This window comes from Protopterus annectens, chromosome 5.part1 (assembly GCF_019279795.1).
Source record: "Protopterus annectens isolate FY-2018-M chromosome 5.part1, PAN1.0, whole genome shotgun sequence".
NCBI classification, from domain to species: domain Eukaryota; kingdom Metazoa; phylum Chordata; order Ceratodontiformes; family Protopteridae; genus Protopterus; species Protopterus annectens.
This window is the reverse complement of record NC_056736.1, coordinates 140126959-140199047: the sequence shown is the minus strand read 5'-3', so window position 1 is coordinate 140199047 and position 72089 is coordinate 140126959.

Here is a 72089-nt window from a genome sequence, read left to right as displayed (position 1 = left end):
TCCTTGTTGCATGGGGGTACAAAAACACTTTTCCTTTTTAAACACCCATCATTGTTTTGATGACAAACAACACTAGGATTGCCCTTGAAAAAAAGGGCCAAATTAAGCTGTCTCACAAACATTTTGACATTTTTGAATACATCCACCATATTTGTTCTGAAATTAGGTACAAATGAAAAACCTTTTTACAATACATCATGGTGGGCTTCAATATCAAAGGCACTATAATTATAAACTTTAAAGTTGGATTTAGTGAGGATTTTACACTGTGACAAGTTCTCATTGTTTAAACATGCTTCTACATCACATATAGTAGTAATGGAAATATCTGGTAAAACTTCACATACAACACAGTCAAAAGTTATATCAGGGTCACTTAATATCTCTTCCTGTTGTTGTTGTAATTGTACCATTGTTTGTTCCAGCGGTTGTTCACCCATCTCCGTCCCTGATATTTCTGATCTAGAACATAGTGCTTGGTGGTTGAATTCCCTTCCCTTTTGTTCTGTAGCCGAGCTGATCTCCTTAACGGTGGGTATTCGTCTAAAAAAAACCCGGATGTTGTCTCTCCATTATTCAGCCCACCATCACCACTGTCATAGTCATCATTAACAATTATGGCACTTTCAATATGATTTCCATGACTGTGTTTAACAACCCCATAAGCCGGGTTGTTTTTGTAGTCCTCCATATCCCTAGCTAACTTCTTGGTTTTTATTTGCATACTTTTTTCTGCATATTTATCAATATTCCTTAAAACATCCCTATATCCTTGTACATTTTGACAAAACAACAATTCCCCCACAATGCTTTCATTCAGTTTAACAATTTCCTTCTCAAGCATATTTTTCTTACTTACATTGTTTTTTACCACTATTATGGCCCACATGTCTTGATCTGAGTTATATGGTGGTAGTGCAATTGTGCACTACAGAGCCTTCAGCCAGGTGTTCCTCACTGCACAGATGACAGCATTCCCCATTGTAGGTTCCACATTGAGCAAATGGATTACTAAAGCCACACATCTAGCACTGGTTAGCATAAGCATGCAATGCAATTGTCTTGTAGGTGTTAGGGTTTTACTTCTGGGTGTAAGACATTTGCCTTGGAATGCGGCTACATGGGTAAATGCATCCTAGGTATTATCCACACACACGTGAAACATGGATGCATGCGCTCTGTGTTGAAGGCTTGTCATTCAGTCATGACAGCCCAAAATGACAGACACTGGAGAACCTTATAGTAACAGCAGGACATTGGCTCATTGGTAAGATCTAGCAGTTGCCACTCTTACCAGAACATCACTGCTAGTGGCATTAATGTGCTTGATAGCAAATGCCTCATGTAAGGTGACGGACAGCAGCAGAACTTGTGTATATGACCAATGTGAGATATACTTAGGGTAGCAGTCCTGCTATTAATGACAACTACTAACACAGCCGGGATATGTCATCTTGACACCTGCACCTCAGTACCATTACACAAGGTGGCTCACACATTATGCTTGCACATGCCACTGTTCCACATATAATGCCACTGTCCACAACCTGCTATCAGTGTATGCCTTTCAGGGCAGCAAGGTGCGTGGCACATGCTGTAGGTAGCATCCACCTGTGTGACCCAGGTAACCTATTGTCTGTCACGTCCAGACATGCATGAATGTGTATACTTAACATATATATGTCAGTACTTCATGTACATGTATGCATGCGTATCACACAGCACAGACACAGATATATAATTTACGGGCCACATACAGGTATCAGGTAGTAAAGCAGTATGATGTGCATATAAACTGACAGGTAAGATGTACCTAGCTGTAAACCTGCATGTTTACAATAGGACTCCATTAAAATGTGTTCTCTACATGTAAGTGTATGAGCATGCAAACTGTGGCCTTCAGTGGTTAGCATCGGAGTGCATCCCAAACAGTCCTGTGCTACTACGTGTATGAGCGTACCCACTGCCACCTTGTGTAATTTGAGTCAGTGCATCCAACAAGCCCTTTGTTACTAAGTGTATGAGCATGACCAGTATAACCTTGTATAGTTGTAGTCACAGTACATCCCAAACGGTCCTGTGCTACTAAGTGTATGAGCATGCCCACTGTAACCCGGTATAGTGATAGTAGTTGTCCATTTCACAGATGGTCATACTCCAGTTCAGGTTCCTGTTGTGCTACAACTATACCTCTCAGGCCTACCTGCAGATAATGTGTCTTGTTTGCACATACAGGTTGTAATGGACACCTGCTTTAAACACACAGGTTTACAGCTATGTACTTCATGACTGTCAGACTCCCTGTTTTTGTCCTCAATCTTAGAAGGGCAGTCTGAGTGCCTTAGAATGTGTAATTTTTGTGGCTCATCTCGTAACTGCATAGTACTGTAATAGTGATCTGTAAATAGGTAGGAGTTCTGATCCCACCACTGGCAACTATTTGTTTGTATGTCAGCAAATGGCTGAGTGTGTTTGTGTGTGTGTGTCAACAAATGCCTGAGTGTGTGTGTCAGCAAGTGGTTGTGTGTGTGTATTTGTGTCTGCATCCTGTCATGACAGTGGGTTTTGCTGCATTCCAAAGAGATACCTCCTTTTGCACTTGCCTTTATCCTTGTCAACTGCTAAACCTCTCTCTTCCCCCCTCCCCTTCTCCACTGCAAGTAATCGGTCCTGTGATGTCACCCAGCTCAGAAGTGGAATCAGACTAAGTGTAATTGTAAGTGTTCTGTGGCACATACCCCAACTGCATACCACTGTACTAGTTACCCTTACATAGGGCAGACATGTATGCACAATACTGGCAAGTGTGTGCATGTTTGTGTGTGTGACTACCCTATAGCCAGGCAACACATGTGTAATGTCTTTTAGCACACCATGGAAGCTATCTGTGGTGATCGGTGTCTACAAAGTATTACATAGTTAGGAATAGTAAAGAATACACAGTCAAGCATGACTACAGTTGGGTATGTTATTTTCCTGTGTCACAGTCAAGCAGTGACACAGAAGTGGTCTCTGGGGTGTACGTCCATACTCATCATTCCCCCACCCTAACTCTACAATCCCTGGGGTAGATTACATTAGCCATCATTCACCACCTCAAACTCCACATACACAACCATCCCTTCTCTGGTGAACTGCTTAAGATTTAAATGTTATAACACAAAAGATACCTCTGTTTTGTGTACACATCAGTTCCTTTGGTACCCTTCTGTGTCACAAAGGGTGTTCGGACGTGTACATATATATATATATATATATATATATATATATATATATATACTATGGCTGTGTCTGTGTATATGCATATATTCATGTGTGTGTACACATCTCGTAGGTGTGTATATATATATATATATATATATATATATATATGTATATATATATATATATATATATATATATATATATATATATATATATATGTATATGCGTGTGTGTAGTTATGACAGCTGTGCAGATGTAGACTTGCCTGTTGTTTCACAGAGTACAGTGCATTCAAGGGTACTGTACATATGTACACAAAGTGACTGTCCCATTTGTTTTCAGTACTGTAAAATACCTGTAGTAAGATGTACATTACAGACTCCATGCAACATGTGTACAACCCCAATGGCTTAGTGATACATCCAATCACTCAGTGTCCATGGTGCAAGGTTCAAGACCTGCAAGCCTTGTTGATACTGTCAATTAGGGCTGCATAAGACCATTGTAAACAGGTGTAAATGTGTTTTTGTGACAGTAAACAGTGGGTACATGCAGGTAACAGACATGTACAACTTGCAGTACACTTGAAATGCCCTTCTTTGGCAATCCTGCTGATGTCACCCACCTACAAATACACCTCTGGGACTACTGTAACCCAGTAATTTTCATGGCACATGCTGTAACTGTGTAATGCTGTAGTGTGCTAAACTAGTTTGGTAGGTGTTCTAATCCCAGACAGGTCAACTGTGTGTGTGTGTGTGTCTGCCTGCCTGCCTGTGAAAGAAACAATGCTTTTAGAGTATGCACACTCTGCAATTCACATAACCACCTTTGGCAATCCTGATGTCACCCACCTAGAAATACACCTCTGGGACTGTTTTAACCCAGTTTTCTCCATAGTGTGTGCTGTAACTGAGTATTACTGTAGTGTGATAAACTAGTGAGATAGGGATTGTATTCCAAGAGTGGCCATCTGTGTGTGTCTCTGTCTGCCTGAGAAAGGAACAATGCTTTTTAGAGTATGCACACTCTTTACAATTCACATAACCACCTTTGGCAATCCTGCTGTTGTCACCCAACTAGAAATACACCTCTGGTAGTGCTGTTATCCAGTAATCTCCGTAGCATGTTCTGTAACTGCGTAATGCTGTAGTATGATACACTAGTTAGGTAGGGGATCTATTCCAAGACATGGCAGGTTTATGTGTTTGACAGTGGAAGTCTGTGTGGAGGTGGGTGTGAGTGTCTAACCACTGGACATGTTGGGGAGTGGATTTTGTAGTTTTCCTATATGGTGTCCGTATTATATGTCACAATGTCCACTTCAAGAGGAGTACAGATGTCAGTCAGCCAAGGGACTGTGTTGGCCAGCCATACCCCTACATCTGGCAAAAGGCCTGGTGAACAAAGTATGCAACCCTACTATAACCCGGAATATGTTCTGAACCCATGTGTCAAACACACTTGCCTAGAATATCCTGCTATGTTGCTAATACCCTGCACATTGATGATAGATAGTAGGCATGGTGTGATTGCTGTGGGCTGCAGAGGGCATGGCACCCTGTACAGCAGTACAAAAGGCACATAATTGCGGACAATTTGCCTTCACTATGTTCCCCACTGGATGCCTGCAACACATGTGGTGCCATCAAATGTGATCCACAGAGGCAAAACAATGCCTTACACATTTACCCTGTACGGACCAATGCCACTGACACCTGGGAATACCTGTATCATTCTATCAATGCAGGTGCACAGTCAACCTGCTGTCTATAAGCAGGTCCTGCCACACCAGGGCAGTATTGGCATATCTGAGGATAACAGTCTGTGTACACAACATGTGCCAGCCAAACCAAGTACACTTGTACATGTCACTGTACATTATTGTGGGACATGCACATCCCAGGCAAAGTCCATGCCAAGGACTATGAAACACAGACATGGCATGCATTGCAAAGCTATGGCCATACACAATGGTAACCAGGATGTCAGGACAGTTCATGCAATACCCATCTGTGTGGGACATTGCAGACCCTACACCCCTGTACCACACTGCACACCATTGTCGGGTGGAGTGATGCCAAGGATTACCCCTCACCCAGCCTTGTACAGCCATCTTCCACAGCCAACCAATACACACCCATGAAACAATGCACACATTCATGTCAGTACTGGCACCTTGTGTCTACGTGTGGGGTATGATGCTCACAACCACTGTCACTCAGTATAACTCCCATTGGCATACCGACAGATGTCAAACATGTTCACATGCCCTAGCCCATATAACCTCCTGATATCCCCTGTGGTGCATGTAGAATCTGTGCATTTCTGCAGTGTGGCAAACTAAATAGTTAGGAACTGTATTTGTGGCACTGGCAAAGTGTGTCAATGTGAGTCCATTAGAGAGTGTGGTTGTGTTGACAATGACATCCGCTCATGTGGACAGCCATTTGTGCTACACCTAATGTATGTCTACTATATCTCTGTTGCAGATGTCGCTCACCATCGCACACATATATGTTCTTACAGCACATCGACATGTCAGCTTTGTGGCACATGGAGTAACTGCATGCACTTGTAATAATAATGAATAGTCAGTCAGGGGTTTGAACCCCTGTACTGGTAGGTGTGTGACTGACGATGCTTATGTGTTAGTCTCCAAGCCCTTCTCTGATGTACTTTGCCTCTGGCTGTCCCTCCCATACACTCTCTGGTGAATGTGGAGTTGTACACCTGCTCAGCAGCAGCGTGTGTTTTATAAGTGACAGCCTCTGCACCTATTGTAGTCCTCCTCTAGCTGATTGCATGCGGAACAGCTGTGATGATATTCCCATAGCCAATTGCATGGAAACACAGTACAATATCTAGGAACATCATGTTGGTGTTTGCCCATGTCAGTCGCTGTGAGTGGTACCTGGATCTGATGTTTGGTAAACAGCATCACAGATGATATCTGGATGTTCCTCAAACAACATACACAGTGGGAAATAGCCTAAAGACAGGAGAGTGATGTGCCAGACATGACTACAGCATGTAAGTGTAGCTATGCTTCATTGAGACTACTGCCTGTTTAACAAGTTGTGTGTGGTAATGGTTATTCTGCATGTTTTAAAACTGAAAAGAAAGTGGTCTGTTTGTGAGTGACCCCCATCTATAGGGCCATCTGTGGACTGGTCAGTGCGTGGAACCATTTGTTTCATGTGTTACTCACTGAACACACATCTGTGAACTGCAGGAGCATAGTGTGAGGATTGCAGTCAGTACATGGTGATAGTGATGAGTTACTGCCATCGCATCCCTAACTGGACATATGTCACATGAAACAGTGCTATGATAGACATTGTCTGGGGTTCTCAGTGACATGCCAATAATGGGCCACTGTTCATAGCTGCAGTCACAAGTCTTCTACACTTTGTACAGATGTCATGCAGTATATATGCATGTGTTGTGCTCCCTCTGCAAATGTATACCATCTCTTGTGTTGGCTTGATGGTCATGTCTATGCATGCTGTTATAAGTAATCCTGAAAGCTGTTGACTATTACTAAGCCATATCTGTGTTTAAACTGCAACACCATAGGCTGTTTGAGTTTGGAGGTCCCGGCAGAACATCCTGTCCCACTTCAGCTGGCCATGGCACCAGGCAGCAGCACATCTGGAGCCCAGCCTTGGACCTCGACCTCTGTTGGCTCTGCACCACCTTCTGGTGGAACCACCACTGAGGATGGGGCTTGTCCCCCCCAGAGAGCAGCTCCAGATTGGATCATGTCTGATGTCGTACAGTCCTGGACTTGGTGCGTAGGGGGCTCAATAAGGGTTTTGAGGCCAGATAAGCCAGCTCAAGGGCAGAGTGTCACATTTACAGGGTGAGCCTGCCCCTCCTAGACAGCCCCCAGCACTGCCACCTTTGTGGCTGTTTAGGTGCAATGGTGGCTGCCCATGGCTGGAGACTTACATCCCACTGTTTCCATCTGGGGACTCATGGGCTTCTGACTGCCGAACACCCCTCCCCATCCGAGGTGTATCCCCCCACATGTCATATACCGACCCTGTATGCTGTCTTGTCTGTCATCCTACCCAACCTATCCTCCATGAGCATACCTACTCTCCTTCCCCCACATCCCACTCTCACCCTACGGAAACAAAAGGCCATTCAGTTCCTAGAACAACATTTGCCCCATACATAGCTGCCCATTTCACACACGTGTCTGCTGGACATATGTAACCCTTTTAATATGCATCACAACATACTCCAGTTTTCCTCGCCCCCCCTGTCTCTCAGGCACAAGATCCTGGTATGCACATGAATCCTAAAGATTCCAGGTACATGTGATGCAGATGACCCCATTGTACACACAACACTAGTGGTCCCTCTATGGTAACCCCATTTACCTTTATCATGATGATGATGTCGCACACAGCACCTTGCATGAGTACTGTTCTGACATAATGATTGGACAGGAACTGTTGTGTTAATGTAAATAAAATGCACAGAGTGATGTATTTGGCTAATGTACAAATGTTTGCGTGTATTAATGACACATGTATGTCTGAGGGAGTCTTGATATTACATAGGACAACACCACTACATAATACAGGCGTTGCTGGTGTTTCTCTTTTCATTCCTTTGTAATGCTTTGTTGTCACATGGGATGTTCTTGATATATATATATATATATATATATATATATATATATATATATATATATATATATATATATATATATATATATATATATATATGTGTGTGTATGTATGTATATCTGGACATAAACACTCACACATACATCTACATGATGGAATTAATTTCCTATACTGTTGAATGACTGCGCTGGATGATATGTTTGTGATAAGATCCAATGTCTGTATATCTGCCATGGTTTAGTGGTAAATCACAATAGCTGTGTGTGCAGGGTCCTGGTTTCGAGCCTTGCAGAGGCTGTTTATTTTGTTGCAGGGCAGAACAAGGCCATTGGATGCAGAGTGATTAAGACACATTAAAGCAGTTGTCAGCGGGTGTGCGTGGGTTTGCACAGAGCTAAGCAATGCTAACCTCCGGTTTCAGTTTCTTACACTCAGTTAGTCTCTACATTGCTTCACCAGTGTAATACTCGCATACTGGCGGCCAAACAGGCTTACACCCATTTGTTCCCGCACTTGCAAATGCACTGTATTTGGTGTTGGCATCTGACACTCACACCCCTGGGTGGGACTGAGGACTACGATATTACCTTGTGATGCCTTCTACATCAGATTACCTGCCTACAGTATCGGGAATGGCTGCCCATTAGGCAAAAGCATGCCGTTCGACTGTACGGAATCCAAGGCCTGTCCAGAGTTTGATTCATATTATTGATGTACTCCTCTTACAATCTGCACCTGTCTGGCTAATACATGGGAACTGACACTCTTCAATACAAATAAGTAATTGGGTTTTGGAGCCCACATCCTTCAGCCTAGTCATGCTACTGCATACCTAACATTCTAACATCTTTCTAAGGTTGTCATTGGAATATGTTCTTTCTGTCCTTATCAGACCTCCCATACGATTGGGGAAAAATACCAACTGTATCAGAGACACGTCATAACAACATCAGGAACACATTTAAATTATTGGTGCTATTAACCTGACACATTGACAGACTCAGAGCATATGAATTCATACACATTTTCTGAGGTAAATGATGTTTATAACTCTTAATTGTTGTTACTATTCATTACATGTAATTCACCAGCTTTCCTCCAAAAGTCATTAGTTTTAGGAGGGATTAAGTGGGACAGAGTTAGAAATTCAGTCAAAATCAGGGATGTCACTGGAAATCGAGGACAGTTCAGACGTATGGTCCCTATTTGTTCCCCCAATGGTTTATGTCCTGTCCAGTGGATTTGCTCTTAGGTGTTGAGAGGTATGGGCATCAGCTATGCCTATTTTGGAATATTACTTACATCCCTGGGGCAGTCCTAATATGACTGCGCCAGCCAACACCTGCACGCCTAGGCCTATAATTGCATACCCATAGTTCTCCCACCTGCCTCTCCTCTACAGCAGTCATCCTTACGGTGGGTGGAGGTGGGGTATAAACACACCACTACACACTGCCCACTCACTCCATGTCGGGACGCATGTTGTACATTGTGTTGACCCATAGGTTATCAGGCTTGCACAACCTACTGGTCCGTGTACATCTACAGCCTGGTTTGATGAATCATTACCAGGACTGCCTCTGATGATAATTAATTTTTGGGTCTCCCACAAAGGACATCGATGTCTATGTTTCAAGATTGGACCTGGCAGGTCTCTCCCACTGGTAGTATCCTGCCAGTGGTCTGTGAAGCAGTGGTGTGTTTACTTTTATTGTGTGTCTGTATGTCTCATCGGCCTAGCTGGGGGGTGGAGGGGTTGATGCTACATGTTACATTTGTTTATTGGACCCATCATCCCCATATGCACGGCCTGTGAATATATGTAACTCATAACTGCTGTATCATATCCTAGCTATATACATGTGTATATATTTATATATATATATATATATATATATATATATATATATATATATATATATATATATATTAACATATGGGTCTATGGGTGTCTGCGTATGCATATATTTATATGTGGGTATGTATCTGTATTCTGTCTCAGTATCCATATTTGTGTGTACTATGGAGAAGAGAAGGATTCTCTCTCTATGTATGTAGATATATATATATATATACACACATACCTCTACATATATGCATCTACATCTGGTTATTCCATTCCTTGCCATATAGATTACACTTTGCTGCCTTGGGACTTGTAGTGGGTGTGGCTGCTCATTGGCCTACACTTCTGCCCAATGAACACATTTGCTTACATCTCTACGGCTGTCCATATAGGCCTGCATTAGCCAACATCTGCACACCTAGACCCATAAGTAGCTACCCATAGTTCCCCCACCCGCACCTCCTCTACGACACCCATCCTTCCTCTGGGACTTGGTCAGTTCTGGATACACCACTACACACTGCCCACTCTTCACTTCATGGGACCCATTTCATACAATTTTCTTGACCCATGGGTCATCAGGCTTTCCCAGCCTTGTATTCAGAGTATGTATACACCCCAGCCAGAATGTTCAGTTTATCACCTGGTCTTGCCAATTTTTGGGGAGTCCTGCAAGGGATGCTCCTGTCTGTGTTCAGAGAGTAGAATTCACGGGTGCACCATGTACCCCCTTCCCAGTTGTATCCAGCCTGTGGTCTGGGGAGCAGTGGACTCTTTACATTGTTTGTGTGTATGTTTCCCATGTCTGGCTGTGGGGGGTGGAATGTCATGCTACGTGTTTCATGTTTCTTGGTTGGGCCCCTCACTTCCATTGGCATAGCCTGTGAACATATGTCATTCTTGTGTGCTGTTTCCTATCATAGCTGTATATCTGTGTATATCTACATGCACGCGCGCACACACACACACACACACACACACACAGATATATATATATCTATATATATATATATATATATATATATATATATATATATATATATATATATATATATATATATATATATATATATATATATATATATATATATATATTTATATATGTGTGTGTGTGTGTCTCTAAAGCAATGCATACCCTGCGCAAACGCACTTACACATGCTTACTGGTGTTTATATATGCCTAAACCTGCTTACTAGTGCCTTATTCATTATGACACTGACACTTCACTCCAGTTAACTTTTAATTGTTATTTTGCAGGTTATACAGTGGGCAGATGTCGCAATATGTTCATGTACAGATTACTGATGATAAATGGTATGTGATGCAATGGGATTCGGTACGGGAATGTCTGTTCGTTAGGGGGTTGTTCTAACCAATATACTATTGCTGTGCTGCTTCATTTGCATATATACCCATATACCCATGGCTCCTGGTTCCCCAAACACACACACCAATGTCTCACTAACACTGCAGTCATCCATTCTTCAGTTGGATTTGCTGTGTATCCACACCACTACACATTGGCCACTCCCTACTCCTATAGACCCATCCCATCATTTGACTCACTCCATGTATCCTCAGAACTCCCAAACTTGTACTCCCCAAACACTGGTGACATGAGCGACCAGAAGAATACTATTCACAATTTTTGGGTTGTCCCACATAGGACACGCATGTGTTTATGTGAAGATTAGACTCTATACTTCATTACATCCTTACTCCCGTTAACATGACACTACAATAAATGAATAAGTATGACTATGTGGTAATGCACACATTACACATGAGAGCCTAATTATGTATGTGTTTGGCATATTTCTTTTACAAATAGACTGGTTTAGTAATTGGCATTGCCATAGCAGGCAGATCACAGGAATGATTCCATGTGTGGGAAAATCTTCACAATTGATTTTTTTTCAGCTCTGCTTTGACTTCGGACATTGTACACACTTCTGCATTTAACAGTTTTGTCCCTTCCTTCCCATGCACAACCTATTATTCTACCTATTGTCGAGATTTGTAAGGGCACATTCATGTTATTTATGTCTGCAAATGGAATGAATGTGTTACAGAGAATGTACTTCTACATATTGATGTCTGCATGTGTGTATGCGGGTCTACTTCTATTCGCCGACATCCCATTTCACTGAAACCCATTTCGCTGACAGCTCATTTCTTTGACAAACTTTCAAGGTGGGGGCTTCGCCCCCCACACCCCCCAAATGTGGGGGGGGCCCCCCCCCCACCCCCCCACTATATATTACAACACCACAGCGCACAACAGTGGGAGGGAGGCAATTCCAGGTTTTTTTGCCTGACTTTTTTTGTCAAATGAATGAGGCTTGTCAGTGAAATGGGTTTCAGTGAAATGGGTAATCCTAATAGAGACCCGTGTATGCATATATACTTATAACAAACTCACTGACCTCCATGGGGTGGTCCAATTAGAACCAGCCCATCCAACCCTGGCACGCATTGCTCCATAATTTCATACCCATAGTTCCTCCACCCCACCTGTGTTCAACATACACACATACACGCATTGTCCACTTGTTATCGCAGCCATGACACACCTCCACACATTGTCCTCTCCCGAGTGTTAGGGGCCCTACACGTATGTTGTCCCAACCCATGTATTCTCAGGCTCTTTCACCATTTAGTCCTTGAACATACCTGCCCTTGCTTGTGTAATGGTCAGATGGCCAAATAGCCTATCATTTTTTGGGTAGTCCCACTAGGGACTACCCTCTGTGTGCAAAGTAGACTTAGCAGATTAACAATGTTACTCTCACTGGTAATATCCTGCCTGTGCTGTGAGTAGCAGTGCTTTTCTCTCTCCTGCCCAGCTTGATATGACATATGCTGACAGCGCTATATAATACTGGGGTTGCTATTGATTCCCTTTTCATTCCCTTTGTATGCTTTATTGCTAAGTCGTTCTTTCTTCATAGATATATATACATATATATATATATATATATATATATATATATATATATATATATATATTATATATCTGTACATACTTATATACATTTCCTCTGCTGGGCACTGCTTAGACCCACACAAGTGCACTCAGACTTGCTTACTAGTACTTATATGTGTTTACTGCTGCTTATTTGTGCTTACACCTGTTTACTAGTGCCTTATTCATTATGACAGTGCCACTTTGCTTGAATGATATTTAAGTTAAATATCTCATGCGATACTCTTATGTTGGTTTTACAGCAAAACAACATTCATTCCATATGGAAAATGATATGTGCTATTGTTGGGCTCCTACCGTGAATGCCTGTTTGTTAGGCAGATGCTCTAAACACTACACTATTGACATTTACATTGATTCCACATGTTTTTCTCTAATTTGACTGAATTTGATGTGTAAGCTATGCTCAGCGGAGGGTAGCGACATGCAAACATGCTGTGCTTTGCTTAAACCTTCGATATTGCAGCATTTCAAATGTTTAATAGGGACATGGGGAATCTAATTGTGAAAGTTCTAGGGACAAGGCTTAACATTCCACTACGTGCTTGTGTGTTTACTACTTCAATTTTATTTCATTGTTTGTGGAAACTCTTGCATGCTTAGCATACATTTCGGTATCCACGGACACTGAATTGCTGACTTACTATTAGAGGCGGGCTCTACTAGTAGGCATAGTAGGTTTTGGTCTGGGTAACACAATAAGAAGCTTACAGCAGTTTTTTATAGTAGGTTTTGCAACTGTCAGGGCATGTTTACGCCTCCATAGAGAATTTGTACATGCCCCCTTCACTCGCACACATTTCCTGTGCACGTCAAGGCAAGGATGCAGCGGCGCACCCTCATACATATTCATATGGCGTGGCTGTGCCATCTGTAGTGAGGATGCTTGGCACAAGGCTAAAACCATCCTTGCACTAAGCTTCTTGCATCCCAGAGAGTGTACTCATAGCATCATTTTGCCATTAATAAGTCTAATTATAGAGATATGATGACATACACAAAAGGCGATTGCCTTGGCTCCTCACATTATTTTTAGATTTTTTTTTTTTATTATGCTGCTTTGTCTATTGCCATCACTAGCAAAGGCATGTTGATGGTCCTTGGCATGTCATTATATGGTTATCTGCATGTGATGCATAACAATCTATTTTTCATTGTAGCATGGCTACACTTTATATGTAGTAGAAATGGCCTGTCCTTGACAGCCACAACTCACTGCACTAATGCAGCATGCTAACTGTTGCTGAATACCCCACACCTTTGCCATGGCTTGAATTTTCTGCTACAGTGCACAGTGGTTAACACTGCCACGTCACACTACTTAAATATCTAGTTTTGTTTTTCGCAGCAGTGTCTTATTTACAAAACCTGGATGTCTTTGCTGTCTCTGTGTATTTTGCAGACAGATAAGAGTAGATGTAAATATCACAGTATGATGCAATGTATTCCCTAGAGCTGTGTATTCTCAACATCTGAAATAAACAAAGGAAGCCAGATGAAGTAGCTAGATTGGACCCAGTCCAACAGTTGCACAGTTGCAAATACACGACTCAGTTGTAGAAGTACAAAATCTACTTTATTCACTTCAGAAAAGATAAATCCACATAAAAGTTGCCAAGAATAAGTGCTTTCATCTAGGAAATCTAGACTTCATCAAATAATTTCTCATAAATAGATACTTCCCTTTTATACAAACTCAACAGGAAGTGAAACAAAATATTAAAACCATTAAAACAATTAAGTCATTAAAGGCACAATTTTAACAGTCCTCTATTGAATGCAAGTAAGTAGTAACTTACTTATAAATAAAACACAACCCGCTCAATAAATATTTTCAAGATAACAATGTGTATTAAATATGTAAAAAATGTATATATGTAAAAATAGATATAATTTAAAAATATATGTCATTTAAAAAGTAGATATTTAAAAATTGTTAAAAAGAACTATAAAATAGTCTTAAGTTACTATTTTGTGCAATAAATATTACTATGTTAAAAGATATCTTAATAAATAATCCAAATTGTTAAAATGAATCTTGTTACTGGGGAGATATATTTACCTATCAAATGCTTTTAACTTCAAAATAGGGCTAATGGTAATATGTTCATTCAGACCTGGCCAATTCCCAGCGTCCAGCCATAATTGCCAGTATACGTCTCTTTTTTCCAACAATAATGACCATGCACCTCCTCTTATGTCAATATTAATGTTATCTATAATAAAAAATTGACTTATGATCAGTGTTCTCCATTATGTGCTTACTAAGGGTGTTGGTCTCTTTTTTTATTTTTTATATCATATAGATGTTCATATATGCAATTTTTTAACTTCCTATCAGTCTTGCATATGTAATAGAAAGAACAGACAGTGTACATAACACAATAAATCACCTTCTCTGAATGACAATTATATTTCTGATAAATCCTAATTTCCACTTTATTGATGTCAAATGTGTTACCCTCTTGTATGTATCTACAGCAATTACATCTGCCACATTTGTTCATGGAACCTGGTCTGCAGTTAGAATACATGTTACTACTCTCAAATATATATTTCAGGTTCCTGCCTTTTCTATACACTGTAATAGGTTGTAATACTATTAGTGATCTGATGTTCTTGTCATGTCTCAGGATGGACCAATTATTTACCAAAATGTCTCTTAGCATATTACTATCTTGAGTAAATACAGTAATAAAAGAAGTTTTAAAATCTCTGCTTTCTTCAATAATACTACTGTCATGATTATTAATAGATAGAACATTATTAAAAACATCACATGAAAGTAGGGGTAAATAAAAAACACAGTATCTGTTACTGACAATCTCAAACATAATGTCACTAACAAATTTAAAAAGATAACCTCTTTTTTGAAACATATGTTTCAGGTTGTCACATTCATCCAAAAATTCATCCATGTCAGAAACCATATGTGCTGCATGTACGAATTGGCCCTTAACAATTCTATTCTTTTGTTTCACTGAGTGAGTACTGGAAAAATGCAGTAACGAGTTTGAGTATGTGCTTTTTCTAAAGATCTTTGAAACAAACTTCTCTTTTTGGTAATCCTTCACTGATAAGATATCTAAAAAAGAAATGTTATTAAGATCACTACTGTGGGTAAACTTTAAAAATTCTGTATTACTTTCAATGTAAGCAATAAAATCATCAGTAACATCAACAGGTCCATCCCATAGAACAAACATATCATCCACAAACCTGGTATAAAACTTAAATATGCCTAAAATAACATGAGGGAAATAAGAATTTTTTTCTCCCATTGCCTAATTATAATGTTGGCATAAAGACCACCACATGCAGAACCCATGGCCACCCCTTCTTGTTGCAAATAAAGTTCTTTGTTGAACAGTATAAGATTAGGTTTAAGGACTATTTCCACCAATTGCATAAAAACTAAAACAACAAAGTATGAAATACCTTTTTCATAAAGAAAATCTGTGAATCTGTCTAACCCTGTGACATGGGGTATGACTGAATGAAGGTCCTTGATATCAATAGTTATAAAAACATAAGTGTCCTTAAAAGGTATTTTGTCTATAGCTTCCAAAAAACTACAAGAGTCTCTATAAATGTGTGTCTCATTGAAAATATATTCCTTTAACTTGTTATCTAAATATTTTGCCAAGGGATGGGTAATGGAACCCTTGGAGTCAAAAATGGGTTTTTGTGCAATTTCGGTAAACTGAACGTGACAGATAACTTGGGGTAGGGAACAGATAAATAATTAAGAACATCTATAGATATTGAACCCTCTATAAAAAGGTCCAGGAGTTCATTTCTTATGTGATTATAGGAAACATTTAATTCATTTACAGATGATTTTATATAAGCTTTTCTTTCTAGGATAAATAGCATGTTCTTATTGTAATCCTCATAATTCATCAAAACTAGCCCCCCCCCCCTTTATCCAGGTTTCATAATTCTAATAGTGTGTGAAAATGTATTTATTTCTTCAATCACCCTTTTCTCATTCAAATCAAAATTCCTATTGGAAAACTTAGAATTATGTATGTCCAATTCACATATATTCTCAAAAAGTTGGACAATAGGGTGAAGTGGGGGATTGTAGGTACTAAAGATAGCCAAAGGGTTTACAAAATAATTAGAGGCAGAGTTTTTAAAGAGACTTTTCAAATTCAATTTGTGTGTGTACATTCTCAAATCCATTAAAGTGTTAGAAATATCTAAAAATTGCAGGGGTACAAAAGTAAACCCTATAGCAAACAAGTCTCAATGTTCAGAACTGATCACAATACTGGAACAATTGTACACATTAAAGTCACCAAGAGTGTTGGTAACTATATGACATGATGGAAGTAAATGGTCTGAAACATCCCCTAAAGTATTAGGTGGCAAGTACAAGTTGTTGGTTGTAGACACATTTAAATCCTGTTGTTCCATGTCTGATACCTCATCCCCCCTCTGTTTGTCATTCCTCCCCTGTTCCAATGATTGTTGCTGCTTATTGGAGCCATCTCCCAATTGCTGTTCCCTGATGGACCCTTGTTCCTCAGGTGCTCCAAGCGTCCTAAGAGTGGGAACTCCTCTGGGTCTAAAAACACTTGCCCAGAGTTACTGGATATGGGATTGCTTGTACTGTTAGGATTACTACTGTTAACATAATTCACATTAAAATTAGTTAATTTTTTGCCCCATTCCTGGGACGGTGGGGGCCTGGGGTATGCCAGTCTCATTGCTGTAATCATTTCTATCCCTGGTGAGTTTATTCATTTTTCTAAGTTTAATAGAACTTACTAAATGACCATACTTTTAAAAATTCTTAAATGCTCATATTTGTGTTGTTCATAATGCAAGTGTTTACAAATGCTTTTATCTATTTCAGAAACCGAAGCTGACAATTCATTGATCATTATGCTGCACAATTAAATGCATATATTCAACCCCATGTCTATCAAATAAAGCAGTTAACTCTTTAAATAAATCTGAATTATACTGTAAGCCACTTGGATAGTGCCAGATTCTTAAACCTTTTGGCACTATATTTTCTTTTATGTACTCCATAAAGTATGCATTATCAAGCTGAAATCACTTGATGTTTGAAAGCTTATAGTCAAATAGATCACAAAGAGATAGTAAATCATTATTACCAGTGTTCGTTGTAACTCTTTCAGTCTCACCGAAAGAAATAGTCTCTGCAAGATAGTCTATTAGTGCTAGAACTGTAGCTGCCATCGAAATAATGTTCTTCATTTGAAAAATGCACTGTCCATAGGGTATAGATAAGTTAATATTATCATCTCCATTAGAAATGTTGGAAAAGTAACAATTAGAAGGATGCTGAGAGTTACTTGGGAGAGTACCTTCATTTAACATAGACTGCAAGCTTGTGGAAGCCATTTCCATCCCACCAGTTGCTTGCAAGTGCAGTCTGACATCAGGGGTGTGTGTGTTTATTAAGGCAATCACTTTGAGTGACAGCAACTGTACAACTGAGCTTAAAGTAAGCACAGTCTGCTGTAAAGTCTCCAAATCCATATTCTGAGCAAGGAGTGGGGCAGATGAATCGCCGCTATCTTCACTGGCCATAACAAACTCTAAAAAAAGTCACAAAATACAAACCAGACAAAAAAAAAAACAAAGAAAACCAGATGAAGTAGGTGGATTGGACCCACTCCAACAGTTGCACAGTTGCAAATACACAACTCAGTTGTAGAAGTACAAAATCCACTTTATTCACTTCAGAAAAGATAAAGCCACATAAAAGTTGCCAAGGATAAGCAGTTTCGTCTAGGGAATCTAGACGTCATCAGATAATTTGTCATAAATAGATACTTCCCTTTTATACAAACTCAACAGGAAGTGGCACAAAATATTAAAACACTTAAAACAATTAAGCCATTAAAGGCACAATTTTAATTTACATTCAATAGAGGACTGTTAAAATTGTGCCTTTAATGACTTAATTGTTTTAATTGTTTTAATATTTTGTCACTTCCTGTTGAGTTTGTATAAAAGAGAAGTATCTATTTATGACAAATTATCTGATGAAGTCTAGATTTCCTAGATGAAAGCGCTTATCCTTGGCAACTTTATGTGGATTTATCTATTTATGACAAATTATCTGATGAAGTCTAGATTTCCTAGATGAAAGCGCTTATCCTTGATTACTTTTATGTGGATTTTTCTTTTCTGAAGTGAATAAAGTGGATATTGTACTTCTACAACTGAGTCATGTATTTGCAACTGTGCAACTGTTGGAGTGGGTCCAATCTAGCTACTTCACCTGGTTTCCTTTGATTTTTTGGTCTGGTTTGTATTTTGTGACTATTCTCAAGATCTGCCATAGAAGAAAGCAAAGAATATTGTCACAGACAAGTGGAAATAATGTGTGCATCAAGAAAGGATCTCTGAGAATGAATGTCATATCGAAATGTCAGTCTGATGGCAATTAAATGAGTATGCTCATGTGCACACACTTGTGATCAATTCTATATCAATGTTTTGTGGTCAAGAATGGTTTCTCTGCATGTCTGTACACAAGAACTTGAACATACTCATATACATCACAGGACTCAATGCACGTGCCAAGGTAGCAAATAGCTGTACCAGTTTATATACTAATCAATTCCTGATCTGGAAAACTGCCTATATCATATCTATTCACAAATGAGGCACTTCCTATGACATATCTAACTACCAACCAATCGCTATACTATCTCCACTGGCTGAAATATTAGAAAAATGCATCCACCATCAACTTATGTCCCACCTTATAAATCAGGAACTCATATCTCCATCTCAACATGGTTTCTGTCAAGGTCATAGTACCACCACAGCTCTGTTAACATTCACAGACACTATAAACCATAACAGGAACAATGATAAACTTATTTCTGCCCTTTTCTTAGACCTATCAAAAGCCTTTGATATGGTTAGCCATGACAAACTCATCTGCCACCTCAAAAACCTAGGATTAGACAACCGATCAGTCTCCTGGTTCGACAACTATCTTAAGGACAGGCAACAAGCAGTACAGTGGAACAATAACTTGTCTCCACTTTTACTAGTCACTCTTGGGGTACCTCAGGGATCAATACTGGGTCCCTTGCTATTCTCAATTTTCACAAACAATCTCTACTCAGTGGCAAATAGCATTAGCCTTATCCAATACGCAGACAATTCCACTATAATATGCAGTGCCTCTACCCTGCAAGAACTACACAATAAAACCCAGGATAACTTCCACTCAGTTGAAAACTGGCTTATTGACAATGGCCTCACTCCTAACCCCAAAAAGACCACGATCCTGCTATTTCACCCCTCACAAAATACCACTCTTACCGACACTTTCTTTATTCACTCTAAAAATGGTACACTTATACACACAAAACTACTAGGCTTCACCATTGATAACAAGTTAAAATTTGATATCCACATTAATCTAGCTATTAAAAACACTCACAGAAAGCTAGGTAGTCTCTACAAACACAAATCCTACTTGACCCCTATTGCTAGGACCACAATTGCTCGCACTCACTTGCTCTCAGCATTACTCTATGCATCCCCAATCCTAACAAATCTATCCAAAAAAGAAACCAGCAAACTGGCTACCTGCTATAATCAAATAGCCAAATTTGCTAATAACTCATCTTTTAGAACCCATCACTGTCATAACCTAAAACAATTGGACTGGCTTGAACTGCCAAATTTATTAATCTACAATCAACATATCACTACTTATAAGCTCCTCTCCCACCTAAATAAAACACCAGCTTTAAGCAACCTAATTCAGCAGTATTCCTGTCCTAGGCTACTCCGCTCCACAGATAAGTTACTATTAACAGTTACTAGATCACATAACCATGCCGGTGACTCCCTCTACTCTTCTTACATATCCAAAATTTGGAACTCCCTGCCTCCTTCCATTACCCTGGAATCTTCTCTATCCAAATTTAAGAAATCTATCAATAGCCACCTCAGCAACAAATGGTTATGTCCCTGCTCCACACCTGACTAACTACAGTCCTGCCCCACTCCTGCTATTACTCTTTCCTCAAACACACAGTCTCCTGATATGACTGTTTAGTCTTATCAATACCATATTTAGATGCATAATGTGACTCTAGATAGGATATTTAATATACTTTATTGTTAGTACATGTATTGATCATTGTATATGTCTTTGTAAGAAATTAATAATTTGTGCTCATCTATATTGTCTGGTTGAATATACTAGAAACATGTAAAATATATTGTCTGTAAGTCTTGCATATGTGTTTCTTTGCAGCTTTTCTCCCCGGGAATGTATCCAGTTGGACTATCCCGGTTAACAAATGTAAAATAAATAAAAAATAAATAAAAATGTGCCCCTGTAATCACTCAGAAAGAATCTGGCTGCATGTCAGACAATGCTGCCCAATGCTAGGTATACCCAAATGCACCTGTAGCCCCCTGCTGTTGTCACTGTGATGGAAAAACAACAATTATGTACAATGTGGATATAATCTCATATTAAAACACATCTTACTTAGGTAACAACATACATGACATCATCTTATCTCCTCAGTCCTGAGGAGGTGCTTTACTATACCTGTGATGGGATGACAATCTATACAAATGACAGCATCAGTGTTCAATACAGCCTTTTCAAAGGAAATGTAGAATAAACATTTGTAAAATGACACAACATCTACACATGAACACAGCACATGTGGGTGACAACACTGTTAACATGTGCACTGACTGTAAGCAGTGATGTAAAGATTTGAGCTATATGACTAACATCACAAGCTAATGAAGGTTTACTGAAACACAAGCATAGCTGTGATGCTACACATTTCAATTGATGACTCACCATTGTGTATTACCTTCATGTGTCCACTAAAAAGTGCTTGGCAGCACAAGCACACTGTATAGATATACCTCATATATGTATTTGCACCCTGTTGTGCAAAGTAAGAGGAAAAACACAGAATAAGAGATGATAGTCTTTCTTGTATTCAAAGCACCAGCCTATCACCTGACAAAATCTATAAACAGGTTTATTATACACATGAGCCACAGGAGAAGTCTGACTGCATGAGAGTCACACAACATCTTTAAAAAGATGACATCAGCTGTGTAATGCAAAGGAGATGCCTGTGCAAAAATGAAATCTACAGCTATGTAAACTTCTAAATTTTATATATAGTCAACATTAAGAGGTGTAACACACTGTGGCATCCATTTATCAAGCCACACACATGAGTATTATAAGCACATGCCAAAGGAAAAGTCTGACTTTAGTAGTATGAGAGTGCATTATTGAAATGATGACCTCATCAATGTGGTCCAAACAGTGTGCATTTGTGGAGAGAGTGAAAAGGAAATGGTGGATTTGGTCTGACCATTTAAATATTTCTGATGAATTGCAGTCAAATGAGCACACCTGTTGACTTAATCCTCCACTGATGCAATGGACCCACCATCAAACACACAAATTGATTGTTGTGAGATTAAAACCCCCAACTATCTATTTACACAATTTAAAGGACACAATATTTAATGCAATCACATCTGCAGAAGTCAGACAACTTTAATAGTATGAAATGCACTTTATAGAAGATATATTCAGTGTTGCTGAGAAGAAGATGATGATGGTCGAAGGGTCTAACCCTGATGTGGACTCATACTGCATTGCAAAATGAACTCTAGGCTACTATTTTATTGAGGCCAACAGTGGATAGTGTCATATTTATCCAAATTCATGCACACAAATTCACTGCCATGAGATTAAATCCCCTTAACTCTGCAGTCTAAAGGACACAGTACTTAACACAGGCATCATTGCAGAAGTCTGACTTTTATAGTGTGAGACTACACTTAATAGAGGATGACATAAGTGTTTTGTTGCAATGAAGATGATGTTTCTAGACTGCTCTGACACTGATGTGGACTCACCCTGCAGAGTAAAATTAATTTAAGGTTACTATTTTATTGAGGCCATCAGTACTTAAGGTCATACTTATACAACTCCATACATACATACATTCACATGCACACACACACACACACACACACACACACACACACACACACACACACACACACACACACACACACACACACACACGCACACACACACACACATTGATTGCTGTGAGATTAGAACCCCATACCTACCTAGCTAAGCAATTTAGAGAATAGAGTACTTAACACAAGTGCCACTGCAGAGGTTTGACTTTTATACTGTATCAATGCAGGGTAAATAGGATTAGCCTCTCATTGTGTGTCAGAGAAGATATTGTAAAGTTGAATGTTTCATGCAAATCCATATTTGTTGATCTTTCACAGTAAATGAAATGTTAGAAACAATAATACATACAGACTGCTGAATGTCAGTTATGTTGTCATAAATGTATACTTCAGAACTGAGATTGACATGTACCTACTTGTCTTATGTATATCAGACACTCACACACACTTTTGAAAAACAGGATGGACACTGAATCACTCATGGGTCATCAGATTATGATGATGGTATTTAAAGCATAATGAATGCTATTGATATGAGCAGTGGTATGTGTTCATGCATGGACAATGCGGACCGTCAGTACCAAGCAATACTTAATGTTCCAATTGTAGAAGGGATAAAAAAGTAATGTGTGTCAAGGTTGTATAGCATTTGTAAGTGTCAGTGCTGCATTACATACCCAAATGTCCAGAATGATAACTACAAAGTTCACTGCATTTCAGAACAGTACATTAAACAATTTCCATATAATTAAGTAATATAATCCAGTACCAATGTTTATTTTTGTTTCAAATATCTTCCTAAAGTTCAGTGCTGAGAAACATATTTGCACAGATGTTGCAAAGTATGTGAGATTATACTTTGATGTGTTGAACTCAGAATGTGAAGTGCCAGTGTTTAGTAGTGTTAAGTGATGCTCCATGCCAACCATTGCACAAATAAAGAGCAGAGGGGAAATGTTGTGATTCCAATAACATCTGCAATAGATCTGTTTTATCTCAACAGGTTGCTTATCCATGCTAAAAAAGCAAGTGGAAAAAGTGCCAGAAGTAAACTGATAACCAACAATAAGGCACTGGAAGGTTCATCAGACTAAAATCCACTGTTTTATTGCTTGCACACAATATTAAAAAATGTAAAGCACATCCAGAACTCATTAACTGTATCACTGCTTTTTCATCACAAAAACTTCTTCAAATGAGCATACCAACTTCTGAAACCCTTTTATATACAAAACCATCCCCAATTAATCAATTAAAATATAACAGTTTGTTAATGTGTTCTGGATGTATTTTACATTTTTTTTTAATATTGTGTGCGATCAATAAAACAGTGGATTATACTCTGGTGAACCTTCCAGTGCTTTATTTTTGCTTATATATGTTCCATATATTGAATTATATCTCTCTATGTTAGCTCCACGGCTCAATTCAAAAATGAAGTGATGAGCTTGCATTCCCCATTTGCGTGATAGAACACTATGGGCAATCAGAGTTTTCTGCTGAAGGTGAAAGTGAAAACCTTTAATTGTTTGCCTTCTACAGCACAAATATGTTTAGTGGTGATGAGTGACCATCAGCTCTCTGGACAGTACTTAGTGGAGAAAATCCACCTGTCAACCTAGCTTTCTCTGTGACAGAAGGTGTAAACTCTCTCTCAACTAAACGAAAAAACAGGGTTTGACTACAGTAAGGAGGCCATTTTACAAATAGTGACAGAATGTGATTATATTATGATTATTATACTTTTTAAAACCTCTGACTGCTGCCTTCACCTACCAGACAACATAGTTCTCCTTTTGGACTTGCTTTCCCATATTGGGAATACTTCTGTTCCTGCCACACTAAACCATTCTCCTTTGCATTCTCATATTCAGTCACCTACATAACTGATTGTTTTCTGCAGTATCACTCTTTTCCACTCTTCTGTGTATTGTGTCAACCCGCTCCATTCACCCTAGCTAAGCTCAAGCTCACTCTGCTCCTCTACCCTACCCCCATTCGCACACCCCCCCCACTTTCCTTAAATTTATACCTTAGTCACCACTCCCGCTCTTCACCTCCTTCCAGTCACATCACTCAACACTCACAACATCACCACTCTAAGGCCACTCCCACATTCCTCCTCCTCCCAATCACAATACTCAACAGTCACATCACCACTCCAGAGACCACACTCACATCCAACCTCCTCTAATCTCTGCACTCTACAGCCATTATATCTAATACCCACACTTAACAAACATCAGACATTGCTATACTAATATTACATCATTACCATCTAGTCATGCTCCACACAAATATTTTCACATCATCTATGCTACTATGAACTCTCCTACTATTTACTCACATTAACCACTTATCACAATTTCCACCCCAATGCTGTACCTCATAAGGCCACATCTACTACATATACCCCTATATTCCAAGCATACAATCTCCCCATCCATCCTACATGAACACATCCATTCTTATACTATAAAATTCACTATTCCAACTGACCATTCAAACAAATTATCCACTAAATATGATAAGTACATAGCCTACCTTATCAAAACCAAAGTTGACATTGCTGCCAGACTCTCTCTAAGTGGATATATTCACCTTAATCCTGGCCCCACTGATGACAGCACCCACATCTTTTCTCCTTCTTCTTTCGGCTTTCCCCATCTAGGGGTCGCCACAGTGGATCATCTGTCCGCTCATGATTGGCGGTTTAGTTTTACAGTGTTGAGTTGCCAGCCCAGTTCCCAACCTTCCACAGAAGACACACACATGCATGCACTCATGCCTAGGGCCAATTTAGAGTGTCCAATCCACCTATAACTAACCAAAATACATCTCTTAAATCATACCAACTTCTTAGAAAGCCCAATGACCTGCTCATACTACATCTGAATGTTAGAAGCATTAGTAATAAACTCCATGACCTTCATGCAAATATTGCCCTATATTCTCCTGCTCTAGTGCTACTAATGGAAACCTGGCTTAAACCCAGCACCTCCAATAATGAATTTCTACCACCTGGATATAATATCATACAAAAGGATCATACATTTAAGAAAGGGGGAGGTATAGCTTTACTATCTCAAAACCAACTTAACTTAGAAAACTTAAACATAGACACACCAAATTTAAATAATACAGACATTATAACTGCCAAACTAATACTTAACCACAAGAAAAGTATGATTATAATGGGCTGCTGTATACCTCCTGGGAACAATATGCCCATACTGGAAACCCATCAAAGAACCTCCAACATGAAACTATCATTTTGGGGGACTTCAACATAGATTGGTTAACCTGCACATACCACCGATTTCACCAACCTCTACGGTTTTTCCCAAGTCATCCAACATCCCACCAGAATTGACAAATCCACAAAAAGACAGTCAGCACTTGACTGGATTCTGACAAATAGGCCATCATTAATCAGTTAATCTGAATGCCTCCCAGGCTGCCTAAGTGACCACCTCCCAACTTTTATAATAAGACATCGTTCCTGTCAAGAAAAATCCCTCTGTTTACCAGACAATTACAAACAGAAAAAACTTCAATCAAGCTACCTTTATTAATGCACTAAAATCTTGTAACTGGTCTCCCTTTAAAAACCTCAACCTTAATGAAGCTGTACAATACTTCAGCTCCACTTTCTTAGACATCCTAACCCCCTCCACCCAAACCATCAGGGTAAAATCCAACCATGCTGCCTGGATGAGTAAAGACACTAGGTCTCTTCTAAAATCCAGAAATAATGCCTCTGGCCCGCTGGCACAAAACCAGTTCTCATACAGACAAGGAATTATATCTTGAACTCAGTAGTAAATCAAAAAAATATATTAGATTAGATAAAATTAAGTTCTACCATAATATACAAACCAAATACAAAAATAACCCAGACAAATTCTGGACAGCCATTAATAACATTCTCCATCCTGGAAAATCCAGAACTCCCACTCCTACCATAACTGATAGCTCCCTCAGTGTTGCCACATCCTTTAACAAATTCTTTACCAAATCCATTATTCCTCTTGCTAATGCACAAAACTGCCCACCCCAGAACCAGCCACCCATGTATCTGAACAATTTTGAAAACTTAACATTCCTGCCTGTCTCTACAGATTCTATTAAGAAAGTACTGAAAAAACTAAAACCAACCACCTTAACTGCCAACAAATTGCCAGAAGAATTCCTAAAAATAGCTGCTGACGCCCTTGCCTATCATGTATCCATTCTTATTAACTGTTCTTTATCTGAAAATGTAGCTCCTGAAATATGGAAAATTTCATACATTATACCTCTCCTCAAAGGGGTTATCTCTAAAGAGTTAAGAAACTATCACCCCATAGCAATGCTCTCACCTCTGTCCAAAATATTAGAATAATGTGTACACTCACAACTCATGGACTAGCTCAACACTCACAACCTTCTTGTAAACACTCAATATGGCGTCTGACCCTACCACAACACCACAACTGCACTTATGTCATTCACTCACACAGTTAATAATCACAAAAATACTGGGAAATATGTCATCACAGTCTTTCTTGACCTCTCCAAGGCTTTTGATATGGTCAACCACAACAAGCTTATGAACTCCTTATCCATACTAAATCTTAGTAATACTACCATGTCCTGGTTCCAAAGTGAATTGTCAGGTAGGCAGCAGGCAGTTCAATGGAGGCAGAAACACTCACCTCTATTACCTGTCACTCTTGGAGTTCCTCAAGGCTCCATCCTTGGACCTTTATTCTTTTCTATCTCCACAAATAACCTCCATACTTCTACTCTAGAAGCCTCATTTATCCAATATGCAAATGACAACACTAATCTGCTCCTCTCCTTCCCTCCATGAACTGCAAGCCCAAACACAAGCCTCCTTCCTCTCTGTAAAAAATGGTTTACCAGCTCCCAACTCATACTTAACCCGAATAAAAACAATCTTCTCATCTTCCACCCTACAAATCACTCCTCCCCCTCCATCCTCTTTTACTATCCTTTCTAAGAAGAAAACTGCCATTTCTCCAGTCACACACACCAAACTCCTAGGCATAGCAATTGACTGCAACATGAAATTCAATACTCACATCTCACTTACCATAAAGAAAGTACACAAAATTCTAGGGTGACTTTATTGAAACAAAACATCCCTAACAATAATACCAGAGCAAAATAGCACAAACCCATCTCACCTCCACATTTCTATATGCATCTCCCATCCTCACTAACCTCAAAAAGTCAGAATTATCTAAACTTGAAACCTGCTTTAACAAAATTGCACAATTCACCAACAACAGTCCCTACAAAACTCACTATTGCAAAGCCCTGAAACAACTAAACTGGCTTGAGCTCCCCAATTTCCTTCTCTATAACCAGCTCATACTAACCTATAAGATACTGCACCACCCTGAAAAAACCCTGCATTACAAAACCTAATACACCATCATACCAATACTAGGGTTCTACATTCCAACCACAAATTGCTTCTTCAGGTCACTAAGTTCAATAACTCTGCAGGGTCCTCCATCTATTCTAACTATATTGCTACAAAATGGAACTTTCTGTCCACTAACATAACAGCCACAACATCCTTATCTCAGTTCAATAAATCTCTAAATACATACCTACAAACTAACTGGGATTGCCATTGTGACACCCAACTCTGGCTCACCCCTAGATAAATCTCTTAGTTAAATCTCCTCCCTCATTTTCATTCATTACATTTCTCTTATTCTTGTTAGTCTCACTTCTCTAGCTTCACCACTCTTCCAACTCTCTTCTCCCTCCTCCAAATAATGATAATTAAGTATACTCTATAGTAGCATATCATTCTGGATATTTCTACAGATGTACAGCTCACTCAATAACTTTTGCTTAATCATTAATGCTTTATTCTTATGTAAATATATCTCTACTGATATACAGCTCACTGAACAATCTTAGCTTAATTTTGTTATTCCTAATCTTATGTAAATGTATGTAATTCTTATTATTTAATGAATTAGTCACATGTGCTGTAACTGGAGATTTTCTGCCCGGGCCTCTACTGCAAAAGGACTTGTGTTCAGTTGGACTTTTCCACTTAACAAATGTAAAATAAAATAAAATAAATAAATAAATTGTAAAAATACCTGGGAATGACTATTATAAATGCATTGCCTGGCCAAATAGCAAGTGTGAAGAAATTTGATCCTGTTATTTGTGCTAACATGTCTGGCTGAGTTTTTGTACATTGTTTTAGATTAACCTGTGTATTATATGCCAGCATGACTAGTCATCATATTCTATATAAGTTTGTACATGTTGATTTATGGTCTGTTTGTGTAGTATGTTTTGAGGACTTGAACAGTGTCTTTTTACATTTCTAACTGAGCATGTTTGTGAACAGAAATTCTAAATGCAAATTGTCTCATATTCAGCTGATCAGCAGATGATGTCATCAGAATACTGATAGTTGCTATGTATTACTGCCAAAAGCTGAAAGACAAGAAGGAACTTTTAGAAAACAGCTGCTGTTTGATTTTCAAAATGTGAAATGAAAATTAGAAGTGGAATGACAGGCTAGTCTATAAAAGAGCTTGCTAGAGACAATTGAAGTCAGTTGCCAGAAGTTAGTTACAGTTGTCAGATGTACTGTGCAGTGGATACCCAAAAGGACTCACCAAGACATGTAAGCCTGCCTCATAGTAATTTAGTTTAGATCAGGGACAGTGCTCTTTAATGAGATAGGAAAAATATAACTAGTCAGTTAGAACAGTTGGAGTTTTTCTGAATGTTGGGTTTCTATCCTACAGTATTGATTTAATTTTCCTGGTGATTGAGCTCTGTTTGTTTATTGAAAGTTACTGTTATATATTTTTAATCATTTTACTCAATGTTAAATATTTTAATTAACTTACATTGTGGCTGATCGATCAGTGTTTTTCTTTAGTGATTTCAGATTGTGTGTACTTGCTTGATAATTCCCAGGGCCACTCTAAAAGCCAGGTTGTTTAGGTCATTTGCTAATATTTATTTATTTAATTTACATAATTGGTCACCCCTTTAGAAGGGCATGAAGACACTCTGATTGATGGCAGTGTTACCTTATTATTTGGGGGAAGGGGCACAGCTGGAAATTTGTGTCAGGCTTTCCTAGAAGTGTTTGGATGTGTGAGATTTAATTTTAGTGTGAGTGTATCAGTGGTCTTAAACTTGGATACATTGCTCTGAAGTGTATAATAAGGAGTTACATTAGGGGTAGAAAGATGTATACAGTCCAGTCTCAGGCTATAGAGCATGTTTCTGTTGTGCTCTTAGGGGAACATTGTGAAATATTATTTCTGTTTAAATGACAATCTCAATGTGGAGTCAGTAGTGAGGACTGAAGCTCCTTAGTTTCTGACCCAAGATAGTAAGGGACATCACATTAATTGATAGCAGTTCAGTGGGGTATTATCTGGATGTCATATTAATTGGTGCCAGTTGTGTGGGATTTTTAATTGGACTAGTAACCTGTGGGTAGTTGTCATAAAGGTGTGTTCTCTCAACAACCACAAAATAAACATACAGAATCTCAGTTCACCACAGTTTTATTTATTTTTAGTTAGTCAGGGACAGCAGGCAAAGATGTCAGCAGAAGATTATAGTAACATGACAAAGAACCAGTTGGCCAAGGAGTGTGAAGCCAGAGGACTGGTGCATGCCAGACTGACTAAGGAAGTAGTGATTGCAGCCTCAGTTGCAGCTTCAGCTCAGACCAGCTGTTTGGAGGGTATCCAGATTGGTATTGGGGATATGCAGCCTTCCTAGTCAGGACAGTCCACATTTTCTTTAGAGGACCTGAGAATCCATCCAGACTTAAGGAGACTGGAACTGGAGGCTAGGGAGTGGTGTCAATATGAACTGGAGGCTAGGGAGAAGCAGCACCGATATGAACTGGAGTCTAGGGAGAAGCAGCACCGATATGAACTTGAAACAAAGGATGAGAGGCTGAGGAGAGAATGCAATGTTTTGAACTGGAATCAGCAGAGAGACTGAAAGATTTAGAAGCTGAGAAAAATGAGACAGTACCAGCATGAAGTGGAGCTTACAGAAGCTGTAAAGTTCAGTAAACTTCTTCCTCAGTACAGGGATGGCATTGACTTTGATAGTTTTATTCATATATTTGGGAGTGTATGTAGACAGCATGACATTGACCATGAGCTCTTGGTTTGGCTCCTGACTCCCTTACTCCATGGTAAAGTTGTTCAGGCCATGCCAAAATTGTCTGATATAGATTGTTTGAATTATGTTAAAGTTAAGAACTGTCTTCTAGATTGTTTTAAACTAATACATGAAGCTTATAGAAAAAAAATTCATGAACACAGACACAAGGCAGATGAAAGTATATGTGATTATATTGCTGATTTAAGTACTTAATTTCACAGATATGTGAGTGGGTGTTAGGTCACCACTTTTGAATGACTGGCAGACATTTTGGTGAGGAAACAAGCCATCAATATGTTTCCTGATGGCATGAGAATCTAGTTAGCAGACACAGATTGTAGCTCTGTGGATGAGTTGTGGAGAAAAGGAGATCTCTACTTAGTAAGCACAGCACCAATGCATAAGAAAAGGATACCTAGTGCTGCACATGGACCTAACCAGAACCCATGGGGTGCAGTCTAAACCACTCTAGCAGAGTATACCAGCAACAGGGGAAACTACTAGTCCAAATACATGGATGGGGATTAGATTTTTAAAGTGTAACCAGAGGGGCCACATAGCAGTTAAATCTCCTTCAAGGCAAGGTGAGAAACAGAAGGTGTGGGAGACAACAAGTGGTGATAAACTGTCAGTGGTAAGTTGTTTGGAAACAATAGGGGTGCCAGTCTATTACCAAGATTTATATATCCTATCTTAGTAGATGGTAAACAGATTACTGCTAAGAGACACACAGCTTCTACTATAGCCATTGTGAGGCCTGCAGTGGTTAGAGAAGAGCAGTACTTGTTTGCACATTCCTCTCACAGTCAGAGTTTTGGGAGGGACCCCCATTCCAAATACCTTTGGCTAGGGTCCATCTTGACTATGACGGTGTAAGAGGAAGCAAGCAGGTAGGTATGTTTGAGGATTCTCCTGTAGATGTCCTGATAGGGAATGACTTTGATGATGCAGTACCTTCTGTACATGCAGTGACACATAGTCAAACTTGGAGGCAAACATGTTGGTCTGATAGCCTGGGGGAGACCCACACAGATCTCATACCTGAAGCTGGGACTAGTGTGGTGGCTGTTTCAGAAAAAGGACTGTCCTGTAGCAGTATATCTGAAAGTGCATCACAGCTACCGGTAGGTACTGATTCTCCCTTGGACATGGTCGCTGCAAGGATAGAGGTTAGTGATAGTACCCAGATTAACAATGAGGCACAACTGTCAGATGTTATTAGGCATCCTGTGGAAGGAGAGCTTGTGTTTGAGAATATTATTGCAACTATCCTGATAGTGAATGACTGTGATGTTGCAGTGCCTTGTGTGCATGCAGTGACACCTAGTCAAGCTTGGAGACAGGCATGTAGGTGCGGTAGCCTGGGGGAAACCCAGACAGATCTCATACCTGAAGCTGGGAATGATGTGGTGGCTGTTTCAGAGAAAGAACTATCTTGTAGCAGTATGTCTGAAAGTCATCCACAGCTACTGAGAGGTACTGATGTTCCCTTGCACATGGTGACTGCAAGGATGGAGGTGAGTGATAGTGCTCAGTGTGACAGTTAGGTACAGCTATTGGAAATTACTATGCTTCATGCAGAAGGGGAGCTTGGAAAGTCACAAATGTAGAGCTGCGACAGGCTCAACTTACAGTCCCTCCATTACAAAGCTTGAGGGAGATGGCTAATGAAGCAACTGATGCTCAAGGAAGTGGGGAGTATGTATATGGGAACAAAGGGTAGTTGTATAAAGTGTGGACTCCTAAAGGAGGGCTGGAAGGTGAGGTAGTATGGCAGGGGGTAGAGCCTATAGCCTACTGTCTGCCACTTCTACATATAGTTCCTAGTATTCCTTGTGCAAGTGATACTAAGGTAGAGAAGAAAGGTTTGCTGTATAGAAAGTGGACTCCTAAGGGAGGGCTGGAAAGTGAGGTAGTAAGGCAGTTGATAGAGCCTAAAGCCTACCATCTGCCACTTCTGGCTACAGTCCCTAATATTCCTTTTGCAGGTGATATTGATATAGGGAAGGTAGCAAATGCTTTACTAGAAATTTTCAGCAGGGTAGGTTACCCAAAGGAGATACTGACTGACCAGGTGCCATGTTCATGTCAGATTTGCTGACTTGTTTGTGGAAGTGTTGTGGGGTGAAACAGTTAGAGACCACTCTCTACTATTCCCAGACTAATGGTCTTCTGGAGACATTACACTGTACATTAAAGACTATGCTATGGGCATTTGCAGACCAGTTTAAAAGGGCAGGACTAACCATTAAACCCAGTAAGTGTCAGATGGTTATGGCAGAGGTCTTTTACTTAGGACACAGAGTGGGAAGTGGGAAGATTAGGACTGAACCTGTCAAAATGGAAGCTATTCAAGCATGGCCAGTTCCTGTTACTAAAAAGCAAGTGAGAGCATTTCTATGGACAGCGGTGTACAGTTGAATATTTGAGCCCAGGTGTGGGGCAATGGCTGTACCCCTTACTGACCCAACTAAGAAAAATAAACCATATTAGGTAGTGTGAACTACAGATTGTGAACAGGCATTCCAAAAACTTAAGGAGATTTCAGGAGGATCCACTATGTTGGCCAGCCCAGATTATAGTGAAGAGTTTGTTCAGCAAGTAGATGCATCAAATTTCCTCAGCAGAAAAAGAATGCTGCAGTGTGGTTAATAATGCCAATGCATATGGATTGCCCAGGAAAGGAGTAGGTTGATATACACAGAGAGGCCCATTTTTCACCAAGCATTGTTTTCAATGTTTTCTTGAAAACAGTGCTTAAGTCGTGCAGGTGTGTGGGGGTGTGTGAAGAAATTAGACACTGTTATTTGTGCTAGCATGTCTGGTTGAGTTTTTGTACATAATTGTAGATTAATCTGCATATTATATGCCAGCACGACTAGCCATGAAATCGTAAGCAAGTTCAAGCATGTTGATTTATGGTCTGTTTGTGCAGAATGTTTTGGGGGCTTGAACAGTGTCCTTTTGCATTTCTAACTGCACATGTTTGTGAAGAGAGATTCTAAAGGCAAACTGTCTAATATTCAGCTGATCACCAGATGATGTCATTGGAATGTTGACAGTTGCTTTGTGTTACTGTCAGAAGCTGAAAAACAGGAATGAACTTTTAGAAAACAAACAGCTGTTGGTTGATTTTCAAAATATGAAATGAAAATTAGAACTTAACAGTTGACAGTTAGGCTAGTCTATAAAAGAGCTGGTGGAAGACAGTTGAAGTCAGTTGCAAAAAGTTAGTTACAGTTGTCAGATATATTGTGCAATGGATACCCAAAAGGACTCACCAAGAACTGTAAACCTGCCTGTGCTATGTTATAGTAATTCAGTTTAGATCAGGGACAAGCTCCTTTAGTCAGATAGGAAAATTATAACTTATCAATTAGATCAGTTTGAGTTTTTCCGAATGTTGGATTTCTATCCTATGGTATTTATTTCATTTTCCTGGTGATTGAGCTCTGTTTGTTTATTGGAAATTACTGTTTTATATTTTTAATCACTTTGCTCAATATTACAAATTTTTATTAACTTACATTGTGGCTGGTCAATCAGTGTTTTTCTTCAGTGATTTGAGAGTGCTTATACTTGCTTTGATAATTCCCAAGGCCACTGCAAAAGCCTGGCTGCTTAGATCATTTGCTACTATTTATTTGTTTAATTTTCATAAATGGACACCCATTTAGATGGGCTTGGAGACACTCTGATTGGTGACAACGTTACCTTATTATTTTGGGGAAGGGACACAGCTGGAAATCTGTGTCAGGCTTTCCCAGAAGTGTTTGGATGTGTGAGATGTAATTTATTTAAGTATGAGTGTATCAAGAGGTCTTAAACTGGGACACATTGCTCTGAAGTGCGTAATAAAGAATTATATTATGGGTGGGCAGAAACATTCACTACAGTCCCAGGCTATTCAGCATGCTCTTGTTGTGCTCTTAGGGGAAAACTGTGAAATATTACTCATGTTTGAGTGACAGTCTCAAACTGGAGTCAGTAGTGAGGATTGAAGATCCTTCATTCTGACCCTGGATAGTAAGGACATCGCATTAATTGGTGGCTCTTCAGTGGAATATTATCTGGATGTCACAGCATGTTTGATAGCTACTGAAATAATCTTTCATATCTACTACATAAAGGGCATCCTTTAATGGAAATCACAAGTTAACTGGGTGTATAAGGCAGTATAAGGCAAACCCTCACCACATTTTGCAATAACACCTCATCACATCACATACTACAGTTGCTGGTTGCCAGACCACTCAAATGCTGAGGGCTACAACTGATAAAACACAAGGGGCTTAGACAGGTACATAGACAACTCTTTCACAGGAAAGATACTTATAAAACAGGCAGTAAATGTTTCAGCTAATGTTGGATTCAAACTGTTCTAAGTTGAAAAATGAAGTTTACAGACTTGACCAATATCTCTACACCCCACCAAGGAAACCATAGTTCAAACATGCCAAAACTCTGAACATTGAATGGGCAGCGATAATGTATTCTGTCAAAGGAAGATGTAGGTATTATTTTTCAGCAAAGTATTGGCAGTCTGAAAATGCTAACGTGACATTTATATCATTCAGTCTAATGCATAGTCAACAGTGCAAATATGTGAGAGAGGAGTGAAGATAGAGACAGACATGCAGACGGATATGAAAGGGTGGTGGTATGGGTCACTAATGCACATCTTTATGGTGCATCCTCAGTATTCATTAGTCATGCTGTGTATCAGTATGTTTTGGCTCTGGGGATCCAGAAGCTACAGGACAGGCAAAGCCTGATGAAGACATGAGTAGAATAAGGGTGGTTTACTAAATCGTTCTTGTGGTCATGGATGTGTTGGAAAATGCTTAACTGGATAATAGTAAGATATGAGTCATGAAATGTATTGTACAAGTAGAGCACTACAGCAAGAAATAATGTGACATACATCTGGAATCAAACCCTTGATGCTATATCAAAATGAACCTTCAGACAACTGATTTATGTCAATACTCCACAGACAATGCTGCACTTGGTTACATTCAGTAGTCAAACAATTGTTACAGTAACTGTTGTCGGTGATTTCCTGTCATCTGCCTGTACTCTGCATTACAACAGCACAGCTTGTTTAAGCACCTTTGCTCATGCATAACTGGGCTACCTATGTAACATCTGACAAGATTTTGCCATAGGGCATGAACAATCATACACTGTCACTCATAACTGGTATGGATGCCAAAGTCCCAGCATCTGCTGATGGAAAAAAGTGAAGGCTTGCTTAAGGGCCATTTCTGGCCATATGTGTTGTGTGTGATTCTATTTTTTGACCTGATTAAATGTGTGAAAATGTGCCTGACAGGAAAGTAGGAAATGGAGGGCAAGCAAATGGGAAGACACAGGGGAAGGAATAGAAGAATTTGCAGAAAGTTAGTGAGAAAGAACCATAGTTATCCACTTCTTCACAACATAAATGTAGAAGTGTAGACATAATTTGTTGAATTTGGATTGTTACCACACCAAAGGGTAGGTGACAACAACAGAATAATGCTGTACAGTCAACTGTACAAAATTGTGTGTCAAGACACATAGGTGAGGTGGAGAACTATGTATGGGTCATTATTTTTTTTTCTAGGATACGTGCCTAATTTGTCCTTTTTTAACCTTCAATGAGAAAGGAATGTTGGGGAAGGTGGTTAAGAATGTGAGGGTCAGGTTGGAATGTTAGGTGAGGAAGCAAGCACAAACATGCTGGACAAACAAGACAGACAAGGATGGTGATGGACTCAAAAGGTTGGAGGACAGGATGACTAGAGATAGATAAGTGACATTGGAGTTACCCATGTCAAGCCAAAGAGCTATGTAAATCTTTTCCTCACACTGAGAACTGTCACCGCTGACTCCTGCCTCATTTCTTGTATCAGTGCTCGATGTGGACTTATCTTGGCAATGTGATGAATCACCTTTTCTACACAACTGATTCAGGCACTGTGGCCCCTTTTCATTATACCCTCCAGCAGCCTTGCCAGTACTTGGAGAGTGACTAACTCACCACCTCCACTAATGATACTCCTGGAAGGAATCAGTGCACCAGCTGCTGGGGGAGAGCTGCCTGATGTGGATGGGGCATGTAGGGTAGGGGCTGTGGAGGCAGCGCTGACAGCTTGGCACCCTGAAGTGCTGGATGTCAGTGCTGTAGCCTGCGGAGAGAAGGTGGGCTGATCCGCAGTGGTAGGTCTACCTCTCTGTGCTGCAAGTCAGTTTTGTAAGAAGAAATGTATGACAACAAAATATTTTTTAAACCATATAAAATATTACTCCCCCAAAAAAGAAAAAAATGAAAGAGAAGGGGTGGCATGTGAAAAAAAGAGAGACAATTAGATCCATGGCATATTACATGAATTTATAATTTCAGGAAATAAGCAGTGATGATTATACAGTCTATACACCTTTGTCGCATCCAGGTCTGATGGGAATATCCTACGGTGTACCATCAATCAACTATTTATTAAAGTATTGCCACATTGTGTACAATTACAATAGTTAATAGACTTGATGCATACATACCCTATTTCTCTCTGAAATTAGTTAACCTCTTTTGGTGTACCTTACAGTTTGCTGTAATGTCTTCAGCAGCTGTACAACACTGAAGAAGAGAAGAAAAGACATGAAAGCATATTGAATAGCAGTCTTGACTGGGTTCTGCATTCTATAACATCTTCTACAGAAGGGTCAGTATACTTACACAACTGAGGGGTGTCAGCAGTTCTAAACTCATCCTCCCATTAGTTAAGGAGGTCCTTTTTGTGCCATTTCAGGACACTATAGTGGTGATGACAATTCTCTCCAATGCATGGGAAGCCAGATGCACTGGAGACAGCCTTGGCTATGCTGTTTCAAGCCTCAGCCTTTATAATGAGACCCACTATAGTCCACCTGCAGCAGCCTATGGTTTTAGTGCTTCATGAGGAGTGCCACAATAATCCTGGACTCCTCAATACCCCACCTCTTTGCTCTAAATTTAACACCATCATCTCCCACACCAGTCATACCTGCAGATAAACTGCATTCAGTATGAATGGAGATATACATCAGGTAGGCCTGTATGTGTATGACGACTTGTGAAAGAGGCACTAGTACTGTTTGTAAATGTATGTTAGATGGATAGACTTTAATGAGATGATTAATACTAGATGGGGTATGATACACACATACTTCAATACACATACTATCCTAAATTCAGAAACGGGGTGTGAAGGGAGAGAAGTTGATTTTAACTAAGTATTCTGCCCATCACAGATATGTATGTGCATTTTTAATTCATAATCATAATTATCCTGCTTAACAAATGCACATACATTCAACTGTGTTTCATTAATAAATAATTTATGAGATATGCTACTTATAAAATGTTATCAAAGCATTATGAGACATTTCTTGCAGTTAACATAATTATGATAGCTATCTGTATGTAGTGTTACCTTCTTAATCAAAGTGTTGAGAGAAATTGCATTTTGACACCCTATATAAATTGTGCTACAGTAGACTCGGACCATGTGCCACAGACACTGTTACACAGCAAGTGGATGCTCTCCACTCAGTACTGTCCAGATTACTGATGCACGCACATTGCTGCTAAGCCTACAGAAGGCTTCCCATATAACATTTTTCATTTTTTTTCCTTAAGCAGGTATGCTTGATTGTGTGCATAACTGCACAAGGCAAGAAACAGAAAAAAAGTGTATGATATTCTAATGAAATTAAGACATACATCCGGTGTAATAATTTCCACATTCTCTTCACAATGTCTGGATCTGAACCTCTAAGAAATTCTATCAGGGGGTCAAAGTCACTGCATTTACAGCTTCTCCCACAGAAACAGGTATAAAGAATGTGCACATCACTCACTCATTACAAATGCCATGCACTGGTCCCAAAACTGACTGCTCTAACGGAGATAACAGAAATGAAATAGTTCACTCTTTCCTTCAACTGTGAGCCCTGATTGTGCACTGATAAGCATTGTGGAAATTATACAGGCAAAAGAAATGTATGTTTATACAGACAACAAAACACAAGGTGCATATTCTCATCTGCTGCAAACTTTCCAAGCAGCATAGGGATTTATCCTGTATCCTCTTTCCTGTAATCATTTTATTTAACCTGTGTGCTACATTGACTCTCAGATTCTCTTACTGCCATTCAAAGTACTGGAGCAAAGTGCAGCTGTGCCACCTTAAAATGCACTATTAATGGCATTCCAACTTAAATCACTCATTTTGTACCTTGGGCAGTGGACTCTTATTCACTGCTTTGAAATGCTGTCAGTTATGGGTGCACTTTACAAAAAAACTGCAATAACGATGAGCAAAAAATAAATAAATAAAAATGTCAGTATTAAAAAATATTGGGAAATAATAATGGAAAGGCAGGACTATGAAGCTTCTAGATCTGTGTGTCTTACAACCTGATCATATGCTCAGAAAATATGAGTTACCTCTGCCAAAAGGCACACTATCCAGTCAGTGCAATAACAACACAAACTGTCATATTTTTCATATGATAGTGAGAAATACGTTACACTAATAATAACCTTATTTATTTTAATGTCAGGTTGCTAACACTTCCAGCTATTTCCTCTTTATTTTCTGAACATCTTCCCCTCCTCTCAGCTTAACTAAAGAAATGTAACAGTTACTGTAACAGTTGTTTGACTATTGAATGAAACCAAGTGCTTACACTTTTTATTGTAAGCCTGCTCTGAATGCCACTAACAACCCTTCTCAGCTTAACTACAGTAATGCAATATCATGGTCATTTATTTGTATCTTTGTTTCAATGTGTAATATAACTGACCAGCATTTCACACAGATTTTAAGAAGATGATGGACAGTGTGCTCTTAGAATATCAGTGTCATTAAGATTGTTCTCATAGCTCCCAAGGTGCTTATACTTTTTGTTGTAAGTCTACTCTGTATGATACAAATGCTTCAGAGAGAACAGTCACTTCAGTATTGCTTGCTGTTGTAGTCAGAGCAATCAGTAACACTTGCAAGCCATTAGCAGCTAATGATTTTTATTACTCCTCCCTACAGTCCTAGGATGTATGCATACAATCATGTAACTACCCACACCATGTTTACATGCCCTACATCAAGTGATCTAATATGGTATTCAGGAATGATAATGTGTTCATATCTTATTTGCATATTCATAGTGCTCAGGGTGCGGAAGCTAGACTCTAGATAGGTAAGAATATAGCAATGGAGTGGAAGGAGGGGAGACTGATTGGATACAGACAGAGCATAACTTCTAGTTACTTGGAGGAGATTGTTCTACAAATTACTGTATGATTTCATAAGTTATGTCTGTCCTCTACAAAAACTGCTTATATGTTCATACTTTGAATGTATTTCAATATGCAATGGGAAAAAATGCAGTGTTTACAATTTTAGAAATTTATTGCTGTATACTGCACATGTCAGTTCTTGCTGCACTTTCCAAGTCAGCATGATCATTTCACATTATTTTGTTATCATTTTGTTATTGAATGACTGCCTCAATTGTGACTCATTGGATAGAATGAGTGAAACACTGGATCAGGCAGTATGTATGATGGTATGTCTGATGTGGGAGGGCTGGCAGCTGCATGTCCATAGAGCCACAATATCCTGTAATATTAGTCAATGCTGCTGTGCCAGATACCCCCCTTTCATAATGGCACGACTTCCACTGCTACAACATTGAGTCAAGCGTCTACATCCACACATGGTAGGCCACAGAGTTGTGGTCTTGGATTCAGTTGAACTGGGGACCTGAAAGTGACAGTGCAAGTCCCAGCTAAGACAGTTTCCATGGTCAGAAGAGATGACACAAAACAGGCAACTCTATCATGCACAGCTCGCACCTGTCCCACATGATGGAATACAGTGCTAGTACAAAGCTTACTTTTGCAGATAGACATGCATACATTTCATAAAAAGTTGCCCCACTGAGCTGCAGTCATGCAAGGTAAGAAACAATGATTTTGATTGACATATATCTTCTGTTAGTATCCCTGAGATATGTCATACTTAAATGAATGTTCTGTGTTTGTTTCTCATACACACTCACTACTTTGGTGTCACCCTTGAACTACTGCACCCCCCCATCCTGTGAAAATGTTATTGATTGTGCTGTGGGCTTTGTTCATTTGGATTTGACTTTGGGTTACATATATGCATGATGCACACACTGGATAGCTACAAGACTAACAGTTTGCAGGTAGTTTATCTTCTTACATATTTGATCATATACAACAGGTTCCACATTTACCTTGACATTACTACAGTTATGAGTGATGTGAGATTTATCTGTCTGATGTTATCTGTACAACACATTACATGGGTAAGTATGGTTTGTGGACATCTGATGGCATCACTTATAATATCTGCATGTGCTTAGGTTGCTAATGTAGTTTACTTCACTGATGAGTGTGTGTGTGTGTGTGTGTGTGTGTGTGTGTGTGTGTGTGTGTGTGTGTGTGTGTGTGTGTGTGTGTGTGTGTGTGTGTGTGTGTGTGTGTGTGTGTGTGTGTGTGTGTGTGTGTGTGTGTGTGTGTGTGTGCGTGTGTGTGCGTGGGTGTGCGTGTGTGTGCGTGTGTGCGTGTGTGTGCGTGTGTGTGTGTGTGTGTGTGTGTGTGTGTGTGTGCGTGTGTGTGCGTGTGTGTGTGTGTGTGTGTGTGTGTGTGTGTGTGTGTGTGTGTGTGTGTGTGTGTGTGTGTGTGTGTGTGCTATACTTTGCCTCTTAATCAGGGCTATGACATATTGCGCATGCTTATGTCTGCTGGCTAGCTCTGCATCTACAGGTTCTCCTTCTGAATCCTCGTCTGCATGTGCTGGAGGTGCTGCCCCCTCTACAGTCTGGGAATCTGTGGTCCTGGCACTTGCTGTCACTGTTACAGCTGTGTCCTCAAGATAATATTATGTAACATGTCACAGACTGTGAGAATGTCTGCACAAGTGCCTGGGTTCTACTACAGGGCACCCCCTGATGTGTTGTCTAGACAGCTGAATTGTGCCTTCAGCATGCCAAACACACACTCTATGATGTTTCTAGTTTGAGTGTGGTCAGTTGTTGCATCCTTCCTCTGTAGATGTATGAGCATTTCTGATGGGTGTCATGAGCCATGGTTCCAACCTGCATCACCAAGGAGATGGCCTTGTGGAACATTACCCCTAGCAAACCTTTGTACACCTGTGAGGTGTGTCATATGTGTGAGTTATGATAACTTCCATGTTTTGCCTGCATAGACATTGAGACATTACAGACAACCTAGAAGATGATTGAGTGGAACCCATCCCTGTTGATGTATGTCCTTCCCTGTTCACCAGATGAGGCTTTTATTTCTATGTGAGAGCAGTCTATGGTCCCCAAGACTTCAGAGAAGTATGGTACAGCATAGAATTCCTACATTCTTCTTGGTCTCTCCTGCAGTGTGTGTTTAAAAGAGATGTCCTCCATTGCATGTTGTAGCATAACATTAAGATATTGTATTAAATAGTCTGGAGGCTGAAGCCAGTGATATCCCTAGTATATCACCTGTTGGTCTCTGGAATGTACCAGTAGATAATATCTTTTATGCTACACATACCTTAGTTTCCACTGGAATAGATTCTCCTCGATTTACTCTGGGTCTGAAGTGGGGGGCAGCAAAGGTTGTAGAGTTCATGCAGTGTTATCCTATCAACCTTGTATCTCTCTAATATTTTAATATCATGCAGTCCATGATATGTTAAACGGTTTGATCACCTTTCTTCTCTATGGATGAGTTCTATCAACAGCAGCAGCATACATTTGAGCCTGCTGTTGAGAGAAGCAGCAGCCCCTAACATTGTTTTTTTTCTGTGTGTGATGTTGGCTGTATTCCAGTAGGTTTGGGGGTTCATGACAAAGGGTTCCACCATCTCTACATGGTTACTTTGTAGCTTACTGAATGGCTCTGCCATCTTGTTTTGGTTAATTATCATGCAATTCAGCTGCTTAAGCTTTCATTAGCATAGTGTGCTGTTTACTTTTGTTTGCCTGTGCTAAACAATGTGTAGAGCCTTTTAATGAATACAAATTACAAAATAGAGCTCAGCCATGTGTGTATTGCATCGTGCGATAGCAACTCAGAAATTAGTCATTCATGAATCTGTCCAGAAATGTTATCAAAGTTTAAAATGATTTATTTTAAGGTAAAATATAGGAAAATTGCTATCAAGCTATGAACAGGAGCCTTATTTCAAAACAACATGCCATACTTTAAAAAAATATATTGTGTCAATGACCATGCTTTAGAAAGTCATAATGCACTGCCTGAAACCATGATCTTTTGTTAGTAGACCGAAGCCAGAATGGTCTCACAAATGATACAGATCTGTTTATGCTATCATCACTCTACATTACATTAATCAGAAAATTATAAATTCTTTCTGTCACGGATCTAGGTAATAACTGAAGTCTTTGTCCTAGACTCACCATATTATTTTGTATGATAAAAATGAACTGCATGGGCATGTTAGTTCACTAGTGGGGCGAACTGGTATTTACCTTGGTTTATTGGTAGTCTTTAGTTCAAAGCCATCCTGCTTCATTTTATATTCATAAAGACCTGCATGACACAGCTGTTCTTTAAACTTAATGAACAAGCCATTCAAACAAAGAGACAATAACAGCTTACTACATTTCCCTGTAGACTTCAAAGTAAAATACATGATTTGATCTTGTCACTGCAGATTTAAGAGTTAGTAACCCAGATGAGCTTCTCCAAAGAAATTAGAAGCAACAGCTGTTAGAGATCAGGAAAGACAACAGAGTGACATGCGTGTATTACAAGAATTAGTTATTCTGTTTGTCTTGCAGCCATGCCAGACTAAGACATCAGTTCATGTTTCAGATGCACAAATTATGAGTTCAGTAGTTGACAATGTCTTATGGAAAACTGTCAATATGACAAAAAATTAAAAGATGAAGACAAATAATGATCTGAAAAGTATGATATATATGATATATATATATATATATATATATATATATATATATATATATATATATATATATATATATATATTTGCATAGATTTGTACACATATCTGTCTCAACTCTTCATTCTTTCTTGTGACCTGTAGATTATCAGCTCTATTTTCCCCAAAATCTGTCATATAGGGAGCTTCAACCCTGTTCCTTGATGGATGATATGATCACCCTTTCCACTAATGGTGCATTGCATGCTCTTTGAAGCAATGTGCATGCTTCAACATACACAGCTACATGAGCTACCAACACTAGCTTGGAATATCAAGACCATGTCCCTGTTCCTCTAGCCATTGTTATCCTGCAAGCAAATTAATCAATTTGGTAAGAAAAACAGCAATTTATCCCAGTATGTATGAGTAGGCACAAGCCACTTGCTTAAATCCTCCCCTGGCCAACTCTTCCAGTGTCCAATCCATGAGTCAAATTCAGGTCATCTGGGTTAGGCCAGGATCTCATCTCTCAATGCCACAAAGCCAGGGTGGTTTGCTAAATACTAAAGGAAACAATGCATTCCTTTTTCCATTTTTTGTTCAAGTGAAACTAAATAAATAATATAGTTTTCTTTACATTCAGAATACTGGCATGTCTAGTGATGCATGTAGACGTCACAAATATATTTGTAGATGGAGAACTGCACAAAAAAAGAGTATGTAGTTGACATTTCATGGAAGTGTGGTGCACCATAAGCAATCAATCATTACTAATAGTTTACCAAGGAGTCAGATGGTTTAAGAAACAGTTTACAAAACCTGCAGATGATCTTTTCTGTTAGCCTGTGTGTCATCAAATTTATAGAAGACAAGTGTGTATGATATGAATCTTGGCACAATGTATGATTCATGCAGATTTTCAAATTGTATGTGTAAACTGTTATATTTAAGACTAGATCTGACTCCATGCATTCTAAAATGCATCTGTTCATTTTCTGTAAAAGAAAAGATTCCCTTTGTTTTTTTCTTATGCATTTGTTTGAGATTTGTGTAGATAATGACAGAGGTCAATAACAGAAACTATTGTAGGATGAATAACAAACTATGTAGCCCATTATTATGTAAGTCAATAAACTCTTCCTCAGAGGACCAATATACTGTAAAGAGTTTCACTAGTAATAGTAGCAGACGATATTTTAGAGTTTGCTTGTCCTTAAGTGAACAGTGATACAGTTTGTTCTGCTCAATGTCCAAAATATAGCTTATACTCCTGTAGTCCTTGGTTTAAGCCGCAGTGCTGCAGCGGTAGCATTGTTGCCTCACAGCAAGAAGACCTCCCATTCGATTATCGGCTGGAGCGCCTTCTGTGTGGAGTCTGCATGTCCTCCCCATGATCGAGTGGCGTTCAAAAGACATGTGTGAATGGGCGTTCCTTTGTTGAAGGTTGGGTGTCGGGCTGGCACCTCGGCACCGTAAAAATCTACTGCCAATCATTAGCAGACTGGAGTTTCGCTGTGGCGACCCCTAACCGGCAAAAGCCGAAAGAAGAAGAAGAACAACTCCTGCAGTCCTTGGTTTGATTTCTGTAGTCTCCATTTGCCTATTGTGTTATTCTGTGCAGTTACTACTAGGACTTGCTCATGTATCACCCGCTAAAAAGAAATACCTGTACCAAGTGAGTTTATCTGGTTAACAAATATGTAACAACTGCATAGTTAAACAAATTAATGGACTTTTACTAGATACTTATACAAAAGAGTTTAAAAGTATCCTGTGATATATTTTGTTATTTTCTCAAATACAAAAATAACTCTCTTAAAACTAATGTGGTAGATAAAATATTGTTGCCAAAACAATTAGAATATATATCCAGTTTCACAATAGCTGATTCTGCGCAAAACTTTGAAAGTCTTACAAAATGTAAAATGTAAAATTTTGAAATGCAGAGAGTATTACAAGCTATGGTGATAGCAAAACACACTGTATGCAATGTAAAGTGCATGCGTGTGTGTGTGTGTGTGTGTGTGCGTGTGTGTGTGTGTGTGTGTGTGTTTATTATTAAACCATTAAATTATCACACTTTGATTCTTTTCTTGTTGCCAGGAACATTATGGTTTGCTAAATTAATCACCTCAAAGGATTTACTGACAGGCTGCCAATGATTTTTAGTGCTTTTGCATAATACAGAATAGAATGATATAATCTGACCTCACACTAGCATAGATGTCATATCTTTATTCACTTTGTGATCACACAAATATATTTAGCATTTATTTTTTTAATTTAACTTATTTGTTACCTGCTCAATAGAACCTTTTCAGTCATCACGCATACCAAAAAAATGCAAGTATGGACAGTCTAGATGAGTGATATAAACATCTTGATTTTGAAAGCAAGAGGAAAAAAGTGTACATGATGAATACCAACTAAGACTCAGGAAGAACAAGCAAACTCTACACTTTTAGTTATCAGAAGTCAGGATTCAAGCTTGGACCTTGAAGTTCTGACACAGAGATCTTACTAATGAGACAATCATGCTGCCCTGACTTACACACATATATACATTTTTTTCAATAATACCAAAGCGTGAGCCATAATGTTTTACTCCCAAGCCAGTCTCCATGTGCATGCAGGATTTAATGTAGCATTAGAATTGCTAATGTATTACCAACATGAGCCTGACTGTAGCACTCTTGAGAAGAAACACTCAGAATATGCATCACACTAATGATAGTGTGACAGCACTATGGACAAGCACACAACCCACGCCCGTGCGCGCGCGCACACACACACACACACACACACACACACACACACACACACACACACAATCAGTTAACTCAAAGAAGTAAGCAGTTGATGAACTTCATTCTGTGATCCAGAGTTTGATTCCCCAAGCCTCTGTTTCCAAACAGTCTATGACTTGTCTCTCTAAGCAAGTCACTTAACCAGAAACTGGTACTGGGTTGCTTCTGAAAAGAAACACTTTTCTTCAGTGGGCTTACTTGGTTAATAAATAACATGCCAATTTCTGTATCTACTGACCTACCTATCTATCTATGAATTTTTCTCTGCTTTTCTATATACCTATCTATATCTATCAAAATGTATATCTATATCTATCTGTCTGTGTCTGTGTGTGTGTGCATTTATATATATATATATATATATATATATATATATATATATATATATATATATATATACATATATATAATTCCTATTGCTGGCACTCACAGTAGAGGTTTATAACACAAGATATTTTTTTAGTTCACTAAGTGCTCTGTTTGCATCAGGATACCATTGCACCTTGAATAGGCTTTTTACTCTTATGAGATATGTGAAAGGATAGACAAGAGAAACTAAATTAAGCACAACTTTCTACAGTATTCAGCTAATACAAGGAAATCCTTTACATGGCTCTCAGTGGAGGCTACAGTCCAGTTTTTAATGACATCTATCTTTTCTCCTTGAGGTCTTTCCTTCCCTCTTCCAATAGGATATCCCAAGTATTTGATTCTCACCATGCCCAGCTTGCTTTTCATAGCATTCATAGTCAAGCCTGCGTGTCTTAAAGATTTGAACACACCCTGCCCTTTAGGTAATTAAGAATCCCCATCCCCAAAATGAATGACCATGTCATCCTGGTATGTAGCAGTATGCATCATGAGAGAGGCTCCAATATTTTATCCATCAGCCTCTGAAAAGTAGTTGTACACCGTAAGCTAAATCATAATTTATTTTATTTATTTTATTTTACATTTGTTGACCGGGCTAGTCTAGCTGGATACATGTCCATTTTCAGTAGAGGCCCGGGGAGAAAAGCTCCATGTGCAAAACAATATAGATAAAAAACAATAACAACATATAAAATGACAAAATAGAAAAGAAGAGAAATATAATAATAATAAAAATAAAAGATACACATTTTTAAATATGGTCATGAAAAAGTCAAAAGAATAATATGATAAAAACATTTTAAGTAAGGTTTTAAAAAAAAGTCATCATAGAATATATACAATGTATAGTGTGGAAGGCAGTTACCAATGTTGATAATAAGGAAATATATGTGAAGACTTAAGAAGACTTATGAAGACTGAAGTCCCAGGATTCAGAAAAAAGAAAATATAAATAAAAGGTTAGGAAGTGAATGGAAGTTGATGCAGGTGGTTAATGCTAGAGGATAAAGCAATTAGTTAGGGGTAATACAGGGACATAACCAGTGTTTTTTGAGATGAAGCTTGAGCTTCTTTTTGAAAAGTGTATGAAAGGAGAGAGTTGTAAGTTCAGTAGGTAGTAGATTCCATAGTTTACCAACGGTGTTACAGAAGAGGGAGTCACCTGCTAGGTTATGAGCTCTACAGGTGTTAAACAGTAGTTTATTAGCTGAGCGTAAGTTTTTAGGATTATGGTAGGGGGTAAGTAGTCTTGAGAGATTAGGAGTATTTGAGGGTTGATACAGGCTTTTATGGGCAATAGTAAGCTGAGAAAGATGAAGATGCTGATGAAATTCTAACCAATCAAGTTGTAAAAGGTTTAGACAGTGATGAGTATGGTAAGGGGAGGCAGCAGCAAATCTAGCAATGTTATTATATGATACAGTGAGGTTGTTAATGTTGGTTTTAGAAAGGTTTGTGAATATGGGTGAGGCATAGAGAAGAGTAGAGATGAGATGAGTTCTGGCTATAGCAGTCCTGGCTGTTGTAGTGAGAAAAGGCTTGATTCTATAGAGGGATCCAAGTTTCTTGTTGACAGTTTTTATTGTGGTGTTAATAATACCTTGTACTTGGATTTTTAGGGATTACATTTGCTGTTTTGTCCTTATAAACTGGACAGTGTGCACCTGCAAGTATCTGTATATCAAGTTTTAAGCCAAATCATAACACCTTATACTTGGATTTTTAAGGATTACAATTGCTGTTTTGTCCTTACAAAGTGGGCAGTGCGCACCTGCAAGTATCCCTTCATCAAGTTTAGCACTGACAAGTATCTTTCCTTTTCTAACAACACATAGATTCTGGGCATGGAATGGATTGACAACATTGTGCAGAAGGATAAAGCCCATACTGTGTCCAGACATCCAGGGTTTAACTAGTGGAATTGGTGGTAGGGGGAGCAGAACTAGGAGGATAATGGGCTGATGCCAGCTTACCCATCCTGGGAGGAGGGGAGCTGGCTAGACTGATAAAATAGCAGCATTAACAGGCAAAAAAATATATGTGTTGCCAGCAGTGTACTGACTGGTTGGGAGGTTGTGAATTGTGCATCCACAGTCTAGATTTATGGACCTGAATGTGGGTATGATTTAACATGAAGAAGGTTAAGATGAGTCTAGTAAACAAAGTGAATGATGAAAGGATCTGGTGCTTACTGATGGTCATCTGCAGGGAGGGGGTATTAAAACAATTCTAGATATGAGATAGCTATCAAACTGATATTTGGTTTCCTAAAGTCATTACAGAAGCAAATACTCGTATCAAAGAGCTAGAACTGCTGGGGTACAACAGTCACTCAATAACTTTTCTATGATACCTAATGCAAGTGTTTTATTGAACCTCTTCCCTTGCTGTTTTTTATGAATCTTATACTCTGTAAAGTCTTTCTGTAACTTTAATTCCACATGTTGAATCTGTGTTATGTTCTTCCAGGCATTTGTGCTTTTGACAAGGATTCTTCTAATTGCTTTTCAGATATTGAATCCCTGGTCTTTTTTGTAATAATTTTAAGTTGCATGCTCTCTGCAGTGTTCTCTTCTACCTCCCATGACTTCACTACATTAATGTGATAGAGATGGACTATGCTTTGTTTACTGGATGTCTTACGTTATAATTTTCAGCATGTATTACTTCCGTAACCTCAGATGATACAAGACATTTTGCCAGAATTGTTTTCTTCACGGAGGCTCATGCGCTGTTACATCATCTCTTTGCTTTCATTCTTTAAGTCCGGCATTCTTATTATGGACTCATTTTGAATGCTGTCGTTTATTCTTCCCAAATTTCCTTAGCAATGTGAAGCAGCCTTCTGTTATGACTGCTGTACAAAAGTCAAAATCTGATAACCCCAGGTGAAATGAGTAGCATGTCTCTAATTACAACTGGTACCAGTTTTCACAATTTGTATCTTTGGCTTTCCTCAGCACGGAAACCAATGATCTGTTAAATCACTTTCCTACCCATCCGTCTGCATACAGCAAATGGATGTATTTAATAGTTTTACTTCAAAGCACTGATATAAGGGATGCAGTGCCATTGACATATAGGGTGAGACTTGGTTAGTAAGTCTCTCTTAAAGGATACTCACTGTGAGAAATATCAGTCCCACATCTCTGATGATAGCCTTAGAATTAACACTGAGTAATAACAGTGCTACTGTGAATGTAACATTGTCCATTATAACTAGTTTATACTGACACCCATTGCTACATTTAATTTATGGACACAAAATGTCCATAGCAATATATTCAAAATGTATTCTGTGATGCACATTGGGATCAATTTATATTCATGTGGATTGTAGTTTTCTTGCATTCTGGAAAATAAGTACATTAGGTCTCTATTTTATTATGTCTGGCAAGAAACATCCTGCTAATTTTCTTGACTAAGTTTATGTTTATAGGTCATAGGTACTTACTGAGCAACTGATTCATGAGGACCTTTAGATGTCTAGCCATATATTGTCATAAAGTTTTTAGTCTTTCCATTTTAAATATGAATAACTCTGAGATGAGCAAAGCATTTACATGCTGTCTCTATCCATGTGAGACAAGGGTGCTAAACAGGGTTGAGTTGCAGTTACTCATCCATGTGTCCAGATTATGTATGAATAGTGTAAGAGAAGTACTTGACTCTATGTGAAGAGAAAGACAATTCCAAAGAGGTAGTATTCTGTGTGGTATGTATCTATCCCTCCAACATCTTCTATTTCTGTAACAAAAAAGATTTAAATCTCTTGAGTTGGTGTGTATGCCCCCATTGGACTTGTCAATGTGCAGCAGGTTTAACAGGATAGGGTTTGCTGAGGCTGTGTACAAAAGGCAGAGATGGACTTTCATTAGCCTATGTAACACAAAGAAGAGAGACAAGGTTTTTAAGATAGTGTACATAGTTTTTATGATTTAGGGCCTTGATTTTCTTAGTATGAAAGTTGTGTAGGTATTCTAATTGTGTCAGATGTTTGGACAGGTACATACAGTTTGAATCATTATACTTAAAGATCAGTGTGATAAGTGAGGAATACAGTGGAATGATCAATGTGACCTCCTAACATATCACCATGAGTTAATTTCATTAATATTGTTATAGACCTACTAAAACGTCACTGTGGGTTCATTTCATTACTATTGTTATATACATTTTTGGCCACCTAACATTTTTCCATGGGCTCATTACATTACTGTTGTTATATAAGGTTTTGGACTCCTAACATGTCACCATGAGTTTATTTTATTACTGTTGGGGTCTATATCACGTTGTCGAACTTTTAAAAGTTCGAACACCATATAGTCAACACCATATGTTTGAACTTTATGAGTTTGACAATGTAATAAAAAAAAACACAAAAAAACTTACCTGAAGGTTGTAAGCAGGGGAGCAAGCCCCCCAGCACCCCCCACTACTTAAATATACCAATTTCAAGAAAACACTTCATTGCAGGAAAGGGAAAGCTTCCCTTACAGAGATCTTCTTTGAGACATCCAAAGTTTTACAAGTTCGAACATTTTGTTTCGACCATATGACGTTCGAACGTGTAAAAGTTCAACAACGTGAATGGGAGCCTTACTATTGTTGCATAAGATTTTGGCCTCCTAACATGTCATTATAGGTTCATTTCATTACTATCATTATAGGGTTCCTAATCTGTCACCATGGGATCATTTCATTACTATTGTTATATATAGTTATGGACTTCTAACATGTCACCATGGGCTAATTTCATTACTATTGTTATATAAGGTTTTGACACCTCTCTGTATTTACTTGATTTGTGTAAGAGGTCATCTTTTAACTCAAAATAAGAATAAGAAATGTTGGGTATCTCTTCTTTGTTATCTGCCACTAGAATCTTCATTATATTCTCTCTTGCCTTATTTAAAATATCACTTCCTTGGTGTGCCTAATGTTCATGTAGTTTACTTGTAAATCCAATGACTCAGGTCTACCCTTTTCACTAACTTGGAAGGTATAGCTTCTTTTCCCCTAAATACTGACCTACAGTAGTGTTCTATATGTTTCCCTGCAAATTGAAATGCTAAACAAAAATCATTTACTCTCTTTTGATTTAGGTTATTCATCCACTACCTTTATTTTCCTTCCTTGTACTGCACCAACCACAACAGCAGTGTCAGAATAAAATGTTATCGTCAGTTTTACAAGTTTCAAGGTTTGCATATTCCTTCTCCTTAGTGTTTCAGTTTTATTCTGTGCTTTCTTTAGCACAAAGGCTCACAACTGTGCAGTCACCTGCTTATCTTACTTTCTGTACTCAATTAGCTCAAATGGTCCTCACTCAAGTGGTTTTCATTTTCTATATTATCCTTTCTTCTTCAGTGCTAACACTGCATGTAAGTTTCTGTATATATTTCTGTCTCAAACTGATTTTAGTTCAGAGTTTCTTATCAGTAAATTTTCATTTCCTATACTATCTCTTATAATTTTGAATTTCTCATGCTCTGTGCTTCAGAAAATAAATAGTATCATTTTTACTGAAAAAAAATCTCAGTCAACATCTGGCATCATTTATAGTATGCATACCAATTGCATTCTCCTGGTTTTCATTCTGAATCTGTATGTGGGTGTTACTCTTCATCTCCCGCAATTCTGAATGGTGTATATGAAGCTGCAGCTTTACCCTGTCTGTGGATCATCTCTCCTACTTTAAAATGTGAAAAATAATTTCTTATATTACACTATGACTTAAATTAGGGATTATAGCAACAGCATGTAAGACTTTGCCAAGAGCAGTGTAAGTCGATGCACATTTCTTTCATCATGAGCACAAATTACATTTGTTACCTTATGCATGAACAGCAGTGGACAATTGACAAAAGAACTTATGATTCCAGAAACTAGTAAGATCTAAATCTAGCTTGTTTTTAACAAAATAGCATATGGGTGACTCAGTTATCTTAAATACTGGAGTAACTTCATTTAATGCATCTATTTCAGTTTTCAAAATTCTGTCAGCAGAATTCTCTTCACTGCTTGTATTCTAGAACTTAGCAATGTAATGCCTCCCACAGCATAACTTGCTACTTTTTGTGTCTCAGAATACGGCACATTTTTACAGCAATATAGCCTCAGAAGCAGAAATATAATTTTTAACATTGTGTCAGTAACTAATAAACCCTTATGTAAACTTACTAACTGATCTGAGTACCCATTTTCTATGATTACTTATTAAAGCTGTTTTAAACCTGTCTACTGTCAACTTTTTTAATAGTTTATTTTACTTTTGCTATCAGTTTCGAGCAAAAGCATTAAACCCTTCTTTACATTGTGCAGCTGCTTATTTACTGGTTTATCAACACTGAAAGTCCATTTATGAAACATTGTTTGTTATACCTCAGGTTTATACCCATCCTGATCAACTTTCATAAGTTTTTCTCAGTCCATGCAATTAGTCCCATCAATGTCTATGTACACGTTCAGTGCCTTTCAGATTAGCTTGGACTAGACCACAGTGTTGAAAAATCTTGAATACTGAATCTCTGTATAGACTTACACATCAAAATAATTTAATTATCTAATTTCAATACCAGTGTGTACCCAAGAATACATGCTTCCATGGATCCTGCAGAGGGACAAATCTAAGAGTTATATATTATTTCAACATTTTGTGTTTTTGCTATTATGGTCTCAAGATGCTGATGTTTAACATTTTGTGTTTCAAAATTTTTATAATAAGTCTATATGCACATATACATATGCATATACATATGTTAGATAGATAGACAGAAAAAATACACCTTTTACAAGGCAATAACAGAATCCTCCCATGGAGTACAATGTCAAAAGCTCTCTTGATTTTGATTTTCAATTGAATACAGACCATGAAAGCATGGCTTTATAGTCCTTGTGGCATTTACAGTTGTAATGATGTGGCTGAAAAATTACTGCAAGGATAACTCCCTCATGCCATTTCTTTTTGATCCTTTGAATACAGCTCTTTCTTTAATTAGTCATCACCATGACAGACCCTGACCGCAGCTCATTATTACCACTTCAGTAACTATCTCTGTCGTCTTCAAAGATACATGAAAAGTTCTACTGTAGGTGGGAGTTAAACACATCCCACAAAATATATCATGTAGATGTTGCAGGTTGCCCTTACTATACATTTGAGATCCCTGTATATTCTCCACTGTAATTTCATTTCCACCTGGTGAAGACCTGGTTCAAATGAATGAGACAAACAGAATGGCAGGTTGTCCATCCCAAGAATCTGAGATGTTTAGTGAAAGGGCCATGGGACCATGTAATAGATATCTTTGTGTAGGATGCACTTAACTCCCATCTCCAGAGCAATTATTCACATATGATAGGAGAAGCAAGAGACTGGAGTCTAAGTGGTTTAAGTCTTTAGTAACTGAAGTGCTGAAAAAGCTGTGGTAAGGGCCTGTCATGGTGGAAACCCTATAATCCATATTTGGAAATAAGCATTGAGGTAAAATGCAGTCTTTTATGCAATCCTAAATAGAGGGTCTCCAGGTCTGAGAGCAAGATACCAGCTGGCCAGAGAGGTAACAGCTGTGCCAGTTTCTGAAGCAGAGGGCCAAGTATGAGAGCAGTTGAATGGAATCATGGTAAATGATTTCAAGATGGCTTAAACAGTTTCTGTTAAACCATCAAGTATGACAGGATAGTTAGGAATTACATTTCTCAGTGTGTTCTCAGCCAGAAAAAAAAAATGTCTGGCATTTGAAAGGGCATTGTGAAGAATTCCAGAATCTGAAAGATGTGCCTCTCTCTGAATAAGCAGTGCCAGAAGCAACTGAAAAAGCTTTATGCATTTATGTAGATGACATCACTGCAATGATAGGAGAGTTCTACACCACTGAGCTTGCAAACACAAGGCACATGAAGCTCTTAAAGTCTTATGGTTAAGGTGCCTTTTCAGCTGTTCAAAGATGGCAAGGAGCAAACAGAATGGTGACCTCATATTCAGAAATGGGGAATGAAGATGTCGTACAATTATAGAGGAATCACACTCCTCATCCTTCCTAGGATATCTCACACCACAGAGATAGAAAGGAGGCTTCATCTAATATTTGAGTCTGTGATTCAGGAAGAGCAATGCAGATTCCATGCTAAGCACAGAACACTGGTTCAAGTATTTGTTCTAGTCTGGATACTGCAAGCGTCATGGGAATTGTCCAATCCTGTCTACATGTGTTTTGTAAAACTGGCCAAGGCATATGATTGTGTACCCCAGGATATTTGTAACAGGTAGCTGAACAAAATTTTAATTCCAGGAAATTCATTCCATGCCATTTGTTCCAAGTCCTTGGTGTTAATAAATTCAAGGTCTATGTAGTAGAAGGCCTCTTTTCAAAGCAGACTCAAGGTGATATTTGTACTAACAGGGGAAATGTGGGCAGAGCACTAGGGAACTTTTCCTAGTCTTTTTGGCTTAAAGAGAGAGGGAATGTGAAGATGTTTTTTTCTGTTTATTGATTATTGATTGGATATTTTACAAAGTGAAAATTGAAATTAAAATGGAAATGTGTAAATATGATGCAGTGCATTCAATGCATGTTTTGAGATCTTTTATATTCACTTGAGTGACCATGAATTCAGGCAGATGGTATCTTGGTTTAACACATCATCTGACAAGTGCTTCTTAAGTATTTTGCAAGTGGTGCCTACATAGATTTGCTTGCAATTGTATATTACTATATACACCACAAATCAATACGCTTGATAACACCATTGCTTTTTACTGATTTATTTTTGATAAGTTTTACAAGCTTAGACCCTACAACCTCATATTCATAAACCCCAGGGATCCAAGATTTCTTAATGAACCTCAATACTAAATTTTATTGGAGACTTACTATGATTACTAACAGCTAAAATATTTTAAATTCCTCAGTCTTGATAAAAGAGACCAAGGCAGAGTGCCTACTGCAGCTGCTACTGCATAATCTGAAAGCAACGCATTCCTGTCTGCCTAACAATAAAAATTTATTTTATGATAGTTTTTAAAAGCTATGATTAGAGTACTTGTTTTGTTTTTGTTTTATGTTTTTTTTAGAATGATTCATCTCTGATAACTCTTGCATAATTAAGTATAACATTTAATTGTTATTCTGTGTAATCATATTTAAAAAAAATATTTGTTTTACATGCTCTGCATTTTCAAAATAGTCTCAAACACTAGAACAGTGTCTTTCATGACCCAGAAACTATGCATATTGAATTGATGTATTTAGTTTAAAAGAGGCGAGCCTTGAAAATTAAAAATTGGACAACTGCAATAGGTTTAACAATGGTTTGGGATAAAGAAACTACCATTTTTTCTACCCTTAATATTAAATCTAGAAAGTTAATTTTAGTCTTTCTAAAACTATTAGTAAACCTAAAAAATAAGGGGGTATGCTTTTCTTTCAAAATGAGCACAAATTATACTGGTTACTAAATAAAAGTGCTACCGTTAACCCACTCAACAAAATCAAAAACAATAGAGTCATCACCTATCCAGAAGAAAAAACAATTATCAATATAGTGAAACCAAGTGCTAAATCATATCTAAGTGGATTAACATAATAATGCATCACAAAACCTTCCTCACACTATGGTACACTCATATTTGCTAATGACAGGGTATGCTGGGCTCATGGTAGTGTCATTAAGTTGCAAATAAATATCTTTCCAAACTTCAAAACTTCAGAAAATCAGCATCAAACTTCCAAATAGGATCAAGCCTCCAAACATAATGTGCAAGCATGAATTTCAGTAACCATGTCTAATATGTGCATGTGTGCGCGTTTGTCTTTATATATATATATATATATATATATATATATATATATATACACACACACACACACACATATATATATATATATATATATATATATATATATATATATATATATATATATATGGGTTCCTATCACTTCGTCGACATTTCATTTCACTGACAGTTCATTTCGTCGACAGTTCATTTCATCGACAAGCATTTTAGGTGAGGGGCTTCCCCCCAATGTGGGGGGCTGTGCCCCCCCACACCCCCCTAACTATATATATCGACTCCAGGGTCGCACAACATTGGGGAAGGGGGCAAATGCTTGTCGATGAAATGAACTGTCGACGAAATGAACTGTCAGTGAAATGAAATGTCGACGAAGTGATAGGAACCCATATCAAAATCCTGAAACTCCAAAACCGCGAAATACAAAATCGCGAACATAAACAAACCGTACACCATACAACACATAAACTATCCTATCCACCCTACAACAAACAAAACAACAAAACATTCACAAACACAACAACACAAACTAACACACCTACACTACATATAAGCAGGAGGGCAAATCCTCCTGCACCCCCCATGTGGGAGGGCTGCACCCCCCTACCCCACCCTATTTATATATACTAACTCCGAGATTGCACACACAGGAGAAGACAGCAAACTCACACCCAGACATTCTACAGTCCCTTTCATACACACACATATGCATCACATATATGCAAACACCAACACATCCAATCCTTACACACTCATACATTCACCTGCCCACCCTAACCCACACGTACAACTTACAAACACACTCACATACATTCAAACTCCCACCCAAAACCCTTACAAAACAGTCACTTATCTTAAATCACACCTAAATCCACACACAACACCATACACCATGCACACAAAACATTGCACGTAAAGAAGTGGAAAGCCATAGTCACGAATTTGAGATATTCAAATTCGTGATTATGCACTTTCTCTATTCTAAAAATTTGTCTTTATAGTCTCGGGATACTGAAATTCAAGATTTCAGTATTTCGAGATTATGAAGGGGAACTCTCTCTCTCTCTCTCTCTCTCTCTATATATATATATATATATATATATATGTATAGTTCTACCTGGGAATATCAAAACCCAAGATCATCAAAGACCACATCGTCGACACAAAATAAACAAAAATCTGCTTCATCAACAGACTGGATCAATGAAGATCTTCCCAGGGTAAGTAACCTGTTGGCCATGAAGGTGAACTTTGCCCTTTTCCTAAGTGTAGTGTGATATTGGAGTTGGTATACTTAGATTGGGGTGGGGGTGGGGGGGGTTTAGAAAGGTTTTGTGTGTTGTTGATAGGATTGCCACCTTTTCAAATGCCCAAAGTGGGACATTTTTGGTGCAAACGTCAGATTTTGCAGGGCAAAACATACCCACGGCCAGTACAAAGGACAGAACTTCAGTTTTTGCCTAAATAAAAGATTATTGTTGTATCATTTTAGTTGCTTATTCTGTTTCTTATAACATTTAGGTGTTTCATATACAAAATAACTGTTTTATGCAACTAGTACATAAAATATAGGACATATGCTTGTCCTAAAATCTCAGGACATTTGACATTTTTTTCTTTGCAGGACACAACTGCCCAAAATTGGACTGTCCCTCACAAAGTGGGACAGTTGGTAACCCTAGTTGTTGACTGAGTGATTACTTAACCTGGGAAGGTCATTGTTGACCTGGTATGTCAAGGAAGTGGGTTTTTATTTATTTTGTTTCGATGAGGTGGTCTTCGATGATCTCGAGTTTTGACATTCTGAAGTAGACCCATATATATATATATATATATATATATATAGAGAGAGAGAGAGAGAGAGAGAGAGAGAGAGAGATTGTGTATTGGAACTTTCCTAAGCTTAAGTGTGCTGTTTTTGGGTTATATGTATAAATATATAAATATATCATGCAAAATGGATGGGGGGGAGGGTTCCTTACTTTTTCTAGTGAAGATAAACAGCAAGAAACAGTGGGCTACCAGGAAGCTGTGTCAGATTTTTCTGCATTAATGTACTAGCCTTAACTTCACACCACTGTGAAGACATAATGTCAATGTATTTGTGTTCTTTGTATTTATTAACCAAGTAAGAGCACTGATCTTGGTGGACCTGTTTTAGATTCAGCACAGAAATGCTCTTTGGTTAATGATTTCCTCCAAGTCAAACAGTTAAAGGGAGGCTGAGGATCCAGTGCATCAAGTGCAAGACACATTTTAATACTTATCACGTTTTTAATAATTAAATCATTACACTTACTTATATCCATAAAGACAAACAATTCAGAATAAGTCAAACTTTTACAGAACTGAGCATTATAGTTTTGTCACACAATCTTTCCACACTATTAAAAAAAACTGTTGAAAAGCTTTTATAGATGAAGTTATACCATTTGGTAGAATTTAGATTTAGGCTTGAATTTCTGAAGATGTAATGCATAAGAATTATGAGCAATATCTGCAGCCAAAAATAAATGATCAAACTACTGACTAAATCACACCACATCAGTAGAATTTTCACAACAACGCACTTAATTCCACATTTTTTTAAAACAATAAGTTGCAGTCCAAAATGATATTAAACTTGCTAATACTCTTTAGATAAAATAGCTAGATCATAATTAGAAAAAATGCAGTCTTTCAGCGTTATCAAATTTAACCTTTCATGGTCTCCCTGGAGTATGTACTTGCTTTTGTTATTATTCTCATTTCTCCATTTTTTGTTCAAACGTATTATTAACATTAATTAATAATTTAGAGTTTGGGTAAAAAAACGCACCGACACTTGATTAGCAGACATACTGTACTTCCTGTTAACGAAAAGTGAAGGCCCAGCTCTGTACTTCAGTTAATCACCATTGCATTAGTATCCCTAACAGGCTTCTTCTATTTTCACAAAATTAGTGACACCTCATAACCAATGGATATTGATCTTGTAAAGATTTCTTAAAGACAAACTCCGTATTAGAAAACAATTGCTACATTTTATCTTGACCTGCTGGAATGATATCCTTGTTTTCATCATGTTTCAAAATATTATAAATCACGTGACACAAAAAAAAAATGAGAATGCAGTCACAGCATGCTTATTCTAACTCAGATTTGAAAGGAAGGTCTACTAAACTGCAAGAAGGAATCTGAAAGCATTCAAGCCACGTGCTGCAATCTTCTTATACTCTTCTAAAAGAGAAATGTCACATGATTGGTGCAATTGTTTCCTCAGTATGTTTTCAGTTTTGTAGAACTATTATCCAATTCTGAATTCTCCCCAAGAGAAGAAACACTCACCTTGTCCAAAGCATAAATTAACATATCTATGAGCTCAGCCATCAGCAATTTATCACGATTAAGTCAGCAGTGTTAGCAAGGTGAAGCATGATAGGAAAACCCAAATGACCCAAGGTAGTAGCACTTCCAAATGCACTGCAGTAATCCCAGCCAGAATAACATCAGTACATATATCAACATACCATAAATAAAGCAATCCAGGATTGTAGTTCTTCAATAAATGATACAACAATCCAATAATAGAACACATCCACAGAACTGGAGTTCTCTTGCTATTGCAAAGCATCAAAACAAGGCCAGAAATGTTAAAATACAATAACAGTATAAAAATAATGATTCCAAGAAATTTCAACGCAAACAAAAAGAAATAGCACTTTAATAAGCAAAATGGAAAATGCCTTACTACTTTGTAACGCAGATGCTTTTTGAAGTATAACATAATAAAATGTGTCAAGGGAATTTGTAGTTAGCAAAAATCCATGAGTCAAGTAATTGCTTAACAATCATTAATTTAAATTCAAACAATACCACACCAATGCTATGTCTTACAACTAAACACATATCAGTTATGAATATAAGTTCTAGTTCTTTATTAAATTTGAAAGTATACAGCAATAACATTACTGCTAAAAAACATCAAAGATCTTTCACTATCATAACTAAAAATAAAGCTATAAAAAATACATAAGAAGTTATCTGTAGCATAAATTAAAAGATAAAAATGGATAATACTGTACATACATAGCTATAAATCTGAGCATTAGCATATGCAAATATATATATTTATAAAACAAAGACCTACACATATATAAAGAAAGAAAAACAAATACAACCTCGAAAATAATGTTACAAAAAATACTAAGGTAAAGAAATTGTTAAAACAATTCGGTCTGACATTAACTAAAATGGAAATCCAGAATTGTTCTGTCTCTTACTATTGTAGCATGTCTCTTGCCTCTTCCCTTTACAGTTTTGCATTCTACAAAATACTTATTGGATTGTCCATATAGACAGGCGTTCTAAAACAATTCCTAAGAAAACTGGATATCATACATAGATTTTATTCTCATGGCATATAAGTATCTACACAACAAAACAACAAAACAATACCACAAGGGATAATAGACTTGAATTTCCTACCATACTCTTGATAGGATTTATAAAGTCAGATTTTGTAAAACTCAGACCATTCCATACCATATTAACAAATCCCACAATTCCAACACTATGTTTTTCATTAGTGTTTGCAGTGGGGGTTGATGGATGTAGGTTATAAATTGGTTAATAGTCATCATATGGTGAACTTTAACATTTGGGTGGTGATGTTGATTACACTACATCACAACCCTATTCTTAATGCGCTAAGTACAAGGTAGAAGGTTGCAGAGCAGTTTTATTGTGAGTTGGGTGTCAAAAACAAAGATCATCATTGTTGGTACTATGTGTTGCTGAAGTAGGCCCTGTATTATCTGATCTTTAGGCATCTTTTATTCTACAGTTTTTAAGCAAAGTATACTAATTACAAGAAAATGATGGGTGGGTGAATTATTTTAACATTTTGCCATTTTATATAAAATGTCTTCAATACTCTTTTAACAGATTTTCCTTTTAGATATGTCCCTGTGACTTCGATTATGTGAAACAATTTCTTTCCTTTGGGGACTAAAGTTTGTTTCCATGTATTCTTCAGTTCTTTTATTTACTTATTATTTTATTTATTATTCTGTATCGAACTACATTAATTGCCAAATCAGCAAATAGGAATTTAACTGAAAATAAAAAAAAAAAGACAGGCAACATGACTGGATTACAATTCTTCAGATCTTCCTAGAATTATTGCATTTTATTTTAATTTGTGTGGCTTGCTTTAAAGTGCCATTTTGAGGTTATTGTACATTGTTTTTGTATTGTCAGCTAAACAGATAGTTAATTATTTTAGTTAATTAGATGGCATAGAAACAGGTCCATTGCTAGTAATGTCATTTTCGAACTGGTTGCTTGTGGTTAGTGCTTTATTCTACTTTTCTTTTTTTTCATATGTAAACACACATAATTTCATTATGTAGTACTTTCGTTATATAATCAGTTAACCAAAAGCCTATTTTGAGCATGTATTAGGCAAAGTTGTTTTTTTATGTTGATGTGACTCGGAGATGTGATGTTTCTCTCTGGCAGGAGGTGCAGAAAATATATGTGTATGGGGTGCAGTTTCTAGAATCGAGCTCATTTTATATGTGGTGATTGGCATGCTTGAAGAAATAGGGGCTTTTATTATTATTATTATTATTATTATTATTATTATTATTATTATTATTATTGTTTCCATTTTTTTTAAGTACAGAGTGTAGGTTCCATAAATGGCTGTATTCATTATTTGTACATTTGCATGCTGACCAACTTTTGTATTTTCAGCATTGTGCTGCCATGCTTTGTTTTAATTTTTTAAACATCTCTTTATTAAGAAATGTGCAGAAAAGACTTATATGTCCCTGTTTTCTCATCAATAGACATATTTAATATTTATAAGCATAAAAGCCAACTTACTGTGTAAAGATTTGAATAGTAACTATTTTTCTACTCATGGTGCTCAGTTATCTTTTTCGCATACATTTGTTTAAACGCAAGAACACTGATTTTTTTTTTTGTCTTTCACTGCAGGCTTGCCAGTTACAGTAAAGGCACTTAAAAATATATATATATATACATGCGTGTATATATATATATATATATATATATATATATATATATATATATATATATATATATATTTATATAGCTGGAACCATGGAGTTCAGTTTACAATTCTATATGCTGTAATTTTTATATATCTTTAAATATGTTTTTTTGTTGCTGCAGTAGCAAACAAAATTAACCAAGAGACTCAGAAAGATGGCAACCAAGGTTGAAGCCAGCCTGCTGTTTTTTACCTTATTTGTGTAACAAGACCTTCATTGAAGGTCATTAAGAATTAAGAGTGGAAGAAACCATAATGAGAGGCTGAGCATGAAAAATATCCCAGTTGTGGCTGCAGCAGGGTCTGCAGTAATAGCATGAACTACTGAGGTGCAGCTGCTGGGTAAGATGAGGAAAGGCTGGGGACACTGGTCATGTATGCACCTCCAAGAGGCTCTGTACAATTGTACACATAATAAAGCAGCAAGAATGAGAAGTCATGAGGAAGCCTTAAATGGCAATTCACATGTCATCTCTTTCTGTTTTTTTTTACCAAATTAAGGAATGGAAATGGGAATATAGTAACAGAATGAAAAAGGTGGAAACAAGCTAAGGGTAAAAATTAAGGCGAAAACCTAAGGAAAGACATGAATGGAAGTGAAAAAGGTGGGGCTAAAAGACTGTTTTGGGGACAGATGCCCATTTTGATAGATCTATACATAAACACACACACACACACACACACACACACACACACACACACATCTTCATAGATTGAGGGATACAGAGAGAGAAAAAGAAAGTATATAGCTCAGCTGTCACCTGTAGTTAGGGATAAGGCAAAAATTATTATAATAAAGATCATAAATTTAGCAAGTGTTCGATATGCTGGTCACATTAACCCAGAATTTGTAAAGAAAGGTTCAGTTTAACAGGGATGAAGCAGAAGAGATATAACAAATTAGATGTGCATTTATCTAAATAAAGTAAAATTGAGAGATTTTCTGACATAGTAAGAGGGCTGGCAAAGAAGTAAGGGATGTAAGTGGAAGGTAAGAGAGTCGGTGTAGTTTGCAATGGTACACAAACATAGAAGGCAGGCAAGACTTACAGGAAGGTGATTAGTGTGTAGCCCCACATTTTTGGTGTGAAAATGTGGTGTTAAGGTATGAACGATGGCATGAAAATTGTGAGGGAATTACATATGGTTCTAACTATGGGAGCAGTTTTTCTTGTTATCACCTCCATCAGTTACAAAAGTAACAGCTTTACCCATAACAACACATCACCCACCCAGAAATGATCAGTGAGATTTTCAGGTACTCATGAGTGTGCATGACATAAAGAGAACCTCTTAGCATGACTCTGGCCACAGACACAACTCATAGGAACACCTGTTCAATAACCATGTTTAAAGCTTCAGATTTATGTTAGATAAACCCTGGTAGCTGCATTGAGTGTCATTGTGCTACAGAAGATTACAATCAGGCAGTCTCCAATGCTTGTGTAACTGAAAGAGACTTTCATTACCACAAGATGCACTTGTCAAGTTGTGTGTAAGGTAGGACTTCAAACGTTGTACATACTTGCTGGCATCTCATAAAATGCATGCTTAAAGTGCTATTAAAATGTCTGGTAATATTGTAAGCAAGAGATCCATTCATAAAGAGTACTTTGAGATGTTTCAAACACCAGGGGGTTAGCTTGCCATGCAAGAGTGCAAGTCCATCAGCACCTTTAAAGTAAAATTCTACAGCATGCATGTTTTAATTTGTTGCCTTGTTGCCTTTAGCTGTAGCAGTAATGCAATTACACAAGTGTCACTTGTGCATGATTTGTTGGTGTGAGGCCATACATAGCTTGCTAACCACTTATTACAGGTAGTCTATGACCTGGCTAATCCCATTCTGCATGTCATACCATAGCTATGCTGTTCTGCTAGTGTCTGTATAATATTTTTATTTTATTTTTTGGAGGGGTGAAACTGGGTGAGTAAGGGCATTGTAACGTGCCTAGTAATGCAAATGTGCAAGCATGACAGAGAGTACATGTGGATAGCATGTGCAGGGGTGATGATGCTATGGCTTCTCTCCATGTTATTTGGCTGATTAGTGCTGGGTGATGTACAGATAGTTATGTTTTTGTCCCACAAAATGTATAATGACAAAACATTTTGATGACACATACCTGAGTGTCACAAATGTAAATTTCTGTGTTCTGCATGACATACACTGTAGATGAAATGTAAGGATTCTTCTTACTTAATGAGGGATCTGCAGTTTCACTGAAGTAAATTGCCCCTAAGTTGATTCTGTGTATATCTGAACCTACTGTAACTATCTGCATATAGTCCTATCAGCTATTCATGATTACATCCCTGTGATATAAAAGACATGCCATGGTCTGATAGTGGCATTAATTACATAGATAGTACTGAGCAACTGCCTGTCACTGTCATCTACAGGCTCGACATGGTATTGTTTATTGCCTCTCCGTTTTGGTGGTGAGTCAGGGAGTATACGAGAGGTGACCAAACACTGTTCAAGACTATGTAGATATGTGTATTATGGCCTACAAAGATTTTATTAATAACACCTACCTGTAGCAAAAAGGAAATCCATATAGATTTATGCAGGTGATGTGCTTCTCCTTGCATAGATTTTCCTTTTCCTTATGCAGTAGGATGCCAACAAAAAACAAACAACATTCATGCAATACTTACATATATAGAATGATATAGCAAATGATACGTATCTCTATATATACATATATTTCTATATACACATATGTATATGGGACTGCTACAGAATCCTGAAAGCCCAAAGTCATGAAGACCATCAGGGGTGAGCTGCCACAAGGTATATGGATGTATATCAACATACAATCCAACTAGGTTAAATGCAGGCCTACTGCCACCTGCCATACAGACGGTTCTGTTTGTCAGTGTGCTTGTGATAGTGTCAGTTGTGCCTTGTTATGTAACAATTACATCCCATTGTGTCAAATGAGGTCTTTACCCCCTAGGGATTGTCTACAGGGTGTAGATAGAGGCTGCTGAATTGTACATCTGCATTACTTACTGTTGATTGTTGGGTCTGCTGGGACCGGCCTTCCCAAATGTGCTATTGTGTTTAGATTTCATCATCATATGTGGGTTAGTAATAGTCAACACATTCCAGGGTTAGGTATAACAGAACATATAGATATTCTCATTAACCCAGATACCAGATACGGAACAGTTGCATAGCAAACAGAACACATGCATATATGGGACCACAGTGGTAATAAGAACAACATGCATGTACATTGATGGCACCATGCCACCAATGTTGGAATATTTCATTATAGCGCATGCATGGGAGTAATTAATATATTTATCAAACAACTGGACATTATCAGAACATAGGTGTCATTACATACCAGTTGGGGTGGGTATGTTGATTATTGTTAGAGCTAAGGTAGGGGAAGAGAAAGACGACAATTAACAACTAGTATATTCCTGTATTCCATATTACTCTCCTAGTCAGTGCTGTTATCTGTACCTTACAAGTCTTACTACACTACCCTATAGCCTTAGTTTGGACAGTGATGTGGCTGTTGTCATTGTTATACATGAACTGGTTTTACCTGCAGTACCTCTTACCTGGTATACTTGTGGAGGGAATGTTTGTTTACACTAACTGTTTCTACACATACTCCCAGATTCTGGGTCGTTGTTGTGCACATAGTTATCCAACTCTTTCTGCACAGCCTCTGGTCATGTGCTGATCACAAGCAGGTGTGCTGGGACATATCTAGAATATTGCCTTCTTCAACCTTTAGTGACCTGACACACACATATACATGTTTTCCGACAGTTATATTATGTAGCACAGTGTGGGTGACAGTGAACAGTGATACATTATTATTCAGAGAAACTGCAACACTCACAATTCCCTACAATGTCAGAGTGAACAGTACCAGTACAGGTTATTATGGTCTTAATTTCTCAGCACAGTGTTCTTATCCGACGTACCTGTGGGAGCAATGTTTGTTAGCACTACCTGACTGTTGCCACACAAACTTCCAGATTACACATTAGTATTATGCACATACATCTCACTGTTGTTACTGTACACACTCTGGTCAAAGCTTGACAACATGGGGGTGTAGCTAGGACATACTTGCATTATTACTCTCCTAAAAGTTTTGGGGGTTGCTACAGTGACAGGTTTGTTCTCATTGATGTTTGACAATCACTTGTATTCCCTGTTTGCTGGCTTAACATCTGGGACCATCCCATAGACTTTCCAGGGGGACAGGCAGCAGATATGGGCCCATATACTGGACATTCTGGTCACATCTGTACAGTTGTGTGGTATGATTCTGTATACAGCCTACTTCCACTCCCAGGATGCTGTGTCTGCTACAACTTCAAAACACTGTCCATCACAGTTGTGTCTGATATATATATATATATATATATATATATATATATATATATATATATATGTATATATATATATATATATATATATATATATATATATACTGCTGTATATCTCCTATCTGCTTTCTGTCGTATTAATCCTCTGTGCTTTTGCACTCTGACCTTGTATTACAACACTCTTATACAGATTTCCTAGACAGTTATATGTTGAAGGACAATGTGGGTGACAGTAGTGTGTAATACCTCATTATTCAGAGCAACTGCATCAGTCGCACTGCCATAGAATACCAATGTAAACAGTACCAGTACTTGGTATCATTCTTGTATTTCTGGGCACAGTGTTGGTATCTGACAGACTTGTGGGAGTTTATTAGTACTACCTGAATGTTCCCACACACAGTACCAGATTCCACATTACTATTATGCACATACATCTCACTCTGTTACTGGACACACTCTGACCACAGCTTGACAAGTTGGGGTGTAGATGGAACATATGTGGCTTCTTAGACTCATAAGGTATTGGGTAGTTGCTAGTGTGCCAGCTTTGTTCTCATAGATGTGTGTCAATCAGTTGTATTTCCTGTTTGCTGCCTATACATCTGGGATCATCCCACTGATTCCCCAGGGGGGCAGATTGATAGACAATGGATATGGGCCATTTTACTGGACATTCTGGACATATCTGTACAGTTGTGGGGTATGATTCTGGAGTACTACCACTGTCAGGATTCTAACCATGGCTGTGTGTGCTAAAAAAAAACAACAGTTCACATCTCAGTTGCATGTGCTATTCGGTTTAGCTGTCTGCATTTTCCCTGTTTACTGTCTATGTGTCTCTCAGTTGTACTAAATGGCCTCTGGGGATTACACCTGTCATAATCAGACATTCCTACACATTCAATTTATGATGCACAGTGTGGGTAACAGTGCTTAATACAACAGTACTATTACATGATTGCGAATCAACATTACCATATGATACCAGAGTATACACATGCAGTCCAGCAGTTAGACCTTTATTGTCAGGCTATTACAACTTTATTGACATACAAATGATATGAGACTCTTCCTGTCATATTCTCTAGTGTATGCAGTACTTGCCTTGAACAATACAGGTTTTATACAGGCAATTACTTTACTACTACTTTTAGTTTTATTTCCTGTGACAGTAAATGCATGAGTATTACTGATCTGCCTCATGTCACAACCTCACCAGATGACTGACGTGGGCCTCCTGGTTTGCAACCCGCTCCATTGCAACTGTGGGGGACATAAGAGGAATATTTAGTCATACGTATCCATGATGTACCTGAGCTGGCAATTATTACACACATAGTGGGGTGATACTTACAACTGGAACATCCCCTGCTGCTCTATCTTCTTGGATCCACTCCTCCAATAGGTCCCTCTTACACCACTTCAGGTCAGCATAGTGATGCCTGATCTGTTCACTAGTTTGGGGTATGCCAGTGACACTGGTGAGGCACGAGCGAGATGGTCCCAGGCCTCCACCTTATATTGGGAGCCCTCATACTGGCCTTGCAGCAGTCTCTGATCATGGTATTTGAAAAGGAGTCCTGCCATGACTTTGGACTCCTGGATGCACCATCACTGCACCTGAAAGCACACACCTTCTCCCTTTACTACCATTGTCCCTGCAAGGGGAAGCTACAACCAGTTATGAGATGTATTCCTGCCTCTTGGGTTTAGGTAGGGCTGATTTTCTGAACATTTCCATGATTGGCCAGTTTTGAAAAGGCTAGGCTAATGACAAACCTGCTTACCTAGGGTTGACATTGTTTAAAGGGGTATAACACTGGTCACATTGAGTTAGCTGGCCTACACATTGCTTACACCTCCTAAGCTGGCCTGTGCAATGCTTAGCATTGCTTACATTAGACCTTGCATTATAATTCCTTTTTGGCATTGAGTTATTATTCATTACACCTTATATGTATGCCTGGTATCCATGATTCATGTGTACATACATTGTATGGGGTCCTTGTGTTCTATTGGGGACTTCAACACTCTATTGCACCTACACCTGACTTCTGGCCTTACTACTGTACTCCGGTTCACGTATTTATGTTATGTAGTTGGTTAAGGCACATATGTCTGTATACTGATTCCTTTCACAAGTTCAGTTTGGTTTTATTATGGTGAAGACTTGTTTGCTGATACCTCTCTTTTCTGTGCTTCTATGTTGGCTGTAACTATGGTGTATGGGGTCCTGGGTTTGAGACCTGCATGACTGTTTATTTTGTTGCTGGGCAGAACAAGGGCCATTGGATACAGAGTGTTTAAGGCACTTTTGAGTAGTTGTAAGCGGGTTTGTGTGGGTTTGCATGAGGGTAAGTAATACTAACCTCTGGTTGTAAATGTTTACAGAGAGTTAGCCTGAAAATTGCTTAACCTGTGTGCGCATTGCTTACCCCCATGCAAACAGGGTTAAACTCGCTTACTAGTGCTTAAATATGCTTACTACTGCTTATTGGTGCTTAAACCTGCTTACTGGTGCTTTATTCATTATGACAGTGACACCTCACATGTGCATTTACTACAGTACTCCAGTTCATAAATATATGTTATTTAGTGGGTTATGCAACATAAATATTAGTCATAACGTGCTTTGCCATGGAAAATGGAATGTGCTGCAGTGGGAATCGAACCGGGAATGTCTGCTCGTAAGGCAAATGCTCTGCCCACTAAATTATTGCTATGCTGCTTCATTTGCATATATCTTCCTTATTATCCTCTTTAGCCATTTAAGCTGCATTAACCATAGCTAAGTGATGGGCACACCCATGCACCTACGGTTAGATTTAATTGGATTTCAAAATAAAAAAAATAAAGGGTTCGTTCATTTTATTGGTGATTACTTGCTGTTGTACGTGAGGGGGAATATTTTAGGGGATATACAGACGCCTATGAGCAGTCTCGCTCATTTCTTACCCCTTTCTGCTGTTCTTCATTGCGGGGGCATGTATATTCTGAGAGCTCTGCTCACAGACACGCCCCTTGCACTCTTACTCCATGTAAGATTAGGAGCTCAGGCAGCACGCTTCATTACTATGCATGGCGTGTTGCCATCCTGCTCCTAAACGGCCACCTCTATGCAGGACTAAGCTAGTCCTGCATGGAGGAATAGTAAATCCGGGGGATAGTTAAAATAGTCTAAACTGAAATTAGTATAAACCTGCAAAAAAGTTCTTCAGACAAAAACTGTCAAACACAATCCAGAAGTCAAGATAAATGACGTCTCCAATTCCATGTACATTCAGACATGCAGCAATCACTTGAATAAATATAGCCAGTAAAAAATAAAGATTTCTAAATGCTGCAGTTTTCAAAACACAACAATATAAGCCTACCTTCAACTATTATAATACCGTGACTAAAGTATGTAAAGACACAAAATTACCCCAAAGATAATAATGGAAGCTTTCTAAGGCATAGATGCATACTTGTGAAGAAATGACACTTACATATACTGAAACACAAATATTCCCATATATTGTGGAATACATCAATTAGAGGTCGCAAGTCGCCAAATATAAAAATACATATGGGATATCAGTGCCAGTTTAAGAGTAGCAGCGCACACATATAAGCAATATAGATAAAGCAAAAAGCTTCCCAAGACAGAATTTCTGATTATAATTTAAGTGGCTAGCTAACGTTACACACATAAGCATTATATAGTAAAAGAAAATATAAGAAAAGTATTAATGCTAATGACTTGCTATTAACAATGCATATCCTAGAAGACATGATAGAGCCATCTAAGTTAGAACTTATGCAAACCTGCAGGATGAAGGTCATGATTCTAAAGCAAAAAAAAAACTGACATTATTACAATTAAAAACATATTTTAACTCAACATATAATTAATGATGCCACTAGCACATGAGTACATGTACCCAATACAGAATAAAGAAATATTAAAGTAACAGTTTATACAGCATCGTGCATGCAAAGCTTACTACAACTTCTGTAGTAAAGCAAAGATACAAACACATGCAAAAACAACACTTATATCTAGAATAGCACAGAGTCTACAAAATAACCATCACAAAGAATAGAGAAATGCATCCATGGTCTACAGAAATGCAAATAAAAAGTGATTACAATAGCATCAACATAAAATATATCATATATGTCCTAAGGAAAAAATAGCAAGATAATCAATGTCATAGAGGTCTCTTTCTCAGTACAGGTTTGAGAGAGACCTTTTCATTCAAGCCTGTTCTGCATATACTTTCAACAAAAGTATCCATTTATGTTCACTACTCTCACAGTCTTGTTTCTAATATCAAGTTCCCTTAGTTTACTCCTCATAAGCTCTATAGAAAAAAAAATGAGTGAATATCCTTCTCCCTTCCTATTGGCCTTCCCTTTATAATAGGCAATGTAGGTGCAATAAGTAGCAAAATAAATCAGGTCTCTACTCCTACAATCAGCATAAAAATTCAAATTAATAAGTAGTACCAGAAATCTGATGAACAAATGAAGAACAAATATAGATATACATGCAGGCTTTGATATAACTACTTCCAAATGTCCCCTTCCTGTTAGAAACAGGCTTACCACAGCCATGTAAACTTCTGTAGCACAGCTGTTATTTCAGTGATAAATTGCTCTTAAAATAAAACTTGGGTTCAAGATCAGCCACTTTCCTGACATCTGAGTCTGCTAATAGAATAGGCCAGTTCTTCTGTAAAACATCACAGACTATGCTGCCATCATTGGAATATGTAAACAAGGATCTGTACTTAGCACAATTACCTGGAGTTAAGGGGACAAGGTGTCTATGCTCCTGTATCCTGGAGAAATAAGTTTTCCCTACAGTGTCTCTCA